Here is a 64,172-nt window from a genome sequence, read left to right on the forward strand (position 1 = left end):
TGACATTCACAAGCCTTGTGGGTGGGTAAGAGAAAAAAAAAGATTAGCACATCCATGGATACTATACTTTTTTATTCCCTATTAATTTGTTGGGGTCTTCTTTCTTTTAAAAAAAAAATTGTTGGGGTCTTCTTTCTTTTAAAAAAAATTTGTTGGGGTCTTTTATATTAATTATATGAACTTTTGTTTTATAAGTATTTGTTTTAATTATATACATTTTTAAGAATGGAAAACTTTAACAAGTCGAATCGTCAAAGTCATGAGTTGCACACCTGTAGGGTTTTGTCTGAATACTAAGTTGGTCAGCAATATTTAAAAGTGTTTACGTTTATGCCTCCCACCTCTCTGATTAGGGATGTAAACTGTTTGGATTCAGATTGAATGTGGCCAATATCATATTCAACTGATCAGGTGTGGGCTAAACCGATTATAATTGATCAGATTTCGGATGGTGAGAAGCTCATACAAATCTGCTTTTTTACATGTAAACTGATTCAGATATCCATAAAATTAGGATATTTATAGGATTCAGTAGCAAAAAATCAAAACCATGTTCGCATCCAATTATAATCAGATATGGTTTTAGCTTACCAAATGCAACTAAACGGAAGGAATCAAATTCGATCTGATATTAGATAAAATCCAATTCATTGGCATCCCTACATGTGAGAGTACGATGAACACAGGTTAATTTCCTTGGACAGGTTAAGGAAAAAATGAGAACTCAAAAATCTAGAACTTGAAATTGATTATAAATCCTACGACTTCACATCGACTCGTAATTCTTATATGATTTTAATGAAATGATTAGATCAAGATTCCAAGTTCAACTGCATTTGAAACAAACACTTGGTATCCCATAATTTTGGGAAGATCAGACTGGTTGAATTTCTTTCTTTCTTCTTTTTTATTATCAAGCTGGTGGATTGATGCAGTGGACAGGAGGATCACTCCTAAACCCCGCGATAATCGGCATCCTAGCACAGCTAAGAAACTAAGAAAACAGAAAAAATAACACAAAATTGAAAGAAAATCAAATAAAATCACTCATAATTCATTCATCATTCCCTCTTTTTGTCTCTACAATGAATATATATATATATATATATATATATATATATATATATATATATATATATATATATATATATATATATATATATAAAGAGAGAAAAACCTTAGCAACCCTAATTCTATTATGGATCTAAGATAGATCCAATATGAAACTATGATCCAAGCATGACCCAAGAACCAATATGGAAGTAAGATAGATTGGCTATAAAATAAAATCCAAAATAAGACCCCAACTAAATAAATACAAAAAACTAAATAATAAAAAATGGATCCAAATGGACCTTCTAGACCTGTTAGTGACTCGATCTCGCTCATGCATCATGAATGATTGTGCTGATTTTCTTGCTTTCTTAGTTTGGTAGCTGCGCTAGGGTGCCGATTTGCCGGGTTCAGGAGCAATCCTCTATCGGGGGGATTAAGGCCCTCTTCCTTAAATAAGAGAGCTGGACGAGCTTTTACTGATGAATCTCATCAAGATTCCAATTCAAAAAGGAACAAACAGAAACATCTGATCAGACATAAAAGACATAAAGCCTACATTGGCTTAAGGCACAATTGAAGCAAGGAGTTCTCTCAGGTAAAACAGTGCAGCCTTTAGAAGTTGCTCTCATACAATTGCCTTTCAAAAAAAAAGTTGCACTCATACAAGCAATCCAGGCTCGTTTAGTGGCATATATATCAACCTGCTTTCCATCTAAGTGAAGGTTACTTAGGAGCTCCTCCATTATAAAAGATAAAGGAAATAGGGATTCGTAAGGTAATTGTAGGCTTCTAGCTAGCAATAACAAGTAACCAGTGCAATATGATTGCGCAAATATCTGTGCATTAAGCACCTCTATCTTGGGAACAGGGCCTGTCAGTTGTAGGCCCAAGGTGTTACTTTTAATATGAGCCAACTTTCGTTAACTCTTAAAAATAATACTTTAAATCTTTCCTTTCAATAAATTATTAAATGTCACTTTTTTAACTCTCATTTTTTTAGCCAGGATGAAAGGAAGCAATTTGAAAGGAAGGGCCAAACGTGGAAAAAATTATAGAAGTTACAGTTTTTCATTAGGGGATTTGCAACCCTCGTTACCAAACATTACATTACACACACACATATATATATATATATATATAACTTAATATTATTAGGCCCCACTACAAGAAAATCATGGATTAGCGACGGCTTATATCCATCGTTAATCCGTCGCTAAGCCGTCGCTAAACAGTTTAGCGATGGATAGAGACCATCGCGAATTTTTGCTCGCTAATTAGCGAAAAAACTTATTTGTCGTTAATTCCGTCGCTAATTTGCGATAGATTAGCGACGGACATTATCCGTCGCTAATCCGTCGCTAAATCTTAAAAAAAAAATAAAAAAAATGATCCCTGTCGGGCGGTATTCCGGCAACAATAAGCCGGACTTATACCGCACCCGACAGGCATCGTCGTCCTCCGTGAACCGGCGTCGTCGTCCTCCGTGAACCGGCGTCACCGTCGTCCTCCGTGAACCGTCCTCCGTGAACCGATGCTCTCCGGCGTCGCCACCCTCCATGAACCGGCGCCATCATCTTCCGTGAACCGGCGTCGCCGTCATCCTCCGTGAACCAGCGTCGCCGCCCTCCGTGAACCGGTGTTGTCCTCCTCCGTGAACTGGCGCCAACATCCTCCAGCGATCGCCGACCGTCCTTCGGCGTCGCCGTCCTCCTTGAATCGGTGCTCTTCGGCGTCGCCGTCCTCCATGAACCGGCGCCGTCATCTTCCGTGAACCGGCGTTGCCGTCATCCTCCGTGATTAACCAGCGTCGCCGTCCTCCGTGAACCGGCGTCTTCGTCCTCCGTGAACCGGCGGCGCTGACGTCCTCCAGCTATCGCCGACCGTCCTCCGACGTCGCCGTCCTCCACTCTCATGTACATGCTCTCCAACGCACTCTCCGACGTTGACGTCCTCCGAAGAAGTCGGTTTAAATCGAGCGCGATCGATTTAAATTTCGAAAGGGAGAGAGGAAAAATTTCGCGCTCGGTTAAAATCGAAAATTAGCGAGGGATTTAGCGAGGGAATTTTTCTGTCGCTAATCCGTCGCTAATTAGCGACGGAAAAATTCCCTCGCTAAAATGTTTTTCTGGTATTGAGAATTAGCGACGAAACAATTGTTGTCGTTAATCCGTCGCTAATTAGCGACAGATTAGCTAGAGAAAACTTTCATCGCTAATCCGTCGCTACTTAGCGACGGATTCATGAAGAAAGTTTTCTCTAGCTAATCCGTCGTTAATTTGCGACGGAAAAAATCCGTCGCAAATTTCCGTCGCTAATTAACATTTTTCTTGTAGTGCCCCATTTCTCGTTCTGCCCCATAAGTTTTAAGTATTTTATGATAGATCTGAACCGTTAGATGTGTTAAGCATGCTAGATTTAGTGGGAATCGACTGTTGGGTCATGTTTTTTCGACGAAAAAACATGAATTTATGAGACAAGAAAACTGGTACCTTCATAGCCATTGATTTTTGAGCACCGAAAAAACCTGTATACATGTCAGATTCCGGCGATCCAAAAACCAGTTTTCACTAATCAAAACCTATAGATCACATCTACTGTGCTAGACATGAGAAAAAAATACTTAAAACTACGATTTTTGAATGAGCCTAATGAGACCTAACAAAAAAAGAGCCTAAGAAACACATTTCTCATATATATATATATATATATATATATATATATAAAGAGAGAGAATTTGGTTGCTGCTCACAGGTTAGGTGCTAAATGATAGTGCTAAATGGGTTTTTCTGCCATTTCAGTATTTTTTTTCGCAGTTTTGACCCATAAATGTGTTGGGAATGGTTGATTTACGAGGAAGCCACACCTGGATCATGTGTTATCGATGAAAAAAAATGATATTTATAGCTTCAAAAATTTACAAAGATTTTGGGCCATTAATTTTTTGAACCTTTATAAAACCCACCCATGTGTCAGAATTGAACGCTTCAGAAGCTGATTCCTATAAAATCAAGTACATAGATCACATCTCTAAGGTCAGAATTTATAAATAAATTAAAAAAAAACTGAAAACCTTATTTAGCATGCTCATTTAGCACCTAACGTGTGCGCAGCTACCAATATATATATATATATATATATATATATATATATATATATATATATATATATATATATATATGTGGTAAATTATTAAATGTCACTTGGATGCTGAATATCATGATTTTAAAAACTAGATGAACAATATACGACGGACCTTCTACAAAAGATGATAAGTGCACGAAATGTTTCTTGAGTGTACGCAGTGATATCATTTTTTTTTGAAATGTACAGTGATATCTTATTGACATTGTTGCATTGCTCTAGTAAGGGTCAATTCTAATTGTTATAACTTTTTTTTATATTTGTGAAAGCCTTTATCAACATAGCCAGTGAATGCAGTTTGAGATCCATGCTCCTGAATGCCAGTTGGAGATGCTTCGATGGTGGGTTCAGATTCTTTTCAAGTTTCGCTTCCAATGAGGAAAGAACTCCTGTGTATTCCATTCAAGTGGTATGTTAGCATCTTTCTACTACACCGTTGTAGTCGATTTATTTCTAATGGCTAGTTGTTTTATGAATCATGAATCTGTACAAGATACTCAAATAATGCTTTACTTTGCGTCCAAGTGTTAAAATCCAACCGTAATGAAGTGATCACTTCAGTCAAACCTTGTTTGATTGTGTTTGTAATTATTACTTGTAATATAATAATATATTATAATCATAGATCACAAATATTGCTAATGTTTCGAATTTACTGCAAATTTGTATGATAACTCACAGAAAATTATCATTTTATACAATACTTTTAATAATCATTTTATAGTGATCTCTTTATACTGACTTTCCCTTTCTTATTATGTTTTTCTATTTTCTTCCCCTTTTTGTGTATATGTCTTCCTTGTATGGTTTCTTATGAAAAATAGAGATTTAGCTTGCTTTCCTGCTATAAATCACTACAAGAACGTGGGTCAATAGCGGTGACTCAATCACAGCTAAAAAAAAGTCACTGCTATTGATGGAGTTGAAGTGCTGCAATAACAATTTTATATATCTCCTATCTATAACGGTGACTTTATATATCGGCGTTAAAGATATGTCTATAACGGCGATGTTATTAGATTGTCTTTAACGGCAACATCTGGCCATTAAATATTATCATTAAAATACTTTTGACAATAATATTTAAAGGTCATTAAATGTCATCCTTATTGATCAATACCGACAATATTAGGATATTGTCGTTATAGGGTTTTAATCTATAATGGCTACCTTCTTTGTTGCCATTATAGATATATTTATAATAGCAACATGTGGGTCTGTTAAATATATATACAAGGATTAGGGTCAATAGTGACTGCATTGGTTACTCTATAATGACAACATAAATGTCGCTTTATTGAGTCTATTATAAGGGCTCGACGAGCCCGTGTGATTTCTTTTTTTCGCTCTCACTCACTATATCTGACCTTCCTCCTCCCCGCTTGGGTGACGCCATCAGACACATCCTTCCTTCTCGGGTGATGCCGCTGGATCTGGCCTCCCTCTTCCCTGCTCGGCTGATGTCGTCAGACCGACTGATGTTACAAAGATCTCTCTCTCTTCCTTCTTTTCTCTTTCTTCTTCTTCTTCTCATGAGATGAACAACAACCCAAACATCATCATTTTTGCTTGTTTTTCATCCATTCATTTTTTGTGTTCTAGATGTCATTTACCTAGACCATGAAGGGCTCTAAAAATTTTGGTGGGACCCATCTATAAAGTAAGCCATACAGCATGCTGTTTGGCTGACCGTCATCACATGGATGAACAACATCCAAGGCACTCGTCAGAGGTGCCTCATCTCTCAAAATCCTAACCACAACATGCTGCTATGCCCCTGTTTTTACGAAGCTAAAACAAGGCCACTCATCACTATTCATCAGCTAGCTGATTTCCCTCTAGGGCCCATCCTAGCTTTCACATCTAATTCGAGCATGAATTGGCACATTTAAGACTTGACTTTGAAAGACATAAACTTACATATATACCTTGTATTAAATATTTGCCACATTCATTTGCATGTGTCATTTAGTAGACAAAACCTTGTTTTCACAATTTTTTTTTACTTTTTCCTTGGATCTAAACATCTGGTTGAGATTTACATAGTTTACTTATTAAAAACATGTTTTGGATCATGCAGAGGCATGCTTTTAAGGACCTAAAAAAAGTGATGGCTCATGATGCGCTAAAATTTCACCTCAAAAGAACATATATTTGTATATTGAAAATGACACAATCTAAGATGTGATCCCAAACAAACATACCATGATGAATGCATTTATGAGGTTAGATTCACTAGACAAACTTGCACTTATGATTTTTAACTAGATAGTGTGGTATAGTCTCTGTTTAGGGTTTTTGTATGCTTGCTTATGAGTTTAGATGCGTTTTGCTACGTAGGTTAAGCAAATGCGATACTTAGTGCTAAGTATCCAAATAACGAGGTAGAAAGAAGTGTGTGTATATATAAATATATACACACTATGTAGCTAGGTTGAGCTTGAGCAGGTAAGAGTGGAGATAACACTAAAAAAAATCTCTGGATTAGCGACGACCACAATCCGTCGCTAATCCCTCGTTGTAGAGTTTAGCGACGGAGTAGCGACAACTAACTTTCATCACAAATTTCTAGTTGGTAATTAGTGACAGAAATTTTCTATCGCTAATTTGCGATAAATTAGCGAATGCCATGATTCTTTGCAAGGTCGTCGTTAATCTGCAAAGATTTGGTTTGGCGACAGATTTTAATCCGTCGCTATGGTAGCGACAAAATTAAATTTCGTCGCAAAATATCGACCAATTTACTTTTTGCGACGGATAAATATCCGTCCCTAATCTGTCACGAAATTAGAGGCCAATACTAAACAACGACGAATAATATCCGTTGCTAATCCATCGTAAAAAAAAAATTTAAAAAAATTTAAAAAAATTTGTTTAAAATATAAATATCAAGAAAAAAAATTCTCGTGATATAATTTATATATCATGTGTATAAAAAATACATATACAAATTAAGCAACTAAAACAATTTATCGATCCACTATAATCCTTGCCAAGTTTTAATTATTTACAAGTGAACATTTATAAGAGTTTCTTTTGAAACAACAAGAAGGTACAACAAATTCAACACATGAATCTAATCATCGCCAAGATTCTGTGCGTCATCTTTCATTATCTCGATCTGCCCCTTCAACTCTTCTATGCTGATTATCTCCAGCATCCTACAAGAGAAAAGAAATGTTAGTATTGATAAACAAAATATAATGAAATAAATTATATGCGATGCACCTAAGCTAAGGCAATCAAAGTAACATGAGTGAATTACACATAGTCTAGCTATCAATAAAGTAAATGATATTAACAGAATTCAGATGTGTTCTAAGGCTGACAGAAAAAAATTCATAATGATTCAATCATGCAAATATGTGTTCTAAGGTTGTCAAAAAACTCTCATAGTGATTCAATCATGCATATATGTGTTCTAAGGTAGTGAAAAAACTTTCATAGTGATGAAATCATGCTTATATGTGTTCTAATGTAGTAAAAAAACTTTAATAGTGATGAAATCATGCATATATGTGTTATAAGGCAGACAAAAACTTTCATAGTTATGAAATCATGCTCATATGTGATGAAATCATGCATATACTAGCTTAAAATCTAACGACATAAAATAAATGACATGAAACTTTCATACCTGACATGCACCTGCAGACGAAGTTCCCCTTTCACAAAAAAAGTTGCACAACTCATTATGGACAACGTCGGAAATTGCTTCATGTAAATAGTCACACATTATGTCCATAACAAGTTGGCGAACACCATCCCAAAAATTAGACTGGTCAGTCAGATGCTTGGAGCTGATGCTGGCGGGAGAACTCTGAAAGTCGTGCCTGGAGGAAGTAACGACTGGTGAGGTGTTCATATTACTCCCAAACCTAAACACATGACCTTTTTTGGGTTCACTTGTTGCAGTCACCCATACTGCAGGATCAAAAGTCAGATGCTGAGTGGAGTCATCGCCATATTGCTCTACCATCTGTTGTTCGTATGACTACTACAAAGTAATGATTACAGTGTGAATTAAGAATTAAAAATTACAATATTTATGACTTGCATATTACAATGTTCATTAATACAATAAATACATACCATTGCCATTCTCGCTTTCTCTGATAAGAACTCTCCCATGGTTTTACATTTATGTGTTTCAGCAAACACATCTTTGTATAACACAATGTCTCATTTTTCTGCTTTCTATGAAGTTAAATGATAAAAAAAATATTTAACAGGTATGCAATAATACTTATAAATTTGGCAATATATATTGATGAGCTAATTTTTTAGCTAATTTTTTTTTTGACAAAAATAAAATACAGAAAAATATCTTTACTAGCACAATATTACTGCCAGTAAAGAGATTTAGATTTTTATTGACGCTAATTTAGCACCAATAAAGACAACTTTTACTGGTGCTACAAGGTGGTGTTAGTAAATGCTATACTGGAAAGACATACTATGATGCACTTATTGACATCACTATTAAAAGCTTTTGATTGGCGCAAGTTTCACACCATTAAAGATGAAATTTCTTATAGTGTGGTTTATTTATGAGGGGTGTCTTTGTTATTGTTCCTGTTGTGAATCCATGAACCAATTTCTTATTATCCTTCATGATGCATATTCTCAACCTTTTCACCACTCACTCTTACAATGAATGGGTGGTCCTAACAAAAAGTGTTTCATAAGTCATGAGGGCATGTTCACAACCTCAGCATGAAGAAGGATTTTAATAAATTTAATGTTTTGGCTGACTTGGATGGTTTAACCTCTAATGCTACTTGTCCGGCGGTTCATGCAGCCCCATCTCTTGCCTCTGATAATCCTCACCAATCTTTCAACCGCCTTTCCATGCATCCAACCCCCTCTCCAAATCGACATCCCTGGCCTGCATCTACACCTCCCAACATTGAGACACACCTTCCCGCCCAACATCCAATAACTATCTTACCATTGGCGCTCTAAACCTTACCTCCCCTGACCTCCTTTTTAAACATTCCTCTTACCAACACATCTGACCCCTTGGAAATCCCTCTAGCTTTTGAATTTTTAGCTAAGCCATCTCTTATTCAGTTTTCTACCAACAAACACAATGACTTACCACAATTTTCACCTAAACACAGTCCACCAGAACTCTAAATATTAGAGGATCAGATGTGGATCTACCAAATGAGATAAATGACATGGATGCAATCAAGTTGGAGTCGGATTCATTCAGACCAAATGAGGCATCTGATAAGATCATGGTCCAACAAGAATCCAATGAAGAGAAGACATCAAATGCAAAGGAATCTCACACGTTGGAGATGTCCTACAATTTCAAGTCTCCTAATTGTAATACAAATTCTATGAGTTCCAAGTGTAACAGATTACCAAAGTCCTCCAGGACTCTCACTTCATGTAATCTATAACTTAACATCAAGGAAAACACTCCATACACACCAACGGGGGCTCTGTGTGGTTGGTAGGAGCAGTCAGTGCACATCTCCTTGTGGTGGGACATTACAGGTTCAAACCCCAGTGCTGCATTGAATAATAACTGGTGGGGTTCTACCTAACCTCAGCTTGCCTTTCAAAAAAACAAACAAACAAACTCCACACATGATTTTCTGTGTGGAATGACTAAGGCCGTGACGTAGGTCGAGTGACCGAACCATGTTAAATCACATATTTGTGTTCTGTTATGGTATCATCGCCTTTATTAGATCTTCCATGGAGTTATTGTCATCAATGTCTTCTTCATCGTCCCACTCTACAGGAGCAGGTCACCAATCAGGCAATGCCTTTCCTCCAGCCTCATCCAATTTACAATATTTTATGTCCACAAAACTTACCTACTCTGGAAATCCCAGTTCCTACCTATTTTAAACTCATATGAGTTGATGGGATTCATGGATGACTCTAAGCCATGACCACCAAAATTTATAAACTCAACAAACAATGGTTCCAGGAGATTAATCCTGAATATAGTTTATGGCAAAGGCAATACCAACTCTTATTGAGTTGGCTGATTTTGTCCTTGACGGAACCCATTCATAGCTGGTCTTCGAACCTCTTTTGAAGTTTGGAATACTCTAAAGAGGTCATATGCCACTCATTTGCAGTTGCGGATTCTCCAATTGAAGATCCACTTTCAAGACCTGAAAGGGGTTGAAAAATATAGATGAATATTTTCTTGGGGCCAGAATTATCTCATACTAGCTTACAGTAGCTGGTAAGTCTATAGATAACTATGATTTTGTCATGCAAATTCTCAAAGGTCTGCCATCAGAATATAATTCATTCAAGACTTCGATTATGACCCATGACAAACAAACCTCTTCAAGTGATCTCCACAGTGACCTATTGGTACATGATGCCCAAGTTTTGGAACAAGAAAGCCCATCACTCAATGAAAATCCCTCCATTAATCTAACTCAACGTTGAGGAAATCGAGGAAAAAACTTTTATCAGAATCGAGAAAACTGTGGTGGAGGACGATATCAAGGATATTAGTCGCAGCAAACACATCGAACCAAATGTGCATTTCGTATGAGACAAAATAGCAAAGGGAGAACTTCATTTTCTATATCCCTACCGAAGAACAGCTCGCTAATCTCCTCACTAAACCACTCACTTTCTCTCAGTTTACTTGCCTCAGATCCATGCTCAATGTGCAGCAGTGCCCGTTGCACTTGCAGGGGGATGTTAGAGTTTCGGATGTGGATCCACCAAATGAGATAACGGATAAGGATGAGTTCAAACAATAGTCGGATTCTTCCAGACCAAATGAGGCATCGGATAAGATCACGGTCCAACAAGTGTCCAAGGAAGAGGATACATCAAATGCAAAAGAATCTCACACGTTGGAGATGTCCTACAATTTCAAGTCTCCTAATTGCAATCCAAATCCTCTGAGTTCCAAGTGTAACAGATCTCACCTCATGTAATCTATAACTTAACATGATCAAGGAAAACACTGGGCACACGATTTTTGTGTGGAGTGACTAAGACCGTGGACGTAGGATGAGTGACTGAACAACTTTAAATCGCTTATTCTGTTACTAAAAATTGAGTGGGGATAGGTGAAACGGTCTCCCAATGATGCCAACCATGCAACAGATATCGTGGAGCATGAAAGCAGTGCACCCAAACGTCGGCTGCCTAATGCCTGAAGATACTCCTCTGTCTGTACCTGATTCCAACTGTGACCCCAACTTCCATCCCGATTCCCCTCTGCCTTTAGATACTCACGATGCTCACACGCATGGGATATGGTGATTTCTCCTAAACCTACAGGAGATTCATTTTCTCTACGATGATACTTGCTTGGAATATAAGGAGTCTAGGGGAGTGCTTGCGCCAAAACAAAAATCTTAAGCACCCTAACCACATACAAAAATAGATCTAGCATTTCTTTGGGAAACAAGAATTATTTCTTAGTACCCTCTTTCATCTCTTGCTTGTTTTTAAGAATTACAGACTTTTGGGGCTGTCTTTGGAATCCAGACAACACGGATTTGCTTGTTTTTTTTTGTCTGATCCAATATTGACAATTTATGTACATATACAGAATATCTATGTAGTAACATCTGCTGTATATGGTGATAGCTGTTACATTAATAGACGCAATGAAAGGATTTGTTTGTTTATGGCATTATCCATGGGCTTTATTTTACTAAGTTGTGATATTGCAAGTTTGTTTAGACGTGCTGGATGTCAAGTCCAAGTTGATATATACAACCAAGTAACGGTTGACCCAAAATTTTACTTAGTTGTTGAAGCTCAATTATAGTTTTTTTTAGCATTAGACTGGCACGAGTCTTAGTACTGGAGCTCTAAATGACACTGGTAGGGGCGACTTGCTAATGTCACTAAGTTGACGGACATCACAAGTTCAAAACCCATGGGTAGCATTCCTTGCCACAAGGTCGAAGCTGGTGTACTCTCCTGTGGGCAGGGGGGCTCAAGGGTTTTTTACCAACAGGTGGCCAGCCAATGTGCCGTCAGTGATGGGATGATTTTTCCATTGGATTATCCCAAAAAGAAAATAATGACCATAGTTACTGAAGAAAAAAGCAGGTATGAGAAACGATACATGAAGCATGACCGGAGAAAATATAAGGGGAAGCGAGTAGAAACAACAGAAGAAACGTATAAAAATAATTGTAAAAAGTTGATATTTGTTTTTTTACTTAAAATGAAATTTAAGTAATTTTACTAATAATTTCAATTATAAATGTACATTTCACAATAAAAATATAAAATTTTGAAAACAAAGTATATTTTTTAGGCATGAAAATGACATTTTACAATATCGAATAAGTCATTTTCATATCGAGAGATTCTAAACGAGTTTCTCATTTTGAAAGTGCCAATGCATGTGGTTTTATACTTTATACTCTTCCTTTAGAAAGTAAGCTTCCAAGAATTTAAGAAGCTTTCACATCAGATGAACCCCTAGCCACTAGCATGTTCTTCAATATTATATGTATACTAATGTCTTTTTTTTATTTATAACCTGAAAAAACTGCATCTGACACGAAGACCTGCTTGTGCTGACTCAGCTTGCTTTATAACCGGGGAGGTTATATGTCCCCCCCAACATGCACTGTAGCTACAGTGCATGTTTGGGATCCCGACTGCACATGACACTCAATTGGGTTTACGGGACCCATACACCCGCAGTACACTTAACTTTGGGTGTATGGTGATGTACGGAGGAAGGTCTCATACACCCGATTGAACGCCACGCAGCGCTCAGTCGGGATGACACAACACCCTCTCTGCCGGCAGTGTAAAACTCCAAAGCTAAGACCTCTGCCGGCCTAGGTTAGGCATCTGTTTGCAGAAAGAAGAGACACCCATACATGCCCCCACCCTACTACGCCAACCTCTTGGGGCATATTATGACTTCTCTTGTTACGACTAACTTGCTAAAATGGATGGCTGGAGGCTTACATGAAAGCACGTTGTTGTGCACGCAATGAAAAGTCGTTGATGGTGCCAATTGTCAACCTGTTGAATGGTTAATAGCAGGCTCAAAGTTTGTTCTTTTGAGTATAGGGATGTCAGTGGGCAGGGACATGGTCTCCACCCCTGCCCTGTCTCAAAATCCTATCCTCCATCCCTGCCTTCATCCCCGCACGGGTTTTGATTTTAACCTTCATCACCGCCTCCATCCCTGTTTCATGTCTTCCATCCCCGGTCCAAATGGGACGAGGCGAGGCTCCGTTTCACTTGGTCCATTGCCATCCCTAAAGAAGGATTGGGGACAGGGTGAGGCAAGGCGTGGATCGGGATAGGGAGGCGGGGCAAGGTGGGGATCGGGACAGGGACGGGGTGGGGTAGGGGAAAGCGTAAGTCCATCTCCGCACGGGTTTTGAATTTAACCTCCATCCCCATTTCATGTCCTCCATCCCTCGTCCAAACGGGCCTAGGCAGGGCGGGGGCCCGTTGCATAGAAATCTTCCTCCCTCAAGGGCCCTGATGCTTGAAAAGATCAGGTGCAAGTGGGGCCCAAGACCCCATAGACGGCCATTGAGTGCTTAATGCATAATTTTTATGCAATCATATTGCACTCGATCCTGACTCTCTTTATATCTATACCATCCATCTCTCTCTCTTTTGCAAAATAAGGTTAATTGAAAGGGGTAAATGTGATTACTGGGTCATGTAAATGCCTCAGTTAGTAGCTGAGGGGACCTGTTTTCCGACCTCTCATTTGCCCCTTCGTACCTCCCAAGCATCTTGACTGCCCACACACACTAGAAGTGTGCAATCACATTGCACCCGATACTCTCTCCATGAAAAATATGAAAGATCAAAATGTTTCAAGTCACCCAAAGCCTAAAGTAAGCTCAGATAGTGAAGAAAACATTTCTACAACCTATTGAACAGAGAAACTAAACGAAATTATATTTTTTCACTTGTATTTTTAATATCTTGTCCATTACAGAGACTATAGTAAAATCATGTGAACTTCGAGGATAATTAATATTTGAAAATGACTAAATTACTTAGAAAGCATAACAAAAACGTATCTAAAGAAATTTTGAAAATAACATGCTTAAAAGGTAAATTCTATGCTTTTTGCTGAAAAAGAAGCAATCGGTGAGTGAAACGTACCCTTCTTACTAGTGGACCAACAAACTGTCAAGATGAAACACCTGCTTACCCCTTCACACTTACACTGCTGTTGTGCAAATAATATCATTTTCCTTTTTTATAATTTTTTTTGACAGTTCAAGGAAAAAAAAAACTTCTATCACCCACCGCAGTTTTTCCTGTCCACCAAAGAGTACACCCAGCTTCGACCTTGCGACAAGGGATGCCTCCTGCGGATTTACCAACCAGTGATATCATTTTTCTTTGACATGGTGATTGTGCAAAATCGCGTATTCACCTCTTCACACTTTCGTTAGGGGCTGTGCAAAACACTGTCATTTTTCTTTTTCTTTTTAGACAGAAAAAGCTGGGGTTAGGCAGACTCCTACCAGTTATACAACCATACCATTGGGATTCGAACTTGCAACGTACCAACACAAGGTGACGTGCACCAATTGCTTCTGCAGGCAGACAAGAGGAGCCCCATTGGTTTACCCTGTCATTTTTCTTTTCAATAATCATTGTGCAAAACCATCTTGTTCTATTTCTCAAATGCTCTACTGTTATTAAACATTTTTAAAAATAAAAAATGAAATTGAAAATTAATTCATTATGGCATTAGTTGCCAAAGAAACCTATCTACTTCTATTTTTCAGTCAAGTTGGGGGAGAGCCCTAATGGGATTTGAACCCATGACCCCTGAGTTACACAGCATCCCCCATCAGTAGATCTACGTTGGAGCTGTATTGCATGTTTAAGTACATTAGATAGATATTCAGGTGTCGTTTATCTTTCAATAATCTATTTTATCCAGGCCTTGCATAAAATTATAAGGTGTCCCATCCTTTCAATGATCTATTAATTTAACCAAGTCTTGCATACGAAGTGAAAGATCTACAAAATCTGTTTTATGGGGCTATCAACGCTCATTATTTAAACCGTACAGGTTAAAAAGCATAATCACAGCACTATAGACCGTAGGGTGCCTCTTTTACGAAAAGCACAAGTAATACTACGTACAATGCAAATCATATATCCCCTTGATTAATTAACTTCAATTTCCCACAAGAGAAAAATTATTTCTACCTAACTGGAATAAGATGTTTTGAGTGATGTCCTTTGGTCAAGGCCATCCATCCAACCCACGTAAACCAACTTGATTTTCTTTCTTTTTTGATAGGCAAGCTAGGAGACAACGTCCCCCATGGATTTGAACCTGAGACCCGTTGATTATGATAGTGCTGATCTAACCATCCAACTGTCTCATTTGACCCCCAACATGAATTACTGTTGCTTGTAAATCCAGCATGCCTTTTTTCCCCAGTGGGAAAAGATGAACTTGAAGGATATAGCTGCAAAGAGGGATGCCAAAAGTGGATTTGGGCTGGAGAGCCTGATTGAGACTCATATCCAACTTTGTGGAACTGGTACCGGGTCCTTATTTCTATCTGATCAGACCTGGATTTAACATTATCAGACTTAGAGCCAGATGCAAATGATCAGCACCAAACCATGTAAAACCTCTATTTTGTGGTATTTTGCATGTAAATTTTTGGATCTCGATCGAGCACAGTGACAAAAATTTTAAATGGTAAGATAATGGTGGGCAAATTATTGTGAGAGATTGAGTTCTTTTATTTTCCTTACATTTTGATTGAAAAAAAATATGGACGTAAATAAATTAACAATTAAAAATTTATGTAAAAATGACAAAAATGAAAAATATACTTAAAAGACCATATTTTTCTATGATATAGCAAATATAGACATAAATACCTCTGTAAGGTAATCATATTTTTCTCTAAATGACAATCATGATAATTTTTGCCGTTTAAAAACGGCAATGAAAGTATCATGTATTTTCGTGATATTTTCAAACTATCAGCAATATTCATCACACTGAGCTCTAATCTCGAACATGGGTCTGGTTTATAAACTATTCATGCAGGCTTCAAGCCCATCTGCGAGTTGGATCGTACGTGTGTGTCTGACACAAGTAGCTATGTAAGACCTACATTAGTAAACTCCAGGCCCTGATACTATTAGGGTGCTGGTATTAGCTCTTACCATGTAAGATCCAATCCATACCTACTTGCAAGTTCCATACTTCGACGTGTAAGACCTCGAAATATCGATCATGTCTCCCCATTCTCTCTGCTTCCGAGGGTGAGGATCCTGGTCGAGACCTTGGCGGTACATTCTTTCCTAAACTAGCTCTGGTTTTCCCCTAGGGGCTACATCCAATCTGAGTTCGCATCCTTCGGATCCGGATCCATTTCCGAAGTCTGAGATCCCAGAGAGAGAGAGAGAGAGAGAGGCATTTTCGAAATTTTATGAGTGGGGATGGCAAAAGGTCGACTCAAACAAGAGCACAGGACCCCATATTAGTGGCCCATTCAGAAAGCACTCGTAGAAGCCAAAAAAAACAACAACCAACGATAGGTTTTCTCCTTCCGTGCACGCACGAAGGCTTTCATCTGTTGGAGGGCGGTTAGCTGACCGTTACATCGACACGGCAACCTGGAAAAGTACGAGTGCTTTTCTGGGGCACCACCCCCACCTCACGCGCACGCATGCACAGGGACACACACACACCCAAATGGAACAACCAGAATCTCTTCAACCGCCACCATTTCTCCCATCTGTACACGACAATTATTGGGCCACCACCTTACCTATATTTCCCCACTGATGACCCCAAACCCCACTCCCCAAGATTGGAAGTCAGTTTGCAGTTTGTGAAATCTCTCTCTCTCTCTCCTCTCTCCGGGTCAAATCTTATAGGATTCATTTCATTTTATCCAAAAGTCTATGAAAGAGTTTGGGTTTATTTGTTGAATTTTGCTGGGTGAGAAGAGCTTGTTGCCGGTTCTAGAACCACCATTTTTTTCCTTCAAGATAAAAAAAGGACCACCCATTTGAAACCTGAAGTTTCTGAAGGATTCTGGTAAGAGACATTCCTGTTTTCCTCCACCCCATATAGTTTCTCTTTTTTTTTCTTGGATGTTTTTGTTAATTTTTTTTTGTTTGATCTATTTGTTGGTGCAACATAAGTTTACTTGTGAGATTTGGTGATTTTTAATCCGATCAAAGTTTTTTTTTTACGAAGGTGGGAGAGGAGATTAGTGCTATGGAGCAACTTCGGCACGTTGGAGAAGTTCTTGGGAGCTTGAAGGCTCTGATGGTTTTTAAAGAAGAAATTAGGATCAATCGGCATCAGTGCTCACTGCTAATCAGCATTTACAATCTCGGGTTCGACGTGATCGCCGATGAGATGGCGCAGAATCTGAGATTCGAAGAATGGTCAACGAAATGGAAGGTTTTGGATCAGCCGCTGAGGGAACTTTATAGAACTATGAAAGAAGGGGAGGGATATATAAGACAGTGCTTGGAGCCAAAAGAATGGTTGATCAAGGCAATTTGTCTTGCACAGAACAACGATTGTGTCGAATTCCACATCCATAATTTCTTCTTGTGTTTCTCAGTTGTGATGGAAGCGATCGAAGTCGCGGGTGAGGTCGCGGGGTGTGATCAGTATGAGATTCAAAAGAGGAGGATTCTGATCTCTAAGAAATATGAGAGGGAATGGTTGGACAGGAAGCTTTTCCAGTGGAAATTTGGCAAGCAGTACTTGGTGTCCAATGATACGCTCAGGAAAATAGAAACAGCATGGAATTCAGATAGAAGAATGTTGTTGGATACTGTCAATGAGAAGAGAAACTTGGCCGGTTTTGGAACAAAAAAAGAAAACAGAGTCCTGGAGATTTTATTGAAGAACTATGAAGGATTAGAACCGTCCAAGGGAAAGATATTCCCTTCGTCGATATTGGTTGGTTCCAAGGATTATCAGGTGAGAAGAAGATTGGGAAATGGCAGTCAGTATAAGGAAGTTCAATGGATGGGAGAGAGCCTTGTGGTCAGGCATTTCTTCGCAGAGATTGAGCCATTAATTCCAGAGATCACCCAGTCGTCTGCACTCGTGCATCCAAACATTATGAATTCTCTATGTGCATTTACTGATGAAGAGAAGAAGGAATGCCTTCTGGTCATGGAACTCATGAATAAGGACCTTGGCAGCCATATCAAAGACGTTTGTACCCCCAGAAAACGTGTACCCTTTACTCTCCCGGTTGCTGTTGACATTATGCTTCAGATAGCAAGGGGAATGGAGTATCTCCATTCTCAGAAGATATATCATGGTGATCTAAACCCATCTAACATACTTGTGAAGATGAGAAGTTCCTCCCCAGATGGGTATCTACATGTAAAAGTGTCTGGTTTCAGCCTTCAAACCGTCAAGAAATTTGCCTCGCGAAGTCCAACTGCTCAAGCATGCTCCGATTCATTTATCTGGATTGCACCTGAGGTTCTTGCAGAACAAGAACAGGGGAACACGAGCACAAAGTATACAGAGAAGGCAGATGTTTATAGCTTTGCCATGATCTGTTTTGAGTTATTAACTGGTAAAGTCCCCTTTGAAGAAGGGCATCTTCAAGGAGACAAAATGATTAGGAACATAAGAGCTGGAGAAAGGCCCCTGTTTCCATTTCCGACACCCAAGTACCTGACAAGTTTAACTAAGAAATGTTGGCAAGCCGATCCCAGCCAGCGTCCGAGTTTCTCATCCATCTGCAGAACCCTACGCTTCATCATGCGTTTCCTTGTATTGAATCCTGATCATAGTCAACCTGAACCAATTGCACCAGACTACTCTGATCTTGAACCAGTCCTTTCAAAAAATATTGTTGGTTGGGCAAGTTCAGAGACCACACCAGTATCAGATGTACCCTTCCAGATGTTTGCTTACAGAGCTGCAGAGAAAGAAAGGATAACTGTAAACTTGAAAGACAAAAATTCAGAGTCAGGAAGTGAGGAGACATCGATCTGCGGAGATGAGAACCCTGCTGGAGCAGAGGATCCTTTTTCTATGCATGTCACTTCGTCTAATTCGTGTTCCAATTCAGACAACACCAAGAAGCACTCTACAAAGAAATCAGGAGATGCAAAAGCATACAAATGCTCAGGTACCCCTTCGACTCTTACCATCCGTCCGCATTTTTTCACAATAGTAAATCTGTATTGGTTGCTTTTTTATTGCATAGCCAAGGATGTTCCATTTATTTTCGTAGCACTGGAAACTGAGGTTGTCCTCAACTATATTAGCATGAATCATTGCTCCATGTCTTTTATCTATGAGTAGCTGTGACCAAACCCATGGCAACCATGGAGAATGAATATATATATATATATATATATATATATATATATATATATATATATATATATATATATATATATATATATATATATATATATATATAAACCTCCCCAATGGAAAACCCTCCCAAGCCTTCCCAATTGACGTTTTATTGGATTTTTGGTAATTTTTTTTTAAATTCCGACCCTATAGATGTGATCTATATGATTGTTTTTATAAGAATCAGTTCTTGGAGCATTTGATTCCGATGCATGGATAAGTTTTTATAAGTTTCATAAATTTTCAAGGCTCCAAATACCATTTTTCTATCCAAAATTCATGATCAAGTGTTGATTTTTAGTAAATCAATCATGCTGAACACATCTGTAGGGTCAAAATTTTGAAAAAGAAACACCAAAAAAATTTCATTGGGGAGGTTTGGGAGGGTTTCCATTGGGGAGTGTGTATATATATATATATATATATATATATATATATATATATATATATATATATATATATATATATATATATATATATATATATATATATATATATATATATATATATATATATATATACTGGATAACAATTTAAGCTGAGCTGATTTTCACCATGGTTGCTTTTAGATTCAAAAGGAATTGTTCATTTGCTAGTATTTAGAGGAAATTTATTGAATGTGAAGTTAATAGATTATGATAATATAAGCTCCCGTTCAGCTCCTAACTTGTTTTATTTCTGTTACACTTTGCTATCATAGGACAACAAAACAAAGGGAGAATACTAAGACCCCCTCAAATGGCATGCGGCCGAACAACCTTGAGGATGAACTCAGAAAGCCAGTTGCAACCCATGGTCATGAGCCCAGATAGGCGGAAAAGATCTGGACACTCTGATTCTGAGATTGCTTAGTAATTAACATTAAGTTTGTGCTTGCTAATACAAAACAAGCTTCAGATTATCCACGTCTTGCTTATTTAAGCAAGTCATATACACAAGTTTTCAATCAAGTTTGTAAGGCCCCTTGAATCTGTTAAGTGGGGAGATGCTAAACTTCTATTATGTGGAGATTGTTTTCTGCCAATCAAACAAATTTCAGTTTTGGAGATCATATATCTAGTGGGGATGGCATCCCCCCCCCCAACCCAAACCAACCTCTCTCTCTCTCTCTCTCTCACACACACACACACACACCAGACGAGTAATGACGGCAAAAAGAAATGGCCAGTTTTTATTATCGTTTGAGATTTGTAAGGCTCCATTCAGACACTAGCAGCACAAATTGACAACCTGAAAAACAATAATTTCTTGACGTTAAATATTCTGTGGTAGGTACAAAATTTTGCAACGTGCAACAAATACATTACGAAATCTGCCAATTACAATCTAACTTGTATGGTCAGCTGAGATTGATTCAAAGCCAAAGTCAGAAGATCCAGTGATGTATCTCTCACTTGATACTGATTGAAGCAGTAAACATTATGAATCTGGCAATGCCTTGTGCTATAAATTCATGCACAGTTTGTTCTAATCTTGGTTCAGTCACGTAACGGTGAGATTCAGCAGATGGTAACTCAAAATGCTGCTGCTTCAAAACACTATACATCTTGTAAGGCCTCTATATTTCAGCGTGCAAAAATGCCCATCAGTTGATACAACTATCACAGATGGCAATCCAATATACTCGAAGCACATACACCAAGCTATACAATAAGCAAACACTGAGCTTAGCTCAGTGCCCAAACATCAAACTGGCCAATGTTGCTCAACGTCCAGCTCATCTCAGTGAATTCCGTCCTCACATATTTCGTTGCATAGGCTTTCTGTGTATCATGCCTTCTGAGCCCCCCCCAGCATATGCTCCACAAAAAAATCCATCAATTAAATATGTACAGAATTTGATATGTAACAGCCATTTCTCAGATGTGCATCATCACATCAGAGCACACAACAACCATCCAATGATGGTGCATTATAGAAGATCGCCTGGTTGTCTTGTTGGGAAATCAGACTCATAACTGCAATGTGCCAAAAGAGTTGGCCTTACAAAAAGAAATGAAAACTTATATGGTGAAGTTGGCAATCGTTGCATCCTGATTTCTTAATTCCCTAAGCTTTCCATGCTTCAGGTGCTGTCAATTAGTTGATTACTTGCAAGCTGGAGGCTCCGAACTCTAAGTTACCTCAAGTCTATGTCACACATCCCATAGTGATTTGGAAGCAGACAGGCCCTGAATCTTATTGCTGTTTTCATGTGACAGGTCTGAGACATCCAAAGGCTGAAACTGGATCTTTTTAGTAATTTCTGCACTTCAAACTTATTTCAAGTCAATAGCTTTCAACACATGAAACTTACTGAGCACAACTCTGTCGATGTTACACCAAGTGCAACAGCTTAATATTTCCGTTGGAGTTTGCAGCAACAACCATATTTGACTTCCCCCTCCAACACACACTAGAAACAAACAGCCCACTATCATCACCCGTCTCTTGCCCAGACACAGGATCCACGGATCCGAACTTGTGAGAAGTTATTGGCATAGGAAGGGACCTATGGTAAGCATAAACCTAACAAACAAATAGTGTGAGTAAGCAGCAAGCCCCAACTTTTCAAGATTGAATGGATTTATTACGGACAAAATGCCTGATTGATGAACTATCAAGACAAAATCTTTAGTTCGTTTAGGGATCCAATTGAAATCTAAGTCTTTGTAGATGGCTATAATTGTGTAAGGATCAGAGCAACTATGTGGCAAGCATGTATTAAGAATCAACTAGCACAGAATGAAACCAAGTTATCGAAATACCTCATTAGTTTCAGAGCCACAAGCAATATATCCATCAGAAACAGAGAGGCCCACAAAGTTCTGGAAAATAAATAATTGATGTCTACATCAGCATAACAATATAATCGCTTTAACTTCAAGAGTTTATTCTAGCAAACCGGAAACAAACCTTTTCATTGGTGTGGCCACTCAAGGTCAAGCTGCAAGCACTGGTAGACGGACCACAATAGTTGGATTTGTTGAGATCCCAGAGCTTCAGTGTATTATCAGTGGATGCTGAAATAACTGTGCTTGCATCCAAGAATTTCACATAACTAACAGCCTTACCATGCCCAGTCAATGTACACCATGGCACCCTTACGTTCCGAAGATCATAACAGAAGACCTTGTAATCAGCAGATCCAAAGGCCAATAAATGCGTAGAAAGTGGGGAGAATTGCACACAACAGACATTGGCTAGATTTCTTATTGTACTAACACAATGTTTCTGTCAAGAAAAAAAATTATGTAAGACGCAAATTTCGAAAAAAGAATTTGCTAACTGAGACATGAAATTCTCAAATTTATGAAAAATCAAAATAATTAAAAGTCATATAAATTATTAGTTTCCTGAACAGGAGAAATGATGAATGTGTGACCCAATATCTTTGTTAACCAAAGCTAGTTATTTTCAAGATAATCTGTGGCTTGTATATCCTTTCAGCATGAAAGTTTCAAGAAATAAACCTTTTCAACAGAATTCTAATTGCCAACACTACAGTTCAGATACCACTCTTCCTAGGGTGATATGATTGATGCTTCTCTAAGGATGGACCTCACGACAAAACTTGACAGGATTGGGTAATTAAGAAAGAACACATCATACAACAAAAAACATATAATCACCCAAGAAGCTCCAAACCTGCTTTTGGCATGCTAGGAAAAAACTAATTTATTTTCATTTAATTTCCTGGGGTAATTAAGAAAGAACACATCATACAACAAAAACATATAATCACCCAAGAAGCTCCAAACCTGCTTTTGGCATGCTAGGAAAAAACTAATTTATTTTCATTTGATTTCCTGAATTCTTTTAATTTCCTATGAACCATAACAAAAGCAGAGTAGAATGGTTCGAAAGCACCTGCCTCATTAATGCTCCAAAGTTTCACAGAACAATCGTCACTTCCACTGGCCAATTTCATTGGATCAGCCAGTGAAAAATCAACAGACCAAGCTCGCTTTTGGTGCTCTCCATATTGCATAAATCCCTGCCCAGTGCTTGCATCCCATAACTGAAAAAGACCAAAGCAAACATAAAAGTGAAACGAGCCAGTTCATCCATCAAGAAGGAAACATAGTAAATGATAAGTGCTTACAATAAACAAAAGATCACAGGCTAAACAATACAAAGAACAAGACATTCACTCACATTCCCATTTTTTTTGGCTTAAGCAGAAAGTGCTATTTAGATTATTCAACAACTTAGTTGGGCATAAATTATGAGTTTAACAATTTAATCTAGTTTCCAGTTATGTGCCCATATTGAAACCTTTTCATCATTTTTTAAAAGACAGCTTCATAACTTTCAAAAAACTAAAATTTCATAGTAAAGACAAAAACTGATTTTGGCTCTAATGGTCTTGAATTTAGTAGCCAGCCAAAACCTAACCCATTTACCTGTCACAGGTTGTTCCCACCAAACAAAATTTGATCAGCATAATTACCAGGATGCGAAATAGATACAGAAAGTGATGCAAGTGTTAAAAAGTAGTGTGAAGCGGGAAGTGGGATTCATTTTAGAAGCGATTGTGGAAGCATGTAAGAAGCGAAAAAGAAAACACAAAGGAAATGAGGGAGAAAGGAGTGGGAAGCCAAAAAAAAATAACATGAAAAACACAAAAACAAAAAACAAGGGGAAATCGAGTGGGAAACGAAAGGGAAGCAAGAACGAAGAGATTTGAGAAGTGAGTGGAAGGCATGTTTCCCACAAATGGGAAGTGAGTTTACCCTATGCTTCCCCCTTTTGGGGGAAGCATGGCACTTCCCGCTTCAGAACCCGAAAGTGTGCTTCCCCCCTATAGAGGCACTTCCCGTAACTATGGGTGAGAGTATCCGCAAAGACACATACCTAAAGGATTTGGATACTTTGATGCCATCACCCCATTGCATAACCAAAGCCCCAAGATCAAATATGGATCACAAATTGATAAAACTCAAAATTTTCTGAAAATCTCTTCCAAAAGTCTTGAGAGACTAGAAATCAGTCAAGCCTACTAAAGAAAGGACTAGATCAATTATTAGACCAAGAAACACTTAGGCCCCCCCTAGAAAAAAAACAAATATGGATGTCGCACAGCAAACACATGACCAAGAAAAATCTAAAAAGCTTGGAAGGTGAAGCTCCCTTCAGTGGGATGTTACAATTGTCTTGCAAAAAATTGATTTGAAATCCCCACCCAAAACCCACAATAATGCTAAGCATGATTGTTGATATCCTTTAACTCATTCCAAGATACCTTCTTGCTCGTGACAGTCTCACAGAAACAAGTGAAAATAAATGGATTGCTAGCAACCTGAAAACCAAGGCTCTACTCCTACCATTAGCAGGTTTAAATGAGAAACTGCAATTCTGCCATATCCGATTGATCAAGGCCCTCTCAATCTCCTCCAGCTCGGTCTCCACAATGCCAACAATATCAAGCTTTCATTTCCCAATCGAAGAATTGCCTCGTGGCCAAGAATAACCTAGATCATTGAGTGAGCATTAAAGATCCAATAAGTTAAGTCACAAGATGTCAAGGACTTTCAACTCTCAAACCAATCTCTTCTCTTTTTGGTTAGTTTTGATATCCATGTCAGTGTTATTAGTATCATATCATATTGTACCATACAATATGTTAAATCCCATTATTGGCCCTTAGGCCGCTATTATATGCAACATGACATTGTTAGATTACAATTATCAGGTTGCATGATACAAGTAGACTTTTTTTTTTATACTTTTCAATGGGCAGAAAAGTGGTGACTGGTCAGTTCTAGGAACCGTTTTAAAGCAAGAAAGGGATATTTTGACTATATTTTCACTCCTCAACTCAATTTTCACATCCTCTCAAATTGTTAGATCAAATCACCCAAATTTTGGTGATTTCACAAAAACCGAGCCCTACAAAATATATTTTTTTCTGCCCCTAAGCACCTACTTTTCTGCATCCCCCCAAGTGAATAGGAAATAAACCAAATTATATGATTTCCCTGTTCACAAGCATATCCCGACCATCCCCAACCGAATGAACTCCAGCATGGGGTGTATGATATTACATGAGCATCTCTGACCATGTGCCTCTTGGATTTAAAATGGCGAGTAGTAAGATTGGGATTGTTTTTCCGCCTCTCCTAGACATAGTGAAGACAAAACTCTAGCCTTAAAATTCAACATAACATCCCACCACACCACCAATCGCCTGTTCTTGCAAGCCAATCCCTTACTTTCGCACAATCATCTTAATTCTCTTGGATTGCTTGAGTTCAGCCAGAGAGAACCCATTATACATAGAGAGCCCACCTGATCGAGTGAGAATGATAGGCTACATGAAACACAAATCTTCTGTGCTTAAAAAACCTCTCTTTGTTCCTGATCTCGTCCAAATATAGAGAACCCATTCGAAGACAAGTCAACAACATACCGTCCAGTTCTATGAAGAAATCATTTTCGAGTTGAGTAACACCCCTTCTGCGGATGACCACCATTCGGCATAGACAATCAAAACTATCGCCAAATCATTGAGGTAGAGACTAATAACAACCTTGATCTGCGTCCAATGGAAACCCACAGATTTCCACAAGGCAGGCCTCCACTTCCCAATCCCAGCTCCAAGTTGAACTTGAAACCTCCATCCAACGGCCCCATTTGCCTTTATTGTCTATACATATAAATACAAATTTTTTGTCATGGATATAACATTAATTTGATCATGTTTATTTTCTTTAACATCATATCCACCATTTGGATGTGTATATAAATCGCTCCTTCCTATTTATATTTGTTTTAAATATTTTTTTACTTTTTTATTATTTTTATTTTTTTAACAAATTTTCATAAATGGAAATAGAAATGGCCCATTTTAAAAAAAGGACCATTTTTCCTTTTTCTATTTCTCCTATTTTACCACAATCGCTTTTTTAGTTCTCCTATTTTACCACAATTGCCACCACCCATACCAATTCACCATCATCATTATCATTACCATCCCTTCCTCACCACCATCACCCCTTTTGTATTTCCATACGACCACCACTACAACTGCATCTCTTCCCTACACCACCACCACCAAGATCACTATCCCTTTTTCACTTCCATCACCACCACTATCCCTTCTTCACCATCAACACCACCCCTTCTTCACTGACATCACACCAAGATCACTATCCCTTTTTCACCTCCATCACCACCATTATCCCTTCGCCACAATCACCACCAACATCACCTCTTCTTCACCACCATTGCCACTAACATCACTATCCCTGTTTCACTTCCATCACCACCACCACCACCGCCACCACCTTTTTATCCTCTCCCACCCACCACCTATCCCTATTTCTTCTTCATCCCAGATTTAAATAGTTCGCCATCCAAAAATTGATTCAATTATAAGAAAAAACAAAATTTTACCTATAGCAATGTGCATTTATTTATGCTTATAAGTTATAAGAACAAATAAAACAAACATGGTTCATTATTTATCAACATTTTTATATTGATATTTATCAACAATAAACAGAAACACATCCAATCAAGGGTAAAATGTGAGCTACAATTGAATCATGCAGCTTTAAATTTCTCAAAATAGATGATGCATCCTATTTCCCTGTTTATGTTGATCTCAGCATTTCAAATTTTTATTTTCCGGAGCATGTTGAAAAGTGTAGTTTGTTTTAGAGGCACATGAAAGAGAGCAGTTAGGAGGAAGGAGACAGAAGTTGCAGAGCATTGCTGGAAGAAAAAAACGTTAAATAAGGCACAATGTATGATCCCTAGAGAATTTAATGGACAAAAGCTATCAGCATCATAGAATTTTTTATCACCATTTTTCCCAGTAACAATTGAAAACAAACCTGAACTACACCATCATAATCAGTTGATGCCAAGAAGTTTTTAATGTAGTTGTTCCAGCATACACAGCTGAGCTTAGATTTGCTTGACATCTCAAGCACAGGGTAGTGAATATCAACCATGTCATTCAACAACGATTGGTACTCAAAGATCTTGATCTTCTTGGACACACCAGCAGTAGAAAAATACTCTTCATCCCGGTCAAAACTCAAAGAGCAAATAACATTTGCAGAATTGAGGAGATCACCATTTCTAAGAACACCACGTACTTCAAACTTACTATACCGAGAGTACTTGCAAAAACCATCAAAAAGGGCTCCACGGGCATCTTCCTTTTCAGAATTCTTGGAGCCCTCAACACTATAACTTGACATTGGTAACCATCTATCTTGGTTCCTCAGCACGTCCCTGTCTGTACGTGTTACAGTCTCATTTTTAGCGAGCGTGAGTTTTGAACGCATGGAAAAATATGCATCCTCTAACTGATTAATATTCTTTAATATCCTGGCTTCATTAGAACATACTATTTGTGACCAAGACGGACTTCCTGCAGTTGTTGGCAAATATTCTTTATTTTGACATGCTGGGCTTATTTTTTCAGTGATATTCTCAGTTTGAATTTTCAAATCATTTCCAGTGGTATTCTCCTTGCATGCCTTACGAAGACAGTCAGTACTTCCCAAAAGTGATTGTCTTCTTTCAACTTCCTGAATGTCTTCTTCTAAACATCCAATGTCTTCTACCAGCTTAGAGGACTGAATGCGCTTTTGCTCTTTCAAGGTTACAAGGAAATGCAGTAGCAATTCTGATTCAGCATCTTCTTCATCAAGGAATGGAGCTGAATGCTTTTCCACGGGGAATTCCTGTGATTCAAGTATCAATTCTGATTGTAGCACTTCCCTGCCATTATACCAAAGGACAAAATTATCAGAAACTCTAAGTACACTTTTTTACAGTCACACAGCAACAACAAATTTCAATTCAGTTAACAAATTAAACTATCAGTATCAGAGACAACTAATGATAACGAGCTACCACAAGAATAGGTCATGGCCCTACTCTGGAAGTCTATACCATTTAAGAAGTAAAATACAACAATTTTTTTGTGTAGGATGTTGTTCACATGCATGACATAAACTTGAAGTTATCAACAAGCCACGTTCACCAACTTTTATGACACCTAAGAGATTTCTGAGTTCCACGAGCCTATTACATTAGAATGTGTTGGCAAAGGGATTTTCTTATAATTTTTACATAAAGCATGATTGCATTTATTTTATCCTTTCCAGAAACTAGAGAATTTATAAAAAAAAAATACACATGCCACAAATTTTATAAAGAAAAAGAAAAGTCATTGGTGATGTTATCAAAGAAAAATCACTACATGAAGTAGTGAAAATTAGGGAACTTGCAAACATTACCAGAGTTGAGTGTGTGTGCATGCATACATACAAGGAAACACATAAAGTTTACTTATTATCTAGTGTGTAAGCACATATTATCGAATCTAGAATTTAGATCTGTTTCTGTTGAGGATTTCAATCTCTTTACATGGCTAAGACAAGGGGAACCTCTTCACAAGGCCAGTGAGAGAAGACCACCACAATTTTTTTAATTGAGAAAAATAAGCTTTCTGAATCTGTGGCCCTTCTCTTACACTTCTTCAATACGTGGAGGATGTCTTAGTTTTACACTACATCAATCAAGAACTTGGATAAAACTTAAACAAAAAAGCAACCACTTTTCATGAAAATAACAAAGAATCATACTTCATATTCTTTTAACCATCGGAAAATACTTGCAGCGAATATCTTCTTTGGTCATCTTATGAAAATTTCCCAATCAATTCCCAGTCAAATTGTCCAGGATGCCACTTTATGCAGGGGCTAGAATGAAAGATTTATTCTTTTGTAGTTATGGACTGAAAAAAAAAAGATAAATTCTGTGTGGTATGAGGGTGTATTTTCCTATCTCTTAAAGAGGAGTGATCTCAAATGAAGTTTCATTGCCCGACTTTGTTCCACTGACCACTAGACAGATCCATAGAGGGAGGCAAAAGACAACTAGTATTCCTCTCATCCCTAGGCCGGCATTCCTTCCATCATTCGTTGAATGCCTTCTCACAATCAGCCATGTACTCTATTCTTTTTATAAGAAAGAAATACATTATGTAAATTGTGTTGTCACTAGTCTTGGCATTACCAATTCATATTTCCACCCCTTTCTTATCATACTGAATGGGAAGGAATTGATTGAGTTCATCTAGGAATCGATGTAAATTCTATCAGCAATATGCTGAATGACTGATGAATGGCTGCCTTAGGATCATGCGTGCCTCAATCTAGAGGCCTTTAACATTTCTCATAAGTCCTTCCCTATCAATAGAAGACAATGGAATCCTCAATCAGCAAGCGTTAATAGAAGTCTAAAAAAAACTTTGGTTCTGATGAAGAGGCATGGTACAACATGAAGTGGGACACAATTTACAAAAAGAAGCTTAGCCTTGGATAGGATGACATCTATCCTTTGGGGTTTATTCTCTGCAGTCAATTGAGTGCTCAATTGCATTTTGCACTTTCTAACTTCCTTATCTACTCTAAATAGATTTTGCAATTGACCAAGTACATGGGGAAAATGAAAATGTTTGGCATACACAATGAGTAATCCTGTGACTCAACCGATTTGCCTTGGATCGAACTGCTACTGAGTCCAGAAACATGTTTGACTCAATAATAACCAAGATCCAGATGAGTTTCATGATTGACTTAGTCGACTCAATTGAGTCTCTCTCTCTCATACTTAAGGCCACAGTTACCAAGAAGTGAAATGGATATGGGAAGTGATGCATGAAGTGGAAGTGGGGAAGTGAGTGTTAAAAAGTATTGTGAAGCGGGATTCGTTTTGGAAGCGATTGTGAAAGCGTGTGAGAAGCGAAAAAGGAAGCATGAAGGAAACGAAGGGAAAACGAGTGGGAAGCGAGGGGGAAGCGAAAAAAAATAAGCATTAACATGAAAAACACAAAAACAAGTGGGAAACAAAATGGAAGTGAGGGAGCAATTTGAGAAGCGAGTGAAAAGCACATTTCCCACAAATGGGAAGTGAGTTTTCCCCATGCTTAGTGTGGTGCTCCCCACTTCGAAAGCGCTCTCCTCCTCCCATCCCCAATAGGGGCGCTTCCAGTAACTATGCTTAAGGCATTTGATAGTTGATAATCTTGTTATTCCATATTTTAAAATTGTTATGAACGCAGTAAGTCAATCATGATTTCTTGATATCGAAAATGTATGATGTCAGATGTTAAGTTTAGCTAAATACAAGCGGCACTTAGTAAAAGTTTGTTCTTTTATATTTATGATTGGTTTGGGTTATTTAATTACTATAGTACCAAATTTTAATTTATCTACTTATTATTTATTTTTAATAAATTAAAAAAAAAATCACCGACCCAAGTCTAGGCACGTGGCTGATCCAAGACAGAGCTCCAAGATTGCCAAACCATGCTGAAATGGATGGTGCTTAGGAAAGTCCTTGCAGATAAGTCTTTGTTTGTCTATAAAAGAAACGAAAGGGCAGTGGCCATACTCATATACTGATAACTTAATAGCCAAAGGCAGCTTATATTTTTTGTGTGACACAGTCGACAAATTTCTTATAAATGTTCAGTGATTAGAAAAGACGCCTTTTGAAGGGACCTGAAAAGTATAATGCTTGCCAGCACATTCTAATATCTGACTTCTTACTCAGCCCAATATCTATGAACCAAATATGTCAATTAAAGCAAGTTCCACCACTCACACAAGGAGTAAAGAGGATTATCTATGTTAAGGGACTATCAACCACTGTAGCATGCTTTCATAAGAATGACAAACTCTATAAAAAAATGAATGACCTGAAACAGGTAATTATGGATAGGATGGCATCTATCCAAAGAAAGAAGGGAATACGGTACCCTTGTAACGAATGTATCATTAAACAAATCCAACTTGATTATAGTTTTTTGTGGGAGAATAAAATTGAAGCAAGTTTTTTAGGACCAAAAACCAAACTGCTGAAATTTGTATTAGAAAACCTATTAAGATGGCATCATAGATATTAAATATCCTGCTCTGCACATGCTTGATCCAAATACAAAACCCTACCAAGAGTCATCCATGCAACAGTGTCAAACTTTATAATACTTTCATCATTCATTAATGTTTACTTTCTTTAACAGAAATTTTATAAGATTTTTTGTTTTTTGTTTTTTTGCACTTCTTTACAGTTACTGACATAATAGTATTACCTTCACTGAATAAGAACAATTCAAGTCATACTATTGACTTGCACAAATGATAAATGTCAACTCCTCATATTTCTTGTCTCCGTCAATGCTAAGAACCTCAAGGTTTTATATGTTCATAAGAAAATAACTCTGTTCATATAAAGATAGCTTTTTTCCTTTTGATAAGCAAGCTGGGGTTAGGCGGACCCCTACCAGTATATAAACACTATACAAAATTTACATCAAAACAAATATGGTTGCCAATCTGGAGGCAGGTCCTTCCAATGGGGTTCCATATCCAGCGGGCCCGTATTGGCCAACTTACAAGCCCAACTTACAAGCCAGATCATTACAAAATCTAGGCACCAGATGAACCCGACAACAGGGCATTGTAAGCAGTCTCGCTATCACTGAGGTTGGCATCTTAACTTTAGAGCTCGGACCTTCCAAATTCTGATTTAGCACCCTGACTATATCGTTCCTGGAAGTTTCAAATATTACTGCTTTTGACCCATCAATCTTGTTAAGCATTCTGGCCCAGACATTCCATACCCTGTCTTGCATTTTCCAGCTGACCAAAAACCACCCCGCTCCCAAAAATGTCCTGTACGTTCCCGGATTGTGTATCCAATCCTCCAACGTGTGTTATCTCTCTAGGGAATTGGCAGTTTTATCTTCTAGGGGGAGACTAAAAGGGGGAGAATAATAGTCAAGAGGTAGCGAAAAGATATTGCGTGTAAAACAATACCAATCCTTCTTAAGTCATAGTACATAGCCTCAGCTGAAAATTATAGTCAATTATTTATCAAACTAGTACTAAAACTTCCAGTTAACATGTGTGTCCCATGTAAACGCCACACTGCATAACCCGTGACACCAGATGGATACAGTCAAACAAATATCGGACACAATCAACATGATCTCTTAACTTCCTTTTTACCCCTATCGTCATGATTCTCCATGTTGTCATTAGTATGTTCCCTTCATAATTTGTCACTAGATTACTGTGTATTTCTTAAGAATCTTAAGTTTCCATTGTAACTCGTAAAATTTTGGGGCATGTTTGCAATGCCATGTGATTCTTGGATCTTGTGATTGTAAATCACAATCACCATACTTTCTCAAGGTTAGCAGAACATGAAAAAGTAGAAGTTGTGATTGTTTTTGCCTGTTTTTATCTTGAATCTTGTGATATTCTCAGCTTCTACTTTCTCACCTGTGACCAAAACAAACATGCCCTTGGAGTCTAAAGAACCATATTGTATAATATTTATATAACTAATTTACATAAACATGCCTATGAATCCTACCTTTCATAAATTTGACCCTATGTCACTTGGGTACAGCTGCAGGTGCGGGTACAGAGGGTACGACATGGAAATTCCAAAAAATATGGGTACAGGGACACGACTATATATATATCACATAAATACAAAATAAATTGGATATAATCTAAATATATATGCTATATCTAAAATATATATTATATACTGAAAATATAAAGGTATAAACTGAAAATATAATTATAAACAACAACAACTACGCCTTCATCCCAAAACAATTGGGGTCAGCGATATGAACCAAAAAAGAAATTCATTTTGGGTCTTCCACATGAATCCTTTTCCTCCAATCATTTCTATCCAACGCCATGTCCTCGGTGAGGTTCAAAGCATTCATATCCTTTCCTATCATCTCCATCCAAGTCTTCCTAGGCCTACCCCGACCTCTTTTAACTAATATATTTTCCCATTTCTCCAACCTTCTAACTGGAGCATCATTAGGCCTTCGCCGAATATGTCCAAACCACCGTAAACGATTCTCTCGCATCTTATTTTCAATGGGTGCAACACCTACCTTCTTACGTATCTCTTCGTTCCGAATCTTATCTTTTATTGTATTTCCACACATCCATCTAAGCATCCGCATCTCAGCTACACTCATTTTTTGAATATGATGTCTCTTGGCAGCCCAACATTCCGTACCATATAGTAAAGCGGGTCTAATAGTCGTCCTATAAAACTTTCCCTTCAACCGCAATGGCATTCTACGATCGCACAGCACTCCAGTAGCACTTTTCCATTTCATCCACCCAACCTTTATCCTATGATTTACATCTCCATCAATTTCTCCATACTTTTGAATGATGGATCCCAAATATTTGAAATAATCATTCACCGGTATATCTTGCTCACCAAGCTTCACTACACTCCCATCACTACTTCGTTGCTTACTAAATCGACATTCCATATATTCAGTCTTACTCTTACTCAACTTAAAACCTCTAGCTTCCAATGTCTGTCTCCATAATTCTAACTTAGCATTAACCCCAGCTCTAGACTCATCAATCAAAACAATATCATCAGCAAACAACATACACCACGGTACATTTTCTTGAATTGATCTCGTAAGCTCATCCATCACTATCGCAAATAGGAAAGGACTTAAAGCAGATCCTTGATGTAACCCAACCGTTATCGGAAAATTGGTTGTCACCCCTCCACAAGTGCGGACATTGGTTACTACTCCTTCATACATATCTTTAATTATACTAATGTACTTGAGAGAAACACCTTTCTTCATCATTGTCCACCAGAGAACGTCCCTAGGTACTCTATCGTATGCCTTCTCTAAATCAATAAAAACCATATGCAAATCTTTGTTCCTCTCTCTATATCTTTCAATAAGTTGTCTAAGAAGATGTATAGCTTCCATAGTTGATCTTCCAGGCATAAAACCAAATTGATTCTCCGATATCATGACAACCTTCCTCAACCTAGACTCAATCACCCTCTCCCAAAGTTTCATAGTATGACTCATGAGTTTTATACCACGATAGTTTGTGCAATCTTGTATATCACCCTTATTCTTATATAAAGGCACCAAAGTACTCTTCCTCCACTCATTAGGCATCTTATTTGTTCGCCAAATCAAGTTAAAAAGCTTTGTCAACCATTCTAAACCTTTCTCTCCCAAGCATTTCCAAGCCTCGATAGGTATACCATCTGGGCCACTGCCCTTCTTGATTTCATTTTCTTCAAAGCCTCTGCAATTTCTTTCTTTTGAATCTTGCGCATGAAGTCACGATTTATCTCATGAAAAGGAATGGAGAAGTCTCCAAGATCTTGAGCATGACTATCATTAAATAGCTTATCAAAATAATCTTTCCATCTCTCCTTAATCTCCTCATCTTTGACTAAAACCCTTTGCGTTTCATCTTTGATACATCTAACCATACCCAAATCCTTCGATTTCCTATCTCTCATCTTTGCAAGCCTATAAATATCCTTCTCGCCTTCTTTGGTATCCAACTTGTCATAAACCTCCTTATATACCTTAGCCCTCGCGTTTCGAACAACTTTTTTAGCTTCCTTCTTTGCTATCATATACTTCTCCAAATTCTCATTATCACGACTCTTACTTAGATTTCTATAACACTCTCTTTTAACCTTAATAGCTAATTTGACATCCTCGTTCCACCATGATGTATCCTTACCTAGTGGTGCACCGCCTTTAGACTCACCCAATACCTCCTTAGCTACTTTTCTCATACCACCCGCTATCTTATTCCACATTGATTCTGAATCCTCCTCGAGACACCAATCAACTTCCTTAACTACCTGCTCTACAAACATTCCTTGTTTAGCTCCTTTCAGTGCCCACCACTTAATTCTAGGATCTATCCTATGTTTATCCCTTTTGCGGCATTGTCTAATTCTAAGATCTAAAATTAAGACTCTATGTTGTGTAGCTACACTTTCTCCTGGTATAACCTTACAATCGATGCAACAACCCCTATCTCTCTTTCTAAGTAGGAAAAAATCTATCTGACTCGTATTAACCCCACTTTTAAATGTTACTAGGTGAGACTCCCTCTTCCTAAACCAAGTGTTTGCTAAGATCATATCATAGGACAAACAAAAATCTAAAATCCTTTCTCCACTTTCATTTCTTTCTCCTATACCATAGCCTCCATGGATATTCTCAAATCCATCCCTACTAATGCCTACATGTCCATTAAGGTCACCGCCGATGAAAAGCTTTTCTCCATAAGATGTCTCTTGTACTACTCCATCTAAATCTTCCCAAAATTGATGCTTAATGGAATCATCTAAACCTACTTGAGGTGCATAAAAACTAATAATATTAATAATATCCGTACCTAATACTAATTTAATAAGTAAAATTCTATCACCCTTCCTACGGACCTCAACTACATTATCTATAAACTGACGACTCATAACAATCCCTACTCCATTCCTATTCCTATTTATTCCTGTATACCAAATCTTATATCCCCAAGGTTCTATCACTTTAGCTTTCTCACCTACCCATTTGGTCTCTTGAAGACATAAAATATCAATCTTTCTCCTACACATAACATCTACTAACTCTACCAACTTACCAGTTAAAGACCCTATGTTCCAAGTGGCTAACCTAATTTTATGGTCTTGGACTAACTTCTTTACCCCCACCCGTCCAACAAAGTGAGGGAACCCTTGCCTATTTGACACCACACCCGAGCGCCGGTGTGACGCGTCGCTTCTGGGCGACGACCTAGCAACCCTTGCACATTTATCACTGCCTCCGGGCCTAGAGAGTACAGCGCGTCGCTCAGTAGGGAACGCCCCAACGAAATTCTCAGAAAATATAATTATAAATTATAAATTTAATTTAAAATGGTGTGTCCAGGTGCTGACGTGTGTCGACACGGGTACGGAGGGCAAAATGGAGTGTTCAGGTACCATAGATTTAACCTATTGGCTCTCAGACACAATTTCAAGGATGAAGTAAGCAACAAGCATCAACCACCACTAAAAAAGTTTTTTCTCCCTCAGTATCATGCTAAAAATGCCTTTTAGAAACACTAACTTGTGAACTTCCAAATGAGGGAATATTTTTTAGTAGTGCCCATGAAAACTAAAGACTCTTATCATTCAATGAGTGGATTAGGTGTTTGCTCCAAGCACAAAAACACATGCTTGGATTTGTGCCACACTTGTTAAATTGTGTGTGTGTGTGTGTGTGTATATATTTGATGTATATATTTTTCCTTTCATTTATTTTTTCTTTTTCTTTGTTTAGTTCATTTAGAACTAGATTTAGTTTTTTTGAACTACATCTTGACTAGTTAACACATTGTTGACTAGTCAAAAGAGTCGATGGAGCTAGTCCAACGGCTCTATTTGTAGTTGTTGGATTAGCTCCAATGACTCTTTGAGTCTCCTCTTCGCTCCTCTTTATTGTATATAAATAGGGGTCATTCCCTTATGTAATGCTTCTTGCATTTTGATTATTGAATAAATATTTATTTTTGTTAAGAGCCTTCTTGTGTATGCTCTTCGGGTTTTGGTAGTGTGTTCTTAGTGTACATTTGTTGTGCTTATTCACTCGGATCTTCGGTGGACTCTTTATGCTTGATTGAAGGCGCTTATTTCTTTACATGGTATCAGAGCCTCAACACTCTTGAATCTTTGAAGATTGTTTTGCTTCGTTTTCCATGATTGCAAGAGCAAGAAGAAATCTCTTGTTTGTGTGACCGTGCATTTGAAGATAAAAAGGTAGCTTCGATTGGCTGTTCACAAGAGTCAAATGACACAAGTAAATCTCATGATGCACTCGTATCCATGTCACAACTTATGAAAATTCTCTAACCTCTTCTTAAAGGGGCATCGTCTTGAAATGGAGCCGCGATTTCATCCTTCTTCGATCCCGGTAAAACTCATTGGCTTCTTGATTCTGGTGTTTCTTTTCATATGACACCCAATAGTAATATTTTATTTGAATGTCATACCAACTCAAGCATGTCAAATGTTTTTACAGCCAATAGTACATCTCTTAAAATAAAAGAAATAAAAATTTTTGAAAATATTTTGTAAAAACTCCAAAAAGTTTATCATTCCAAAAGTTAGATATATTTCTAAATTAAATTTAAATCTCTTATCAGTTTCACAAATAGCTGACCATAGATGTAATGTCTCATTTTCTAATGGTTGTTGGGTGCAAGATCGCCAGTCGAGGAAACTGAGTAGGGAATGCCATAAAGAAGGAAGCCTCTATTACATGAACTTTTTGGAAATACTCAAAGATATTTTTTGTTGTAATGTTTAGAAATTAGATTTGGATTTGTGCCACAAACAACTTGGTCATCCTAATGTATCAAAAATCCAACATTTTCTACAACAACAACAACTACGCCTTCATCCCAAAACAATTGGGGTCGGCGATATAAACTAACAAAGAAAATCATTCTGGGTCTTCCACATGAATCCTTCTCCTCCAATCATTTCTATCCAATGCCATGTCCTCGGTGAGGTTCAAAGCATTCATATCCTTTTCTATCATCTCCATCCAAGTCTTCCTAGGCCTACCCCAACCTCTTTTAACTAATATATTTTCACATTTCTCCATCCTTCTAACTGGAGCATCATTTGGCCTTCGCCGAATATGTCCAAACCACCGTAAACGATTCTCTCTCATCTTATTTTCAATGGGTGCAATGTCTACCTTCTTACGTATCTCCTCGTTCTAAATCTTATCTTTTATTGTATTTCCACACATCCATCTAAGCATACACATCTCATCTACACTCATTTTTTTAATATGATGTCTCTTGGCAGCCCAACATTCCGTATCATATAGTAAAGCGGGCTTAATAGTCGTCATATAAAACTTTCCCTTCAACAACAATGGCATTCTACGATCGCACAACACTCCATTTGCACTTTTCCATTTCATCCACCCAACCTTTATCCTATGATTTACATCTTCATCAATTTCTCCATACTTTTGAATGATAGATCCCAAATATTTGAAACAATCATCCACCGGTATTTCTTGCTCACCAAGCTTCACTACACTCCCATCGCTACTTCGTTGCTTACTAAATCGACATTCCATATATTCTGCCTCTTGCTTCCAATGTCTGTCTCCATAATTCTAACTTAGCATTAACCCCAGCTCTAGACTCATCAATCGAAACAATATCATCAGCAAACAACATACACCACGACACATTTTGTTGAATTGATCTCGTAAGCTCATCCATCACTATAGCAAATAGGAAAGGGCTTAATGCAGATCCTTGATGTAACCCAACCGTTATAGGAAAATTGGTTGTCACCCCTCCACACGTGCGGACATTGGTTACTACTCCTTCATACATATCCTTAATTATACTAATGTACTTGAGAGAAACACCTTTCTTCATCATTGTCCACCAGAGAACGTCCCTAGGTACTCTATAGTATGCCTTCTCCAAATCAATAAAAACCATATGCAAATCTTTGTTCCTCTCTCTATTTCTCTCAATAAGTTGTCTAAGAAGATGTATAGCTTTCATAGTTGATCTTCCAGGCATAAAACCAAAATGATTCTCTGATATCATGACAATCTTCCTCAACCTAGACTCAATCACCCTCTCCCAAAGTTTTATAGTATGACTCATGAGTTTTATACCACAATAGTTTGTGCAATCTTGTATATCACCCTTATTCTTATATAGAGGCACCAAAGTACTCTTCCTCTACTCATTAGGCATCTTATTTGTCCGCCAAATCTTATTAAAATGATTTGTCAACCATTCTAAACCTTTCTCTTCCAAGCATTTCCAAGCCTCGATAGGTATACCATCGGGGCCAACTACCCTTCTTGATTTCATTTTCTTTAAAGCCTCTGCAATTTCTTTCTTTTGAATCTTGCGCATGAAGTCACAATTCATCTCATGAAAATCCAACATTTTCTAAATTTGAAAAAAAATGTAATTCTGAAAATTTTATACGTAAAGACTGTATTCTTAGTAAAATGAAGTATCATTGCATGAAAGAACTTTCATTTCTTTTAAACTGCTTGAGTTAATACATTCGGATGTTTGGGGGCTAACACCAGTTATATCAAAGGGTGAATATGCATATTATGTAATTTTTGTTGATTTCTCTAGGCATACTTGGATCTACTTCCTTAAACATAAGTCTGAAGTCTTTTTACATTTTAAGATATTCCACAACTTGGTCAAAAAAAAGTTTGAAAATAATATTTTTATTTTCCGTAATAATTCAAAAGAAGATTTTTTTTTCAAAATAATTTAAAGAATATCTAAATTTATAAAGCATCACATCAAAGATCTTATCCTCACACAGCACAACAAAATGGTTTGGCTGAACGAAAACATAGACATATTATGAAAACAATTAGAACTTTACTAATAGCAAACCAAGTGCCAAAAAATTTTTGGGCTGAAGTAGCTCTAACAACTATATATCTCATTAATCATTAATAATATGTCATCCTCTTTTTTGCAAAATGTAACACTAGTTGAAAAACTCTTAAAATTAGTTCCTGATTATTCTAGACTAGAAGTTTTTTGGTGCAAATGCTTTATTTTTACTAATAAAAATGATAAACTATCCCCACGTGTCATTCCTTGTACCTTCTTAGGTTATGCAGATAACCAAAAAGGTTATAGGTACTTTGATCTTAAAAATAAAAAATTATATATTTCAAGAAATGCCTTTCTTAAAAAAAAATCTTTTTTTAAAAGGCCAAGAAAGTAGCTGAGTATTTCTTTTTATTTGATTTAATTTAAAATTATGAAAAATGTGATTATGAATGAGACCTTGATAATGGTCTTGATACGATAGATGAATGTGATGATATAATTAATGAAGAGCAATCCCATAAGAACAAAAACCATTTGCAATATTCTAGACATAGGGAGCCCAATCATCCATGTGTACTGGAAAAATATGTTGAACAATTTGAAGTACAAACCAGAAAATCATCTAAGATTTCTAAACCACTCATTTTCCCCCAAATACAAGGCATTCATTGCATTAATTCATTTATATGTACAACTTTCAACCTATGATCAAGCTAAAGAACATCTTGAATGGGTATAAGCTATGAGGATAGAGTTAGAAGCTTTAGAAAAGGCTAATACTTGGACCATTCAAGATGTCCCATAAGGAAAGAAACTTATTGATTGTAGGTGAGCATATAAGGTTAAAACTAAGAGTGATGGAACTCTTAAAAGATATAAAGTCAAATTAGTTACCAAGAGATATTTTCAAGAATATAGCATATATTACGATGAAACTTTTGCTTCAGTCGCTAGAATGACCATTGTCAGGACCCTAGTAGCCCTAGCCTTTATTAAAAAATGGCTTATATTCTAAATGGATGTCAAAAATATCTTTTTTAATAAAAACTTGATTGAAAAAGTTTATATGGAAGCTCCACCTAGTATAAATATTCTTAAGGGTAAAACTCTTCATTTGGGAAAGCCTCTTTATGGTCTTAAACAAGACCCAAAAGCTTGGTATGACAGGTTTAGTCGAGTTATGTTTGATATTGGATTCATAACTTGTTTGACTGACATTATCTTGTTTGTTAAGATTTTTGATGCAGATATTATTATTCTCCTCCTCTATGTGGACGGCATGATCATCACCGAAGGAGACAAATAAGGAGTTGAAAATATTAAAAGACTTCTTAAAAAACATTTTGAAATGACTGATTTGGGTTTCTAAAAATATTTCTTAAGAATTAAAGTCGTTTACTCTCCTAAAGGAAATTTATTGTCTCAGTCTAAATTTGCTTTTGATATTGTCTCCAGGTCTGGAACCACGGATGATAAGAGAGTTGTTACCCCTGAGATAGACAACACCAAGATGTAAATTGATGATAGAGAACCTCTTGAAGATCATACACCTTACAAACATCTTATTTTCAATTACTAAACCTGATATAGCACACGTTGTACACACAACTAGTCAATTTCAGCACTCTCACTTATGCTCATATGAGAGCAATTTTGTGTACTATTAGATGTATTAAGACTTTTCCTTCTCGAGGCCGCTTTTTCTCTGCTTCATCTTTATTAGATACTGGGGAGGTAATTCCAATAGCAGGCACTCAACCACGGGTTTTTGTATTTTCTTAGGTGAATCTTTGATTTCGTGATGATGCAAGAAACAATAGAAGGTTTTGCTTTGTCAATTGAGGCTGAATATTAGGTCATGGCAAGCACAACGATGGAGGTGGTCTGGCTCAGAAGGTTGTTGGCTGATATGGGAGTTCAATTGACGGGAACCTTGAAAAAGGTGTATAGGCATTGGATCTGACCTAATCCATGTACCCGATATGTAACATGTAACTATTTTTACATTTATCGGGTCTAGATACACCAGACCCGGACCCATACTGTAATGTATCTTAAATACACAAGTTAGGTACATAAATCGTGACAGCTGTAATTGTTTTCTCTCTCTCTCTCTTCTCTTTCTCAACGCAGGTGCAGAGGAAAACTTTCATGGTATCAGAGCGAAGATCCATCTAGGGGTTGCGGAGGATTCTAAAGGTGCGACAGATCAAAGGTTTGAGGTTTCTTTCTTCTCCCATCTTCTTTTCTTCTTCAGTTTTCTTCTCTCTACCTCCATTCCCAATCTCCATCTCTCGTTTTTCCCCTCTTCAGTTTTTTCTTTTCCTTTAGTGGATTCACGCCTCACGTGAAATCCTAATCTATTCACGAAGAGCTCACGTGAACCCTGGTTCACGGTGATCCTGTACATCAAGAAAGGGAAAAGCCTGTTTCGCGTGAATTCCTTTTCTGCGTATCCCTTCAAATTTTTTTTCTTCTCTTTTCTGCGTATCCCTTCTTATACTGGGCTGGATATCGGGCAGGTCTGCGACATCAAATTTCTTGGAATACAGCCTGCGTATCCCTCTTCTTATACTGGGCTTGGATATCGGGTAGTGCTGGATATCGACTCTCAAAACCCCTTTCTCGTATCATATTTCTTCTGACTGTTACGAGTGGGATCCACATTGAAAATACAGTTTTTTTTCTTCCTTTCCTCATTGCTTTCACATTGAAAATACAGTTTGATTTTCTTTCTATTGCTTAAATATCCGACCTTTCAAAAGTAGAAAAGAAAACTCAGTCTTGGAATACAGCCTGAATTTCTTCTGACAGCCTCTGGTCGCAGATTTTTGAATTTCTCAGCCGTAAAAAAAAAAAGGGGGACGATCAGCAAACATCTCTGGCTGCAGACTGAGCACTCTGTGGATACTCTGGTAACACAAAAAGGGTTCCTTTTTCTTGTTAAAACTCTTCCTCATGGATATTCATTCCTCTTCATCCAATCTTTCTTCAAGTTTTCTCACTCAACTCGTTTCTGAAAAGTTAACTACCTCAAACTTCTTGATCTGGAAGAGACAAATCATTCCTTTTATAAGGAGTCAAGGTCTCTTGGGTCACCTTGATGGAACCACTCCCGCTCTACTCGAATTTGTTACGAGAGAGGAAAAAGATGACAAAGGAGTAAGTTCAATTGTGTATGTCAAGAACGTAGAGTACCTCAACTGGGAAAGGAAAGATCAGTCGGTGGTTGCATATATCACTTTCACCCTGTCCCAAGAGGTCCTTGTTGCAATTCCCGACAATAGTACTGCTCTCCAACTTTGGAAAAAATTGGTTCAAACATATTCACAAGTTTCGCAGGCACGAATGGTTTTTCTCAAGAGGGAATTTCAAATGTTGAGAAAAGATTCCATGACATCATGGAATATTTGAACAAGATGAAGACTATCACAGACCTACTTGCAGTTATAGGGTGCACGGTGAGTGACAGTGATATGGTACAACAGACTCTAAGTGGATTGGGATCCGACTACAATATGATCGTCACTTCACTATTGTGTCTCCCTGCTCTTCCTACCTTTGATGAGTTGTGAGCAAAATTGATTCAGTATGAGATGACTCTGAAAGGGTTCTCTGAGGAATCTCACATTTACACAAATTCTCAGGAAGTTTTTGCCACAGAAGTAACTTATGGTAGAGGACGAGGATGAGGACGAGGAGGACAAGGGCGAAGTGGACACGGAGGGCGTGGTCTGCTTCCCACTCCAAATACGTTCGCTCATGCGCAGGGATCAAGATTCATTCTTACTTGCTTCTTTTGTAACAAAAAGGGGCATATCAAAGTGAATTGTTGGCATAATCCAGAGAATAAAGGAAAGGGTCCACAGTGTTAAAATGTAAAACTGTACATATATGTATATATAATAATATTATATTATTATATATATATATAAATACATTTTTAATTTCTTTCTTTTCTGTATTTTTTTTCCTTTATTTTTATTTTTTGTCTTTATGTCATCTAGTTCAGTTTGAACTAGAATGACTGTTGCTAGTCAAGTCCTGTCCAGACTTGACTAGCAATAGAGCTGTTGGACTGACACAGTCCAACAGCTCTTAATAGAGCTGTTGGACTGACACATTCCAACAGCTCTAAATAGAGCTGTTGGACTGTGCCCAACAGCTCTATTGAGTCCTCTTTCAGCTGTGTATATAAAGGGGTGCAGCCCCTCTTGTATTTCACTCCAATGCTTCTTAAGCAATTGGTTTTTCATATCAATAAAGAATACATTTTTATTTTTATTTTGTTTCCAGTTATACCCTTTTTAAGGGTTATGCTTTAGTGTCATTCTTGACACTTGCTCTTGTTAATCAAAGCTCGTGTTTCGAAGATCCCCATTTCATTTCATGGTATCAGAGCCGCGGAAGTACTAAATCTTGAGGAAAAGCTGCCTCGGTTTCCGTGCTCGTTTGCAAAAGTGTTCGCCACTTGAAGAGAAGTGTTTTATCACTTCATTGGAGAAGATTTCACATCTTGTTGTATTGTTTTTTTTTTTTCTTTCTTTCTCATTTTCCTTCTTGTTTCTCTTCTATCCCTATTCTTTCTCTCCTTGTAATCGATGGATGACAATGATAAAGTCACCATCATGCCTATGAAACTAAGCGATACGAACTATGTAACATGGGCTTCAATCATGAAGCACCATATATGGGGAAAAGGCTTATGGGGGATTGTGGATGGTTCCGATTCGGAACCTAAGCTATCTCTTACTAAAAAGGAGGGAGATAAAGACGTCCCTCTATCGGAAGAAGAGAAAATCAAGGCTATTGCCTCATACGAGAAGAAATGGAAAGAATGAAGAATATCTCATGCGAAGATAATGTCATGGCTTATCAATAGCGTTGACATTAAAAAATGCTCAAGTCTTGCCAAATTTGATCATGCCGATAAGGCATGGGAATACCTTAAGAATATGTATTCCCTTAAAGATATTGCACACGTGTGCAACCTCCAAGAAAAAGTTCGAATGATGACACGAGACAAAACTATTCGTGAATATTACAATGGGTTGTCCAAACTTTGGGAAGAACTTTCCCTTTTAGAACCAAAGTGGCATTGTGCCGAAGACATCGAGCTTCGTCAGAAACAACTCGATGTTGAACATTTTTACCAGTTTATCACTGGATTAAGGCCGGAATTTGAAACCACTAAATCGGCCCTACTTCACCGGGGAAAAATTCCTTCTATTGTTGAAACTATTGAAGAGTTAACAATGGAAGAAAATCGTCTCCGGAAAGGTTCTTTAAAAATTGAAGATGATTCCGTTTTAGCCGTGTCTAGACCAGGGAATCATGTTCGATCATATAGGCCTCCTCACTTTAACCGACAAAATGGTGACTATGATAAGAAGAAAGTTATTTGTCATCACTGTCATGAACCGGGACACTACAGGCCACAATGTCCCAAACTTAAGGAGCTGAGAGAAAAAAGAGCTGCAATTGCTGGATCGGAGCCTAAAGATCAGGATGCACCAGTTTCCCTGGCCCAACTAATGGAGATCCTTCAGCCTCTCATCAAAGGTGCCTCTTCCTCATCTGAAGCTTCAACCGGCGCAGCAGCCTCATCTTTTTCTGATTTAGGTAAAATTTCTTAGCTTATTGACTCTGGTGCATCTTTTCATATGACCCCAAAAAATCAAAGTCTATCCAAATGTGTTAAAAATAAAACAAGTGTGTCAAAGGTCTTTACTATTGATGGGACTTCTCTTGAAATAGAAGGAATAGGAGATTTTGAAAAAATTTATAAAACAAAAAATTTTTTTATTCCAGAAATTAGACATGTTCCCAAATTAAATTTAAATCTTTTATCTGTATCTCAAATTTCTGATTATGGGTGTAATATTTCTTTTTCTTCTCATGGTTGTTGGGTACAGGATCGCCAGTCAGGCAAGCTGATTGGGGAAGGCCATAGAGAAGGAGGACTCTATTACATGGATTTTTTGGAAATGCCGAAGAAAGTTTTTTGTTATAATATTCAAAAAATAGAGTTGGAACTGTGGCATAAGAGACTTGGTCACCCACATATAGCCAAAATCCAACATTTTCCAAATCTAGGGAAATTTTGTAACTCTGAATCATTTGATTGTAAAGATTGTATTCTCGGCAAAATGAAAAGATTACCATTTCAGAACAGAACCTTTTTCTCTTCAAGACCACTTGAATTAATACACTCGGATGTTTGGGGTCCTGCACCAGTAATTTCTAAAGGAGGATTTGTTTACTATGTTATTTTTGTCGATGATTTCTCCCGACATACGTGGATGTACTTTCTCAAACATAAGTCTGAAGTATTTTCATACTTTCAAACTTTTCATAATATGGTTAAAAACAAATTTCAAAATGATATTACTATTTTTCGCACAGATTCAGGGGGAGAGTTTTTATCCACAGATTTTCAAAATTATCTTAAATTGCATGGCATCACACATCAAAGATCTTGTCCTTATACACCTCAACAAAATGGACTGGAAGAACGAAAACATCGCCATATTATAGAAACCACTAGAACTTTATTAATAGCAAATCAAGTCCTTAAAGACTTTTGGGCAGAAGCTGCCTTAACTGCCACCTATCTCATTAATAGGATGCCATCTTCTTCGTTACAAAATATCACTCCCATTGAAAAACTTATGAACATTTCTCCAGACTACTCTAGATTAAGAATATTTGGGTGCAAATGTTTCATATTTACTGACAAAAATGATAAACTTTCCCCTCGTGCGATTCCCTGTGCTTTTTTAGGATATGCTGAAAACCAGAAAGGTTATAGATGTTTTGACTTCAAAAATAATAAACTATATGTGTCTAGAAATGTTTCCTTTCTTGAAAAGGAGAGCTTCTTTGATTTTAGAAAATTAAAAGACGTCACTGAGTACTCCTTTTTGCTAGATCTAACATCAACATCTGATGAATATGACCTTGATTGTAACTTTGATGATGATCCAAGAATTATTGATCTTAATGTTGAAAATGAAGAAGTTCATAGAGATACTAGTATTCAATATTCCAGGCGACAAGAGTCTAATACTCCATGTGCACTTGAGAAATATTCTAACATTCCAACTAGACAATCATCCTGAATCTCGAGGCCTCCAGAAAAGTTTGTATCATACGAGTCTTTCTCACCCACATATAGGGCAGTTATTGCATTAATTCACTCATATGAAGAACCATCCACATATTTTCAAGCAAAAAATGATATCAAATGGATAGAAGCCATGAAAGTTGAATTAGATGCACTTGAAAAGGCTTCTACATGGAATATTCAAGATCTTCCTCCAGGGAAGAAAACTATAGGATGTCGATGGGTTTATAAAATTAAAACCAAGAGTGATGGTACTCTTGAAAGATATAAAGCCCGTTTAGTAGCCAAAGGTTATGCTCAAGAATATGGGATTGATTATGAAGAAACCTTTGCTCCGGTGGCTCGTATGACTACTGTCCGAACCTTAATTGCCTTAGCTTCTATCAAAAAATGGTCTATTTTTCAAATGGATGTCAAAAATGCTTTTTTAAATGGAAAGCTAGTTGAAGAAGTATATATGGAACCCCCTCCTGGTCTAAGTATTCCTAAGAGTAAAGTCCTTCGCTTAGAAAAAGCTCTTTATGGACTTAAACAAGCACCAAAAGCTTGGTATGATAGGTTTAGTCGTGTTATGATTGATATTGGTTTTCAATTCTGTTTAACTGACACTGCTTTGTTTATTAAGAATTCTGATGCAGGGATCATTGTGCTTCTTCTCTATGTGGATGATATGATCATCACCGGAAGCGATAAACAGGGAGTTGAAACAATCAAAACACTTCTTAAATCTCATTTTGAAATGACTGATTTGGGCTTGTTGAGATATTTTTTAGGCATTGAAGTTGCTTATTCTCCTAGAGGATATTTATTATCTCAGACTAAATTTGCTTTTGATATTGTTTTCAGGTCTGGTATTACTGATGATAAGAAAGTTGACACTCCAGAAGTTGTTAATGTTAAAATGAAGATTGATGATGGAGAACTTCTTGCAGACCCTACTCCTTACAGACAGCTTGTCGGGGCACTTTCCTATCTATCCATTACCAGACCAGATATAGCACATGCTGTTCATACAGCAAGTCAATTTCAACATGCTCCTACTTCTGTTCATATGGGAGCAGTCATGCGTATTATCAGATACATCAAGTCCTCTCTTTCACGAGGACTTTTCTTATCTTCCTCCTCTTCTCTTGATTTAATTGCATATACTGATGCTGATTGGGGAGGTGATCCCAATAACAGACACTCAACCACTGGCTTTTGTGTCTTTTTAGGGGAATCATTAATCTCGTGGAGGTGTAAAAAGCAGCAGAAGGTATCTCTCTCATCCACCGAAGCTGAATACAGAGCCATGGCAACCACGACCATGGAAGTAGTTTGGCTCCGACGACTGCTTGCTGACATGGGAGTTGAAGCAACAAAGGCTTCACAAATGTGTTGTGACAACAAAAGTGCGATCTACATTGCCAGTAACAGAACATTCCACGAACGCACCAAACACATCGAAATGGATTGTCACTACGTCAGAGAGGAATATCTACACGGGATAATTGATCTGCCATATGTCACTTCAGAATATCAGTTAGCAGACCTCTTTACAAAGCCTCTCGCTGCTCCCCGATTTCACTTTCTCTTAGACAAACTTTCGCTCATTGTACCGTAAGTTTGAGGGGGAGTGTTAAAATGTAAAACTGTACATATATGTATATATAATAATATTATATTATTATATATATATATAAATACATTTTTAATTTCTTTCTTTTCTGTATTTTTTTTTCCTTTATTTTTATTTTTTGTCTTTATGTCATCTAGTTCAGTTTGAACTAGAATGACTGTTGCTAGTCAAGTCCTGTCCAGACTTGACTAGCAATAGAGCTGTTGGACTGACACAGTCCAACAGCTCTTAATAGAGCTGTTGGACTGACACATTCCAACAGCTCTAAATAGAGCTGTTGGACTGTGCCCAACAGCTCTATTGAGTCCTCTTTCAGCTGTGTATATAAAGGGGTGCAACCCCTCTTGTATTTCACTCCAATGCTTCTTAAGCAATTGGTTTTTCATATCAATAAAGAATACATTTTTATTTTTATTTTGTTTCCAGTTATACCCTTTTTAAGGGTTATGCTTTAGTGTCATTCTTGACACTTGCTCTTGTTAATCAAAGCTCGTGTTTCGAAGATCCCCATTTCATTTCACACAGACAGAAAACAAAAGGAAGTTCTCAAATAATGGAGAGATTAAAGATCTGCTGATATCTGCGTTGTCAGAGTTGAACTTGAAGCAGAGTAATGAAGGCACTTGGTTTGTCGACTCAGGGGCAACCACTCATGTGACAGGTGATGCAGGTAAGATTTCTAATCCCATTCCTTATTTTGGAAAAAGTAAGATTGTCACTGGAGATGGATCCCACCATCCTGTTTCTCATGTTGGAAAAACTGTCATTCCCATGTCATATTCCACTCTTACTCTTTCAGACGTTCTTCATGCCCCTGACATTAAGAAAAATATTGTCTCTGTTTCCAAACTTATTGATGATAATAATGCTTCAGTTGAATTCACTCCCTTCTCTGTGCAGGTCAAGGACCTACGCACGAGAGAAACATTCGCTGAAGGAAAGAGACGAGACAATATGTATGTCTTTGAAGAAGCTCCTTGTCATGCTGTTCGCCCTGTCCACCTGAATTCAAAGCCCTCATTAGAGTCGTGTTCATCCCCTTCTGCTAATGTTTTTAGTATTTCTGAATGTAATAAGCCATTCTTATGGCATAGTCGGTTAGCCCATTGTGAGAGTCATTTTATTGAGAAACTTGTATCTAATAATCTCATTCCAAAAGAAAGTCTCAATAGGGATGAGAACAGTCACAAATGTTCCAGTTGTCTTTCCTGCAAGTCATGTATTGCCTTTTCATTCCATTAATAAGAGAGCTTCAAACCCTTTTGAGATAATCTGTTCTGATGTATGGGGACCCGCCCCAATTGCTTCTGGATCTGGAAGTAAATACTATCTAATATTTGTTGATAACTATTCTCGATACACTTGGATATATTTCATAAAAAATAAGTCGGAAGTCTTCTCTTTGTTTCAAAATTTTCTTTCCCTTGTCAAAAATCAATTTTCTGAGTCCATTCAATTTTTCCAATGTGATGGAGGTGGGGAATTCTCATCCCGTGATTTTATTTCTTTTCTTCAAAATAACGGAATAGGAAGAAGGGTGTCATGTCCTCACACCCCTCAACAAAATGGAATTGCTGAACGAAAACACAGGCATATCGTTGAAAGTGCCATGAGTATGCTCCATGACAACAATCTTCCCATCAACCTATGGACAAAAGCTTTCCATTCAGCCGTGCATGTGATAAATAGATTGCCTATGGTTGTTCTGGAAAATAAGTCTCCTTATCACTGTCTTTTTGGAACTCATCCTAGTTATTATAATCTGCGTGTTTTTGGATGTGTCTGCTATGTGCATATCGATCAGTCTCTGAGAAACAAGTTTCAAGACAAGGCTCAAAAGTGCAGATTTGTGGGATATGCAGATGATTACAAAGGATATAGGTGTTATGATCCCACCAACAAACGCATCAGAACCTCAAGAAACGTTGTCTTTGATGAATAAAATTTTGATCACGGAGCTGACACAACGAATATGCCAACTGAAATTTACTATCCTTGGCTGAGCTCAGAACTTTTTGCTGGCTCCAATGAAGCATGTTCCTCAGATTGTGTGTAACAAGAAGGAGAGGTGTTTGAGAACACTGGGACGTCGGGGTCACAGAATGCAGAGGAAGTACCGGGCAGATACAAAGGCATTGTCTATTCTAGACAGAGACCGACAACATCAAGTCATCCAGATCATGTCTCAGTCGTCAATCCTGCGTCTTCTAATACTCTTGCAGCCAGAAAATCAAACCGCATACGACATCCTATTAATAGATGGGTTAGTTATAACAGCTTCTCCTTGGATCTTCAACTATTTTTAACTGCCATCAATAAGGACGAAGAGCCCATCATGTATTATCAGGCAGCCGCTTCTATGAAATGGGTAGAAGCCATGAATGATGAAATGCAAGCCTTGCATGAATGTGGAACATGGGAAGTTGTTCCCAGACCACCTGATAAAAATGTTGTCGGATGCAAATGGGTCTACAAAATCAAGTACAAACCAGATGAAACCATTGAACGATATAAGGCCAGGCTTGTAGCAAAAGGATTCACCCAAGAAGCAGGGCAAGACTATGATGAGACTTTTAGTCCGGTTGTAAGAATGAGAACGATTTGAATCATCATCTCCCTGGCTGTTGAACATGGATGGAAGTTGAGTCAACTTGATGTAAAAAATGCATTTTTACATGGGAATTTGAAGGAGGAAGTATACATGGAACAACCCCCTGGATATCAAGAACAAAATTGTAAAACCCATGTATGCAAGCTAAAAAGAGCCATCTACGGCCTGAAGCAAGCATCTCGCTCTTGGTTTGATAGCTTCTCGCTAGAGATTCAGAAGCATGGATTTTCACGTTCCATGCTGGACCACTCATTATTTATTTTTAAAAGCCCTCCTGTGACCACTCTACTATTAATTTATGTCGATGATATCATCATCACAGGAAACTCTGCGGACCATATCCAAGAAATAAAAGACTTATTAGGTCAAAGGTTCAAAATGAAAGATCTTGGAGTTCTACGCTATTTCCTTGGTGTAGAAGTTGATAACTAGGCTCATGGCTTGACACTCACTCAACACAAGTACACCGTAGACGTTCTCAGCAAGGCAGGTATGAAAGACTGCAAACCTCTAGGAACACCAAGTGTACTTCATCAAAAACTTAGCGCTCATGATGGAGATCTGTGTGATGACCCCACCAGGTATCGTAGCATAATAGGAATGTTACAATACCTCACATTCACTAGACCTGATATTGTTTATTCAGTCAATCAAGTATCTCAATTTATGCATGCGCCACGTACTGGACATATGGAAGCAGTCAAGAGGATCCTTCGATATCTGAAAGGGACTATTGGAGATGGATTGATATATTTACCACAGTCATATGGCCAAGACGAGCACGGAATTACTATATATTGTGATGCAGACTGGGTAAGAGATCCTGACGAACGAAGATCTACATCAGGATATTGTGCCTTTATTGGAAGAAATTTAGTCTCTTGGAGCAGTAGAAAACAAAAAGCTATCGCTAGATCAAGCACTGAGGCTGAATATAGATCCATGGTTGCTGCCACTGCCGAAGTCACATGGATCAGGCATCTTCTAACTGAAGTAGGAGAAAAGATCTCCCACACTACCTTGCTCTGTGACAATCAAAGTACCATCAACATGTCTTTCAATCCGGTACATCACAGTCGTGCCAAGCACATTGAGATCGACCAACACTTTGTGAGACAGAAGGTTGAAGAAGAAGAGATTGAGCCTGAGTTTGTCAGCACTGAAAGACAGGTTGCAGACATATTTACCAAAGGGTTAACCAAGGACCGCTTTTGGATGCTTAAAAGCAAGTTGTTCATGGTTCAAAACCATAATCAACTTGAGAGGGGTGAAAAAGGTGTATAGGCATGGGATCTGACCCGATCCATGTACCCGATATGTAACATGTAACTATTTTTACATTTATCGAGTCTGGATACACCAGACCCGGACCCATACTGTAATGTATCTTAAATACACAAGTTAGGTCACGATTTCTTTTTACAGAAATCGTGACAGCCGTAATTTTTTTCTCTCTCCCTCTCTCTCTCTCTCTTCTCTTTCTCAACGCAGGTGCAGAGGAAAACTTTCAAACCTCCTGCATGTGTTGTGACAACAAGAGTGCGATCTACATTACCAACAATCGTACTTTTCATGAACGTACTAAACATATCGAAATGGATTGTCGCCACTGTCCAAAAAGCTCCAAAACTCAAAATCTAGAAACTAAAATGTTTTAAAAAGAAGTTAGAAACCTGGATTTCCAAAACCCATTTTTCCATACTTGGAAGATTTTAACCTCTTTTGTCATTTGATAGCTTACTTCTCTTTTTCTGACTGATTGTTGATTTAGATGGATGACCATGTCCAATTTATAACAAGCAGCTGATGTCATTGCAATTCAGGATACGTAGACAATTATTTCCCCAGACTTGTTTGCTTTCCAAATTTTCCATAAAATAATATATACAAGGTGATTATCTTGGTTCTAGTCTACAGCGTTAATACTTATGATAATAGGATTTAGAGAAATCACATGAAAAAAAAAGAAATGCAGAATCTTTATACAACAAGTAGACAAAGAACAGTTCTAGGAATAAGGATGTCGCATTGAAAATGAAATAGCAATGACATAAAATTTTGTGTTAATAACTTTCTAGGATACAGGTATTGAAGAAGTTTTAACAAGACCAATCCATTTCCCATAAATAAGTACCTTGCTTTAGGCCGAGATAAAGGCTCAGGATGGAGCAGCCAAAGACAGAAGCCAGCCTCCTTTGGATTCTCAGACAAAAAACTTGGAGGGAGGATACGATGCCTTAAATCTGACATTGATGCTACTTGCACTTCCCACGACTCAGAACAGCAAAACAGCTGATACAGAAATACTGCTATTAGTTTCATACAACTGATAGATTGTCAAACAGAATCGCAAACACAAGTTTAGGATCATGCAAGCCCAGAAATCAAAATGTAATTGTGGCTTATGCATGCTTAAAATATCTTCTTTTCAAAGATGTTGAGCCTGAGAAACTCCTGATCAGCATCAAAGTCTCAAAAAAATCCAAAATATCTAAGTTTATGCTGTGAAAAATGTTGGATACAGAACAATGATTTCTGGATAATTTATGATGCTAAAAAACATAATCTTGACTGCTTTTTCACTGATTCTAAAAAGAAACACCACAAATAGCACATTCCAGACACACACACACACATATAAAAAAAAACTTTTCTTTTTCTTTTGTTCTTTTTGGGAGAAGCTTTAGAAATACTGACTTTCAGATAATACAGAAAAAAAAACTCTGCTGCTTCTGCCTTTTGGGATTTGATCTATGTTATATGTGATAAAAGTTGCCAAGAACCAAGTGCAGAAAAGTAGAAGAAAAAAACATCCTATTTCAGATATGCAAATACCTCAAAGAGGAGAACACCAAGACTGTATATGTTTGATAACAAGAAGCATGCCTTGACATTGATCTCCTCTGGACTAGTGTACCACCTCTCTTCCAACTGCTTGTCATTAAGAATAAACTGTTGCTGAGGTTGATTAGGCAAGTCAGAGCCAGTATACCTTCTCGAAGTATTATGATCCACATATTCATTCTCATGTACCTTAAATTCACGTTGAGATTGTTGTGCTAAATTTCTGTTCATAGTCATATATACTGCTGATTCAGGTTTAAAATCACATGGTGAAGATGGTACATGATGTTTATTAGATAACCTTAAACCAGTGACAAACTTTTGATTTTTCAAAGATGGAGTTCCTTGCCTGTGCAAACCACCCACTGACTGACTTGCACGTTTTAAACCAGTGTCATGATCAAAAGATTGTTGATGTTTCCTTTTCAGACGACCATCAATGGAAGTGTTCATGAAAGCCTCGGTACTACCTGAATAACCCAATGGAACCTGAAATCTCGAAGAGCCAACATACTTAACTTGGTTATGTGGTAAGACAACGAAACTTGATGGCCATAAATCTTTTATAAAAACCCCTTGAGAGTGAGCAAGATCGACTAACTCTACGATTTGCTTAAATATAAGCAATTTTTCTGATTTATTTAATTTGTGGCTCCCACCCCGAAGCCACTCTCTTAAGTTAACACCATCCTCAAACGACTCACCATTGATACCACGACCACCATGTGAAGATGAAGTACCAGCATAGGCAACAGAATTGTGGGATGCATCTGGCAAAAGATTAGCATCACAAAAAAAGTTTCCCAAATTTGCAGGTTTTACAGAAGCATTAGAATCCTTGGGAGGGTCCACATCCCTCGTTGCAATCCCCTTCCCCTTCAAGGTATTCTTGGCAAAGAACTCAGAAAATCCCGAAGATGGTAAAACTCTGGTATGCAGTCCCCCACTGAGCATTGCTGTGGATGACAAACCGCTCAAATGATGATGTCTGTCACTATGAGCTAAGTTCCCAGAAGCCACGTTGCATTCTTGACCAGGATACTGAATTGAAACCGGTATTCGATCCCAAGACTTACGCAAGCAGACATTCTTCATGTTCTCTTTGGTACCATCCTCACGATTTTCTTTAGAGGATAGGTTTACATTAAACTGTACTGTTGCTTGTTCCTTACAGATGGACTGACCGTGCGAACTACCATTCCCTTGACCATCGGCCATCTGGTAAAGGTGCTGCCAATGGAACATTCTGCTCTGTGTCTGACCAATTTCGCAAGCTTCAACAGGCCCAGCGTTGGAGCACCCATCAGCTGATGAAACATTAGAACCTTTGTAGTTTGTCAGTGTCAACTCTTCGACCATCGACTCAGTATTACTCACAGAGCAATCATGTCCAGAAGTAGACCAAGAATGGGATAAAGGTTCATCCTTGGACTTATATAGAATTTGTCTCCTGGCTTCCAGAATCTCCCCAAACACAACCGGCGAACCTGGGAAAAACCCCATGGCGCTGTGCCCCGTAAACGACCTCAATGAGGAGAGCTCCTCCGGCCACTCATGCTCCGCAGAGGCAAACTGGGCTTGAGATTCTAACACATTGCATGTATCCAGTTGTAGAGCGTGACCACTGTCCGTTACTTTAGTAGGCGGACCCTCAGTCGTCGGTTTCACTGTCTCACTCTCTGTACCTTCATCCACTCCTTCCATGGCACCCCAAATGGATTCAACACGCTCACATCATCGAGCACGCTTTAACTCGACTAGAATCGGATCAAATATAGCGCAAGAAAGCAACTCATAACAGACCCTGCAATTATCAAGCAAAAATCGCAAACTAACTTAATCAGAACTACTCAACTTTAAAAACTCAAATCCCCCTACCCGCTAGCTCAATCCGTTTGCCAACCCAGCTCGGATTTCGATTCAAAACTCGCAATTGATCTCTATCGTCTCGCCCGATCAACAAAACAAAAACAAAAAATGTGCAGTTCCCAAAATGCAACCAAACTCTTGAATGGGGAAAAAACTTGAACTCAGGATTTGTAAGGAAAACCTCCCAAGATAGATAAAAGGAAAAATCATAAGAAAAACGAAATAACTTAATAAAAGCGAACGAGATATCTGAAAGCGGATACCAATCGTAGAACAATCACCGGAAATAGTAAGAGCACCGAAAGATGAACGCCAGAGGCTTGCCTGAAACGGGAAATTCCCCTTCCTATCGAAGCACAAGCAGGAAACCCTAACTTGAAGATAGCAAAGGAGCCCCAAGAAATTATTAAGGAAACATAACTACAAGGGAAAATCCAATGAATCATTGTACCCTATCCACCAGATTTATGGCTCAAACTTCTCGCTTTTTTCGTTTCCTTTTCTGGAAAACTCGGAGGAGGCCATGAAATCTGAATGATCATTGACACAAAAAAAATGTAAAATTTAAAACCTCACCTCTCTTTACAGAATCGCTTTGTTTGTCGTCGTCGAGCCTGGCTTTAGAAGCGTACAGGAGAAGCCGCGGGATTGAGAAAAAAGGCACCAGAGTAAAAACAGTCTCCCACTCGAATGATGATGAAGGGGATGGAGTCGCGCCTGATTTTTGTCCTCTACGGGATTTTTACTTAATCTGACTACCGCCACCGTTAGGAACCTTGTGAAATCAGGTTGCATTTTGAAACATATTACGCTTAAGCCATCCACTTACGTCCCCCATAAGTTATCGCCTAAGTGATCGCTTGAGTGCCTCACTAACCAATCACTTAACAACATTTCATGAGCTCAAAAAATGTGCCATGTTTTTTTTTTAAATTTAAGGGAAAGAAATTTTTTATTATTAGTAAATAGATAAAGCAGACTTTGGGTTGAGGGAGTACTCAACCAATAAAGCTTAAAAAGATGAGGAATGAGCTCAAAACAGAGGTGGTAACCAGTTAACATGGTAGGATCACCATCGAATCCTAATTAGGTAGAAGATGTCTACTAAGAGAGTACGCCTAAAAGACTCGAGGGCAGTGAAAACTTCGCAGAAAGTACTTTCATTTCTCTTTTCCTAGATGTACCACCATGCAAAGTATTAGCCAACAACGCCAAACAAAGTATCAATGACAGGTCCAAGAATCAAGTTTTGAGAAACTGCGTGCCTTACTCAAAATGCTGTCATATGATTGTCTGAAGCAATATGACCTTTATTTCTTAAGGGTGCATTTAGAGTCCGGGATCTCAGAATTTCACTTCTCTAAGAATTTGAAATCCAAGGACCTCACATTAATTTTAGATCTTTTGATCCAAACTTCCACACCCGGGCCCCTCACGGCATCGTTAGAGATCGCAGAACTTATATGGATTTGCGGATCTCAGATTCTTCGTTCGTTGGAAGCTTTGATTTGGTATGGGTCCCACATTTTAGTTCGCGTATCAATAGTTCTCTAGATGAGATTCATGGCATTCAAACACGCCCTAAGAGATGGTTCCATTTTTTCTAGGCAACATGTGGTTAGGCAGACCCCTACCAGTTATACAATGATACCATTGGGATTTGAACCTGCTACGTCCCAACACAAGGTGACGTGCACTAGCTGTTCTTACCAGTTAGTAAGTCACTTCGATTTTGGTTGTAACACGTTTCCAGTGTTTGGGCAATTAGGAAATCAACATAACTACTATCAAGAAACAACAAAAAATTGATTGGAGTTTTTTCTCAAAATGTCGCTATAGTTACTTTCTTTTAAATATTACTGAATCAAAAAAAAAAATTATCTCTTTTTCAATAACTTCATATTTGTGCCTGCTAGCATAGTAACAAATCTTGGAAAAATATCACGAGAAATTACCCAAAATTTTAAAACTGTAACATATCGTTATTTTTTTCAAATCCTCATGAGGGTTTTTTAGTCAAAAACATAAATATCATATTTTTAAATATACTTGCTATAACACATGACACCCATGTGACACGTTATGACACTTGAGAACCTTAACTTATAGTTTGGACCAGTTTTTTTTTAATATGTCTAATAATAAATATACTTTTTTTCAATGGCAAGCTGGGGTGGGGTTAAGCACTCTTACCAGTTATACAACTGTACCATTGGGTTTTGAACCTGCAAAGTCCCAACACAAGGTGACCTACACTAGCTGCTCCTACCAGACAAACAGAGTCCCCATTGGTCTCTACATGTCATTCAGCTCAAGATGAACCATGGTTGGGATGCCCATCTTTTAGATAGGCCCCACCCTTGTTCCCGATGCCCTCTGTGACTAGATGGACAGCATCGGATGGGTTTAAAGGTTATCTTTTAATAAATATAAAAAAACACTTTCAATTATTATTTAATATTATTTTAATGGTTTCAACACGGGTCAATTATTTATTTTTTGCTGATTCAGAACGATTTACTTGAGAATCGGTTGGCCAAAAGATTCAGGGCCGATACCGATACAGACAACATTGGTCAGAGGAGTGAGCTGTTCGGCACCACGACGGACGCACCTAGACGTACACTTGAAAAGCGTGAGGTGGGCATTATCGTAATTTTCTGCCATTAAGAGGGCGTTATGATAAGGTGTGGGCAATCATCTTTCCTGGAGCACTGAGCGTTGGAGAATATGACGCCACGTTGTCGCCATCAGTTGGTGGTAAATGTAGAATTACGTGGCGCCCGATCTGCCACGTCGGTAGACGTGGTGAAGGCAGGTGGTAGGGCTCACGTCGACTTGCGGGGGGTTTCTGTGGGGCCCAACGTGAGAGAACGAAGCTGGCCCGCACTCCCCTCCCTCGGGCCCCACACACGCTCTTTAAACTTCCTCACCCACGTGAAGCATTGCCTTCCCCGGCGCCAAAATCCACTGCCAGCTCAGCAAACCTCGCCATCTGTGGGGCCCAAACTCGTTTTATTTCATTTTCGTTTTTTTCTTTTTCCAAAAGCCTTTCCATTTTTGGCGGTTCATTTGTGCGGAATTCTCTGGTGGGTGAGGAAGTCGGCAAGGGGGCGTGAGTTTCGGATCGGGTTCGGACCGGATCTAGGTAATAAATATCTGGATATCGTTGTATCTGTAGTGACAAAAGTTTAAAACGGCAAGATATCGGCAGCCAAAAACTTGTGAAAATATTTTTTTTTTCCAAAAAAAACTTGTGCTTTTTTGTGGAAAAATATAGGAAATAAAAAAATTTAATTTTTAAATATAATTTTTGAAAAAATACAAATAAAATATATTTGAAAATAGAAAACACACAGTTTTTCATGATAAATAACATTAAAAACGTAAACATCACACTTGAAACATGATATTTATATTTTTACAAAAAATATGACATTTTGAAAATATTGCTAGAAATTACTGTTTAAAAATTTCAAGTAATTTCTCACAATTTTTACTTGAAAGGTTTAAACAGAAATTTCTCGCGATATTTTCAAAATGTCACATTTTTTGTAAAAACATAAATATCATGTTTCAAGTGTGATGTTTACGTTTTTAATGTTATTTATCATGAAAATTGCATATTTTTTAATTGTATTTCTTCAAAAAAAATATTTTAACATTTAAAATTTAGTTTTTTATTACCTATATATTTTTTGCAAAAGCACAATTTTTTTTTTTAATTTTTTTTCACAAGTTTTTGGCTGCCGATATCTTGCCCTTTAAAAACTTTTGTCACTATAAATACAATGATATCTAGATATTTATTATCTAGATCCGTTCCAGATCCGATCCTAAACTCACGCCGAGTTGACGAATTTCATATCCACCAGAGAATTCCACACAAATGAACTGCAAAAAATGAAAAAAAGGCTTTTGAAAAACCAAAAAAGAAAAAAAAAAAGAAAAAGAAAATTATCAAACGCATAATATTAAAATATAGAAATTAAATCTAATATATTTATTTTATTATAATTAAAGTAATAATTATCATGCACAACAGTTGGTTAATGAGAGGATCAATTGGGTGTTTGACCATGAAAGAAAAAATGAGTCCAACCCAAATCGATAAATGGGTCTCTCAATCTCCAGAGGAGGAACAATGATATGCAAATCAAGATATAGAGAGGAAATACAAGGGGAGTGATTCTTATTACCTGTAGAGGCTGTGACTAGTCCCTATCTTATCTTGGGGATCAAGAGCGTCACAACGTGCTCCTCCGTGATCCGTCCCCATTCAATCATTGTTTGAGAGCCTCGGTTGTCGCTACTGTTGTGCTGCCCGTCGCATTCAGGGAACGTTGCTCCAATCTCCAATACACAATGAGCTAATAATAAAACAAGGAAAAATACTAGGGGAACAACTCAGCTGATGAGAAAATTCCCCTTAGAAGAAGAAGAAGAAGAAGAAGAAGTGGGCAAGCAAAAAGATAGAGCGGTCGATAAAAAATCAGATCCAGCTTGCTATGGCTCGGATCTATTGATCGGAGCACAGATTCAACTAGCTAGGGCTCAAATCAGCCAATTGGAACACACATTTGACCTGCTAGGAATCTGATGTACCGATCGAAAGCTAGATCCAATCGATCAGGGAGTGGATTTTCTAATCACAGGCCAGATACGACCATCTAGGGCATGGATCTGTCAATCAAAGGGCAGATGAGCTAGTGTGGGCGCAGATCCCTTCGGGTGATAAGATATGTCGGCGTTAACATAAATCCACTAATCGAAGATCTGACCATCGGCTCAGGGACACAAACCAACAGTCGGCCGCTCTCTTTGCAGAAACTATACAACAGAGGAGGAGAAACACTCCTCTGTCAGTAGAGAGAGAGAGAGAGAGAGAGGCAGAAAGAGAGGAAACAAAGACAGAGGGAGAGAGAAGGAGACAAAGAAACAAAGAGGAAAAGTCATCGACATCGACATTCTCTCTTTGTTTCAGTCTCAGATTCTAGAAACACCAGAAGGTTCGACTCTCTGCACTATCTTTCAGTCCAATCTCTGGCAGAGGAGATGTTGTAGAGGGTGACTTGTATCCAGTTGCTTTTGGAGCATTACAACTCTTGCAAGATGAAATAGTAAGATAATGTTGTGGAGCATGTTAATTACATAATCTAGCAGTGACAGAAAATGTCATTTCTGACCGCATGCAAATGTCCACAATTTTGTCCAGCCTTTCTCTTGAAAAATTGTAGCAATTGCCATGAAGCTGAATAAGAAAAATCTAACTCTAGCTAAACTTCCTCAACATGTAGCCGTGGAGGAACAACTGCAGAAAGAAAAGAAGAGTGAGGCGATGATGATCCAGTCTGCATGCTCCGGACCATCAACATCTTGAGGAACCCAACTCAAGGCTCTTGGTTTTAAGAAAAATAATAAATTTAAAAATAACAATAAATGGTGATTTGTGCAGAAGAAAAATCTATGACCTGCACCTAAAGAAAATTGTTTTCAATGCGAAAACTCTTGGCATTTTAAAAAGAATTGCCCAAATCTAAAAAAGAATGATACATTGGCTAAGCCAGGAGGTAATCATGAGATTGTCTGCACGATTTTTAAGTCGTTGGTGAGTGATGGAGACCTGACAAGATGGTAGATCGACTTAGGTTTGACTATGAATATCGCTAAAATCAAAGAGGGCCTTGTAAAGATGGAGTTGAAGGCAGGAGACCAGATGATCTATATGGGAAACAACACCTATTGCGATGTTATGGGGATTGGGTAGTATAGGTTGTCTGTTGATGGTGATAACCTATTATTGACTAATGTGTTGTATGTGCCTTCCATGAGAAAGAATTTTGTGTCTTTTACTGATTTTGTGAAAAATGATTTCAAAGTTTGTTTTTGACCAAATAAGATCATTTTTGAGAAATATGGACAAGTGAAACTCATTAGACATTTTGACCCTCACCATGGTCGGTTCCGCCTTGATGTAGTTGCTCCTACCATGAATAAAGTGAATGCTTCTGGTTATAATTGTGCCTTGAATGTTGATGCATATATATAACATTTAATATTAAACCATATAAATATTAATAAAATAAAAAGAATAATAAGTCAAGTCATATTATTTAGTTTTGAAAACATGAATTTTGACAAATGAGAACCTTAAGGCATATAGGCACGAAGTAAAAGGGTTGTTAGGCAGAAAGATCATGGTCATTAAATCTGATCAAAGAGGTGAGTACAACTCTTATGAGTTTAAAGTCTTTTGCTATGACAACCATATTAATCGTAATACTACAATGCCTAACAACCCTCAACAAAATTGAGTAGCGGAAAGACATAATTGAACCCTAATGGACATGACATGGTCCATGTTAGCACATACGAACCTTCCAAAGATATTTTGGAGTGACTATTTGCACTGCCATATATATTTTGAACATGGTTTCTTCAAAGTCTTTTAAGGTAACACCTTATGAGTCATAGGCTAGTAGAAAACCATATTTGGCTCATCTACGCAAGTGGAGTCGATTACTTATGCATTAATTTTTAGACATATAAGAGATAAGCTAGACAATAAAACAATAAGGTGTATTTTTATGAGTTTCTTGAAAGTTCAAAGATGTATAGATTGTATAACCCTAAAAAAGGTTTTATAGAGAGTAGAGATGTTGAATGCTTAGAAAAAAAGAATGAGGATGTGATCATCAAGGAGATAATGTTTCATTTGACATCTTAAATGATGATAGTGAGTCATTGAATCAGAAGTCTTTGCACCATTTATAAAGGATCAAGATCTAGTTGTAAATGACGAACAATCTTTACAATATATAACTAGACATAAAAGGTCCAAAGTTCTTCCATCCCATTTAGATGATTATTATGTGTACTTGGCAGAGAAAATGTATTACTCCATTCATTTAGATGAAGTTGTTGATAATCTCGACCTTCAAAATATGATTAGTTCCCATGAATCTAAAGAATGGATTGAAGTAATGCAAGATAAATTTTACTCAATAGAAAATAATGAAGTATGAGAACTAATAACATTGCCTAATGATTTAAGGTAATTGGTTCCAAATGGGTCCTAAGAAAGAAATATAAAGCAAATGAGACCATTAAAAAAAATTAAAGTGATATTGGTTGCAAAAGGTTATACTCAAGGTGAGGGCATCGATTATGAAGAAATTTACTTTCTAGTAGTGAAATTTATTTCTATTCGAATTATATTAGCCTTAGTGACATTCCATGACCTTTAATTATATCAAATGAGTGTAAAAATAATCTTTTTGAATGGTGAATTGGAAGATACCATATATATGCAACAACCAGAAGACTTTGTTATAAAAGGTTAAGAGGATAAGGTGTACAAGTCGAAGAAATCCATGTACGAGCTTAAGCAATCACCTAGACAATGGTATATGACCTTTTATAAGGCATTTAGCAAATTAGGTTATGTGGCAAAAAAGTTAGACCATTATGTATATGTCAAGAAAAGTGGGAGTAAGTTTACCATTCTATTTGTATATGTTGATGATATTCTTATAGCAGGGAATGACATGAGAATGATTATCAAAACCAAGACTTAGCTATGTTCTCAGTTTGTGATGAAAGACTTGGGTGAAGCATTGTATATGCTTGAAATTAAAATCACAAGAAAGACAATCTAGATCATTGTACCTAAGTCAAGAAAGATACCATGACTAAATTTTAAAGAAATTTAAAATAGACAACTGTAAAGCCAAGTTAACCCCTATTGTGAAATGAATGAAATTAAGGGAATAGATACCAAAGTAATCCTAGTATTCTTCATTGGAAAAAAGAATATTTAGTTATCTTAAGGGAACTAAGAGACTTAAGTTATGTTACAAAGTAAAAAAGCCAAAGGTTATTGATTATTTTGATGTCGACTTTGAATGAAGCATGTATGATCAAAAATTCACTTTTGGACATGTCTTTACTTTTGGTGGTACACACTCAAGAAGCTGAATATATAGCTTGCAACATGGTTGCAATCTTCATGATCTGAATTGGTCGCTTCTTAAGTGAGTTGAGATTGGATATCTCGAATGAGCCAGACCAAATATTCTGTGATAATAAAGTTGCAATAAGCCTGATGAACTCTGGAGTTGAGAGCTCTAAAAGTAAACATATTGAGGTAAAATATCAGTATGTTTCATGATATGATAAAGAAAAATGAAATCTCAGTTAGTTATTTTACTTTTGTCGAACATAGTAGCTAACCCATTGACGAGAGCAATTACTCGGGATGTCTTTACAAGACATGTGAGTCAAATAGGACTCATGTATGTGTAAATAGTTTTCTTAGTATGAAATAAATC

At 37.7% G+C, this 64,172-nt stretch overlaps 2 protein-coding genes across 3 annotated transcripts; one reads left to right on the forward strand and one right to left on the reverse strand.

Moving 5' to 3' along the window:
• The first annotated feature begins 17,131 nt into the window (after window positions 1–17,131).
• Window positions 17,132–19,483, forward strand: LOC149814537 (uncharacterized). The gene is made up of 3 exons (XM_089990379.1): window positions 17,132–17,230; window positions 17,393–19,307; window positions 19,386–19,483. The coding sequence occupies exons 2-3, from the start codon at window positions 17,414–17,416 to the stop codon at window positions 19,481–19,483; spliced, it is 1,992 nt and encodes a 663-aa protein (XP_089846505.1). The 5' UTR covers window positions 17,132–17,230; window positions 17,393–17,413.
• A 1,279-nt stretch (window positions 19,484–20,762) lies between these two features.
• On the reverse strand, window positions 20,763–56,545 carry LOC149814538 (protein SUPPRESSOR OF PHYA-105 1-like). 2 transcript variants are annotated; one of them, XM_089988534.1, is made up of 8 exons: window positions 56,419–56,545; window positions 53,965–55,777; window positions 53,264–53,421; window positions 27,361–28,258; window positions 23,394–23,540; window positions 22,436–22,753; window positions 22,288–22,347; window positions 20,763–22,048 (listed from the first exon to the last, which is right to left on the reverse strand). In XM_089988534.1, exons 2-8 carry the CDS (start codon window positions 55,675–55,677, stop codon window positions 21,857–21,859), a joined length of 3,486 nt encoding a protein of 1,161 aa, XP_089844660.1. In that variant the 5' UTR covers window positions 55,678–55,777; window positions 56,419–56,545; the 3' UTR covers window positions 20,763–21,856. The 2 variants fall into 2 exon arrangements, with proteins under 2 accessions (XP_089844660.1, XP_089844661.1); XM_089988535.1 differs by lacking the exon at window positions 56,419–56,545 and adding an exon at window positions 56,124–56,256.
• Between the last annotated feature and the right edge of the window lie 7,627 nt (window positions 56,546–64,172).

Source organism: Nuphar pumila, chromosome 15 (assembly GCF_984573655.1).
Source record: "Nuphar pumila chromosome 15, dmNupPumi1.hap1.1, whole genome shotgun sequence".
NCBI lineage: Eukaryota > Viridiplantae > Streptophyta > Magnoliopsida > Nymphaeales > Nymphaeaceae > Nuphar > Nuphar pumila.

What these genes read in the sequence shown, in the direction of transcription:
- LOC149814537 (XM_089990379.1), top strand. Translation starts at nt 17,414, where the DNA reads ATGGAGCAACTTCGGCACGTTGGAGAAGTTCTTGGGAGCTTGAAGGCT. An exon ending in AAAAGCATACAAATGCTCAG is followed by an intron (nt 19,308 to 19,385) that starts GTACCCCTTCGA and finishes TTTATTGCATAG; the next exon opens with CCAAGGATGTTCCATTTATT.
- LOC149814538 (XM_089988534.1), bottom strand. Translation starts at nt 55,677, where the DNA reads ATGGAAGGAGTGGATGAAGGTACAGAGAGTGAGACAGTGAAACCGACG. An exon ending in TTATCTCGGCCTAAAGCAAG is followed by an intron (nt 28,259 to 53,263) that starts GTACTTATTTAT and finishes GTATAATGGCAG; the next exon opens with GGAAGTGCTACAATCAGAAT. An exon ending in GTGGCTCTGAAACTAATGAG is followed by an intron (nt 22,049 to 22,287) that starts GTATTTCGATAA and finishes TTTGTTTGTTAG; the next exon opens with GTTTATGCTTACCATAGGTC.